Source organism: Platalea leucorodia, assembly GCF_965183815.1.
Source record: "Platalea leucorodia genome assembly, chromosome: 9".
In the NCBI taxonomy this organism is placed as follows: domain Eukaryota; kingdom Metazoa; phylum Chordata; class Aves; order Pelecaniformes; family Threskiornithidae; genus Platalea; species Platalea leucorodia.
Window position 1 is genome coordinate 19,257,689 of NC_138831.1, and position 72,089 is coordinate 19,329,777.

The window sequence follows — 72,089 nt, forward strand, 5'->3', positions numbered from 1 at the left end:
TGTATTACTGGATAGCCAAAATGTTACAGTGAATTAGATGACAAAAGTCAGCTATAGTATCAGGCGAATAAAATACTTCTTGCTGGGGGCTACGATAATAAGTATAATAAGTAACATGCACCAACATGATCCCATTTCCTAGAAACAAACATATTTTAAAGGTATTGTAGATAGTGGTGATACTGACATACTAAAATGTATTCCATTAGAAGCAGATGCACTCAAACTAGAAGAGAGATCGGCAACATTTGAAACTACAGCTTCAAACTTGAAGAGGTACAATGCCATCATGCTAATTAGCTGATATCATAATGATATTGGTGCACATTTCTACTGCAACTGAGTGATGGTGCTATAAAAGTATGTATTGTGAAGCCTATGTACATGTGTACACACATACACACCCCCCGCTGTGGAGTCTCCATCCTTGACTACATTCAAAACTTGACTGTACAATTTTGCCTTGAGCAAACTGTAAATTGTCATATTGACTGCGTAAGATACAAATACTATAACATACATGAAGGGGAACAGAAACAGTTGCATAAAGACAGGGCAAGACAACCCTAAACCGTTCTCTGTCAAAATGCAAGAATCAGACTAACGTATTCTAAAATATTAAAGTTGAGGGAGAATTAGTTAATGGCACAGAGTTTTTTCCTGTAGTGTGTTTTTTAAATGTATGCAATTCTTTCCCTGATAATTCTGGCCTTTTCTGTAACTAAAAAGTTTTTAAATGGGGTCAGTAGCCTTTATAGATGTTAACGTTACATTTCAGCAGTTAGATGAAGAAGGTCCTGATAAGGGTGAACAGGGAAAAAAGGAAACAAGCTCAAAAAGAATTCAGAACTTTACCAAGCTCAAAAAAAAAAAAAAAAAAAATCCAATTCAACTGCGTTCAAAAATATCCAACTCCTTTTAGAATGAATTCAGGTATTTTTTGACTCCCTAGTGTGTACTGTAGTCAAAACAATACCAGAAAAGTTTGTGTCTATAAAGTGCATATATATGCTATATGTATTTTCAGAGAGCTCAAATACAAACATGCACAATCTCTCTCTAAAGTAGCCAGTCATACACCAAGCACTAAGAACCAATTTCATGTATCTCGTGTCACACAAAACACTCTTTACATCCTTGTGACTTTAATCTAGACCTCTGATAGCCTACTACAAGTTTAACTGCAGCAGAAACAGAATAAATAAAAACAGTAATGGATGCAATTGTTTTATGAAATCAGATATACAGGAAGGCCTAATTTTTGGTCATTGCCACTCTTCTGAATTGGAGAAAAACTACAGCAGTTACCAGTGTAAAGGAGAATGAGGCCAAAATTATTATGAAATGGCTTTGGAAGAAGTATTCATTTATCTTCCATCAGATCCAACTCTTTACTGGCACAGGTAGCTACAGAGATAGCAAACAATTAACTCTCCTCTGCAAAACTGTGGGTCGAGAAAAACTTTGCTCTGTTATAGTTGTGCTGACAGACAGCTAAGAAATTTCATCAGGAATAACCTGCTGCATACATAAAAAACACAGTGAAGAAGTCAAAATGGTCCCCAACTATTCCACACAGCTAATATACAACACGTGCAGCAGAAGAGTGGAGTCTTGTATTAAGCCCCTGGATTAAGTTCTTCGCAAGTCTACATAATCTATCAGTGTCCCAGAACGAGCTGAGAAGGTAGCCTCTTTCTCTCCATCTGATCCTCTACAACAAGCCATTTAAAACAAAACATTTTTTCTCCCTCTTAATGACATCTAAATATTGTCACATGACAGAGCTCGTACCTACCCAGACAGAAGGTACACTGCTTGTGGCAAGACACTTAATTCACTCAGCCCATTAAAACCCTTGTTGAACCACAGAGACAATACAAATAATTCAATTTTAAAATGTCCTCTGCAGGGAAGGGTAGTTTGCCAGTAACAGTAAGGGGCTTCTCCCTTTTCCTCCTAACCAGCAGCACCCATTAGTTATTTCTTGTGGAGCTTTACTGGTCAGAAAACTGTCCCAGTGCTCCCACAACAGCCCTGGACCATTTGGCTTGTGGTCTTGATCCAATTCACATTAAAAAAATACAAATACTGAGTTAGATTTTCTTCCTTTCATAGTTGTAGAAGCAGGCAGAAAGGAGAAGTGTAACATCAGAAATTAAACACCTGAGTATTATGGGAAATAAATTAAATAGCTTGGAGGTAACCTCCTCTTGATGCCAGAGAAACTGAAGGTAGCAAACCACAGCGTCAATTTTTAAAAGCACTTGGGGGATAATTTAAAGAAATACAGACCAGAACTTCAGGCTTCCACTGCAGGAGAACTGCCAGAAGTGATAAGGAAAATTTAAGGACACATGCATAAACGGAACATATGGAGGAAGAGTTAACACCATGTTCCTAGAAGAAAATCACGACTCACGAGCTACTAGAGTTCTTGGAAAGAGTCACAGAGCATATGGACAAGAAATACATGCCTGATACAGTCTTGTTGGATTTCCATAAGGTTTCTGATCACATATATCAGTGAAAGTTCTTATAAAAGTAATCTGCTGGGGACAGAAATATACAAGTTGAATTGGTTAAATGTTCAGAAATGAACGATACAAAAATAAACCCATCATCTAGTCCAGGAAGCCTCCACTGTGGTCCCACTGCTCAAGCAGCAATCAAGTAGAGATCATAGATAGCACAGATTTCTGCTAAAGGCTGAACTGTTCAACATGTTCGTAAATCATCTGCAAAAGGGGTAAATACCAAGATGACAAAGTCTGCTTATGTTAATAAAGCATCTATAACAATAAAAACATAACTTGACTGCGGAGAATTGCAGAGGGTTCTCACAGTGCCGAGTTACCCTGATAGAAGAGCAGATAAAACTCCAGACTGATAAATGTGAAGTAATGCACACAGAGAATGATCCTAACTTTTTACGCACAGTGATTGACTTTGAAACTGCTATTACCACTCAGGAATGAGATTTTGAAGTTAAAATCAACAGTTCTGTAAACACATCAACTCAGTCTTCATTAGCAGTTAAAAAAAAAATCAAATCAAATGCTAGAAATTATTAACAAAGGAATAAGTATGCTCCCTTTTCTCTCCATCACAACAAAGCTGTCATATACTAGAAAAGGTACAGAAGACAGCAAAGACAATCAAGGAAATTAAATGGCTTCCATTCAGATGAATGACTAAATACATCAGTACTATGTCTGGAAGAGAGACAGCTAAGAGTATGATGAGATCTTAAAGATACTAGAAGTCATGGAATAGTTAGATAGGAAACAAGTGTTCAATAGCTCTCATAATACAAGAGCTATGGGATGTCAAATGAAATTGCAACATGTAATTACACTGTAGAACTCATTGCCTTAGGATATAAAAGTTTACAAAGGTTCAGAAATTAAATGCATCACTGGAAGAGTGAGGGAAGTGTTATTATGTGCTTATCCTGCTCTTAAGTATTTTCCTAGGCATCTGCTTGTGCACTGCCACAAACAGGATCCGGGTTTGGAAAACAGTATGAATTAGGTTGTACTGGGCCAAACAAGTATACTACAACCCACTTCACGACACGTGGGAACTGCATTCTGAAAGTGATTTAATTTAGATGAAGCGTTACAGTATATTCTGAGCAGTTTACAAACAATCAAAAAACAAGCCTAGATGACACTGATTTCAACACGATGTTGGAAACATTTTCATTCTTCATAACAGAACGTTGTTTTCATCTTTTGCACCACAAGAACTGTAAGAAGAAAACTACTCAACAGACCATGCCCAACTATAAATTATGCAGCCACAAGCTGCTAGAAAAGCCAGTGCATAAGTAGAAGCTGTAATGGTTTTGTCTACAGTTTTAGGAAAGCAGATTAAGAAATTAACTATGATGAAAACAGAACAATAAAGGGCACAACAACAATCAAACAATTTTGTTCCAGTCCGGAAACATTAGAGACCTGAAACAGGAGACGCTGTAGTACTAACTCCAGGTTTTATGACTTTCCATACCAGATTTTTCCTCTTACCAAGTACTAGGAACATTCCTTGGTTTATTGCTATTTGTTGTTTTTTAAAAAACATATAGAAAAATGCTGCTGTTGAATTCTTAGATTACTACTTTGTTTCCAGGATTAACACTGAAGCAACAAACATGTTCTCAGCCTTACTTTAATTCTGGAGCCAGAGATAGCACCATCTGCTTTGATAGCACAGCTATGTATAGGAGATATTGTTATAAACTCATAACAGCTTGTTCATGTTATTTATATTTCAATGAAATCAAATCAATTCAAGGTAACAATTTGCCCACAAAACAGAGCCAGGCAGTCCTAATGTGACTACTGGATAGCTAGGGAAACTAAGGCAACAGAACAAGTATTTGTTTACTGGCTCAAAACAAGAGTGGCAAAATGAGTAATATAACTTCATTCCTGTATTTAATAGCAAACCTTACTCTCTGCACAGCAGCCCCATAACTTCCCAACCAAGGGAAAAGTCTCGATGACCGTATCCTACAGCAATATGCATCATAGGCTTCTTTCTTCCGGACTTGATCCTTTAAGTTGGTCAAGTTCTGATTACCTACGCAGAAGACAAGGGCACAGAGCAATATAACCGACAGTTCAGACAACTTGTGATTTATTTCTCATTCCTCCACTGCCCTGCTGCATTGCCTTGAGCACTCGCTGCACCTCACCTAGCTGAGCATGGCTTCGTGTCCCATCCTCTGCCTCTAAACAGTGCCCTAAGTAGGCCGTAAGCTCTTCTGGGTCAAGGGTTGTGTTTTTACACTCTGCAGCACCACTACTTAGCACAGCTGGGTCTCCATTATGGTGAAAGCCCTTTGGCCTATGCCCAATACAAACAGGATGTGACAAGGATCCCTTCATGTATGCAGAGGGAGGAAAATAAGGTAATGGGCCAGGGATTAAAGGTAAACAAAAAATCCTCTTTATTTACACATGTGGAATATTCCTGACACAGAAACAGTACTCGACCTGCAAGAGAAAGACTGTCCAAAAAATACCACATAGAGGAAACTTGGATGGTTGTAACCACTGTAGTGTTACCAGGCAGGTCCCACTAGAAGCACAGACTGTTCTGCCAACACTAAACCACACGGCAGGGGGAGTGTGAAGGTCACTGAACACTCCTTGAATTCTCTCCCCTCCTGAAACACCCAGGCTAAATAACTCTGCATCTGAAAGAAAAACAATAATTCACTAGCCATTCAACATCCCTCTTCTGTGGGGGAACACACGATGCTCTCAAGGTAGATGAGAGTACAGAATAAAACAAGACAAGCAAGTACACCTGTTCCCCAAGCTCAGGGCATTTGCAGGACAGGTAGGAAGAAGAGGGAGCAGAGCTGGCATATTTACAGGTCAGTTAACCTTTCATTTTAATATAAAGAACACAATAGAGAGTTTGAAGTAGTAAGGAAAGGTCAGTATCCAGACCTATATTCACAAACCCAAGCAGAAATTAACACAAGACACCTTTAAGAACTTTTGCCTATGACCGTGGAATAAGGGACACTTATTAGTATTTTTGAAGAGGTCATGAGTAGCAAGTAAACCATATGAAGTAGAAGCCGTGCCCGTGGGTGCATTTTTTTAATTTTCTTTTCTTTTAAAGCACTTTCTACAACTAATTTGAGCAACAATCTCTAAAATGGCTTTCATCTAGAAAGGTCTTTTAAAGTAATGTTATAACTGAGCAAATAGAAGACTATTTACAAACATTTATGACTTATTTACAGACATTCATGCAAATTGAGTGTTCTCCCTAAAAATTTTGACAGAAACTTAAAACAATGGAACAGTTTTCTGTGATGAGCATATCTGACACTTCGGAGGTTAGACGTATTCCAGGCTAGAATAAAAGTAGCACATGAAGGGTCATGGAGTCAGCTAACTGGAAGAAACATTGCATCGAAGGCCTTATGCCACTAGTCCCACCAGTAAGTACACATTGTAGCTATGAAATATGGTCATATATTTTTAAAAAACTTCAAAGTGCTCCTTTTGAATTTTTTTCAAACAAATCTGTATGTTTGACAAGTCAGCTCATTAGGGGAAGTGGGTCTTTACATTAGGAATGCTAAAGATTTAAATACAAGAGGCCTTGGCAGGAAGAGCCCTTGCGGATGGTTTTAAACACTAACACCGAGAAAGAAAAAAAGAAAAGAGATAAGGCTCTAGTGTCTCCCAGTACATTTCCCTGTATAAATGCTGGAAAACAAGTACATGGAAAGAAACAAGGAAACGCTCACGAAGTCCACGCTAGTTTCATGTCAAGAATGAGGGAGAGATTCAGTGGAGATCTGGATTTTCCTGCGTTCTTTAAGTCAGCCCTATGAGACTCCGTTTTCGTTTCTTTTTCAGATTTAATAGGTTTCTGAGGGACGGCCTCAGGAAACCTTCTATAAAAAGTAAGGACTTTGATTACATTACTGTCAATATTTTAGGTTTAAAAGACAGACATGGGAGCTCACTCAACCTCACTACAAATGAATACCACAATTTAAACTGCACTGTCAACATTGCAATATCCCTTTTAAAAACCAAAACACCAACAGTATAACTTTTTGATCTCCAAGATACATTTATATATACACACTGTATTTAGAATATAACTTTTTTTAAAATTCAAATCCACTTTAATTCAAAGACAAAGTTTCATTACTTCAAGAAGAGCGAGATCAGATGATAAAACTAGCATATAATCGTTGTCCGTGTTTACATCACTAAGTGCTTCTTTACAGCTGTAGCTTTATGTTACAGTGACAGATGAAACAATTCCCATTAACACGCTCTAGAACCAAAACTACAGCATGACTCTGCCTGTTCTCAGCAGCAGAAAAGGGTGTCCAGAAATCAAACTAAAACCAAGAGCCTAAATTTTCAGCTTCAGTCTCCTCTGTGAAGAGATCAGATAGCGCCTTTGATTTGAGCACCCAACTAACTTTTGAGCTCTCAGACTGCAGACTAATCCTGTATCTCAAGTCAATTTACTTAAGGGCATTAAATGCTTTGAAAGAAAGGTATTTAAACCAGAGACAGAGTTCCCACAGTCATATCATTGCACAGTGCCTTGTGTCAGTATGTGAAGAAATACACATTATATGGGTGTAGTGTAAACAACTAATGAAATGAGACCCCTCCCATTTTGTCTGTACCAGCAAGACAGTCACAGCTAACTTTTAAAGTAAGTCCTCGTGTCCACACAAGTAGTCACCACAGGTTACTTGCTTCTAACATAGCACCCATTTCCACCAAGTATTACAGTCGCATGCCTGCACCCCGCCATAGACAAAATTATGTACAGAGCTGGTACAGAGCTCCTGGCACAGCTAAAACAAGCACAGCACAGAGCAGAAATAAAACAATGGGATTTTACAGAGCATTTCTCATACACTGCTCTACCTCAATATATTAAATCAGCTTCTTACTGTTTAAATGGACAGCAACACACCATCCCCCGTGGCACACAGGAACCAAAGGTCATCTGGTACATCAGGGAAAAGGCACATTTTCAACATTTACAGTAATTGGGACCTTTAAGCTGCAAGTACTACATTAGTCATCTCCATACTGGAAGACCTTTCCCATGCCACACAACATCCAAAATACATAAGGAAATGGCAATTAGAGCTAACACTAGGCCAACCTCACAGCATCGCAAGGATTGCAACCACTCTTTGCAATGTGCTCCAGTTCATGAATAAGAGTTTGGCTTTGTTTCCTGTAACTTTAAACATACTTCGTCTTCCCCACCTCAATAGTATCAGACTTTAGATTATTTTCAAAACACCTGCCATCTTTTTTAAGCAATGGAAAAGTGAGTAAACCTGTGAATTATATGTATTGGATGCCTCTGAAACAGTACTTAGACCTGAAGATAAAGACCTACTTCTACAAGCAACTCAGTTTTACACAAAGCATCCCTTTTCATCCTTTACCTCCCTTTCATCCCTTTTCCTTCCCCTCACCCCTCCCAATTCTCCTAAAATGAATACACATCGAATGGATAAAGCAGTTGAATTCATTAACATTTAAGTTAGTTCTTCCAGATAGTTATGCCTTATATAGAATAAGCAATGAAGTGAGAGTATTTGAAATATAAACTGCTGCAAGCCTGAGAGTCCTCTTTTTTATTTTGAGAGCAGTAAGTAATATGCAAATATGGCACTGCGAAGGACTCCATTTAAGTAAAACCTCATCACCTTCTGTCAAATCAAAGCTTTTTTTTCCTCATCATCTTCTCAGTATGAGCATTCTTCATGTGAACCTGAGATCTAGCTAAAATATCTTGCATTTCTTACAATAATGGGTAAAAAAAGTTATATAAATGCACTTTAAAGCTGAATAAAGTCTTGCAACACACAATTAGAGCTGCCAGTGTTCACAGCGCCCAAAATGTACAAAATTTATTGAATCATCAAAACAACTTTCCAATTTGCTACCGCTATTCCTTCATCTTCCCACACTGAGTTTCACATTATCATCTTTTAAGTGCTCACATTGGTTTGCGTTTTTTTGTAGGAGATGAGGGAATCAAGGGGTTATGTTTAAAATTTAATGCAGGGAGGTTGATACTAGAATCATCTGTAGCCTGAAAAAGGCACCAAAATCCAAACTCTACTCAGCTCTGGACTGCAATCTGACACAGACTTCTTAAGTGCATCTGGGGAAGTCGTTTAACCTCTCTGCCCCACTTATACCACCTACCAGACATTTTACTTCTGTCCTAATGCTGCAAGTTACTGACATTTAAAGGGAAAAATCTGCATTACTGGAAATGTTCAAAGCTAAGAGTACTCCTCCATCTTTCAATTCTCTGAAGAGCTACAAAGTCTGGACTGAAAAAGGGATATTCTGGAAGCAGTCAAACGAGACTGCCTCTACAGGCAAGATTTCTACAAACAAATGGGAATGCTGGGGGGAAAAAAAAAACTAGGCAATGGAAGACACCAGACGTTAGATGCAATACATATCCTAAAGACTGCTGTAATAATAGCAGCTTACCATGCCGTACCTTTGGAATGTCACCACAATGTTTCCAAGCAAAAACAGGCCACTCTGGGACCAGTTTTTACCCAGAATACACGTCTGTAGTTCATTTACCTGATGAATCTAAATTACTCAGCCTCTCCCCTGTGATTTCAGCCTCCTTCAACTAATCCTGATTAGTCTTCCCAGCACTTCTTATTTAATGGTTCAGATTGGCAGCACCTAACTCAAGGGGTTAGTAATAGTGTCAAGTCACCTAATACCTACCTGAGAGAAATAATTAGACAGAGTCCCTTGGCACAACGGCAGACACGAAGCAAAGCAAACACAGTGACAGAGGAAAAAACCAAAGTCTGCCACTTTCATACTAGTGTAATTGATGGGAGAAGCTCACTCACCAGAGTCTAACAGGTAATTCTAGCGTGGACAATGGAAATGAAAAATTGCAGAAAAAGGCAATACATACACAGCTATGCTTACATCACATGGTTTTATTTGCCAAAGAAATTTAGTTGTTCCATAGCAACTGACTAAAATAATTTCCTTGCACTACTGAAAATGTTAGCTTTTTCATTTGTAATTATGGCACGCCAATACTATTTTTAGTTTGATTTGATGAGGATCCCTGTATTTGTAGAAGGGACTGCTTTGACCAATAGCACACATATTTCTTTTTTCTGCAAGAGGTGAAAGGATTGTTTTAAAATAACCCTTTCACACATAAGTAGACAAAATAATTGAAATAACAACTGATTATATAAGACTGCTAATTAACCCATTTGTCACCAACCCATCTGTTACCAACCAATTTGGTCAATTCATTAAAATGAATTGCCTCATTACATTTAGCACAAATTATGAGAAGTATGAAGCTTTAATACTGTAAGGCAACAGAAAATCTTCCTCGTTTCCTAGAAAATCAATTAGCAGCACAGGCTGTTCAGTAGATCATTCACTCCATCTTTTGGCAGAAGAAAGGACTGCAACGCTATTGGGTTCCCCCTTCTCCCCTACTCTACCAACTGTTGGAAACCCATACCACTGGGTTACAAAAGGCCTTACAACATTGTTTGTCCCACAAGCTGAAAGCTTATCATTGAACAGCTGACATTTAGAAAATAAAATTAGATGTCCAGCAGTGATGCCTTGCATAAAACGATGCTGCTCAAGAGCACCAAGTCTCAGCTAAGAACTTGATGCAATAGCGAACTGGAAGTGATTGCAAGTTTCTAGGCTCCAGCCTGATAGGTCTCCAGAGGTCTCTGTCCTCACTGAAGTAGCCAAAAGTTTTTGATGACTTAATTCATTCGAATAACAAGATCCATATCAAAAATAAGAAAGTCAGAACATCTTTAACGGCACTTTCAAAAAATGTAAATGAAATAATACTTCGACAAACATTAAAATATTATTGCAGATGAAGGAAGCCACCTCATTCATTATTCACTGATAATATTTCCTGTGGGAAAAAAATTTTCTTTTGCTACCAAGTCTTTCGTTAGCAGCCATGCAAAACCAAAACAATAAACGAAAGTGCAGAATTATTAAAAATAAGTATGTAATGGTGCTTTTTCTTTTTAAGCTGTCAAAAAATAAATAGAAGGCTGACAGAACAAGTAAACAGTTAACACAGCATTTTGAACACATGCTTACGAACAGTTTAAATAACAAAGACAATACCCAGCTCTGTAAACATCCAAAAAGCTACACCATGGACCACTATGGAAGAAAATAAAATAATTCAAGGTAAGTATCACTTATCCTTGTTATGGGAAATACTTTCATATAACTGTTAACGGGACATTGTTATTATACTGTATTGCTTTAGGCCACATTAGCATTATGTGCAGTAATATAATCCATGATTACAGAAAGCAGATAAATGGGCTTACATGGAGCTGTTTCCCAGTATTCTCCATTTCAATAACACCCGTTTTCTTCAGTTACCGTAAGACAAAAATGTTAAGAAAGTCTTATTCACAAATCTATTTACAGAAATATAAAAATTGAATGCTCCATTAAGATGCTAAATTTTTATTCTCTCAATTAAAGTAGGCCTAATTCTGCAACACAGAAACCTAGGACAGAAATACCCATGACCAGAGCAGAAGTCACACCACTCATCTGAATTCTGATGCCAGCTTGATCCCTGACTGCACCTCACACTCTGACAGGCAGGAAGAATTTGGAGAGCCCAAAATCTGACTAGGGTTTACCTGCAATTTTAGATACAAAAAGTCCACAGAGAAATTCTTAATTCACTGAAAACTGTTTACACAAAAACAGCCTGGAGGAGAAGAAACACTTCTTACTTCACAGCTATAGATCAGATCACATAAATGGAAAAAAAATGCACAGCCTCACAGGTATTTCCAGTAAGTAGCAAAGCCTACTTTTACAAATGGAGGTCACAAATAATAGCTTAGTTAAATAATTTATCTAGGACCAAAATTTGAGTAAAATAAAAATTGTATCTTCATACTGAGAACTAAACAAGATAACTAGAAGCAAGTTAATAAACTCTTCATTACTCTAAGAAGTCAAACATTAATTAACAAAATGAATTTCACATTTTTATGCTGGAGGATACAGCCAGTAAATCTTGTACAACAGGAAAAAAAGAGAACCCAAAACCCAAGAGAGAAACATCCAGAGAGCAAGGGAATCTAATGGCTGGCAATCAGGTTCAGTGCTAAGCAAATGCAACTATTGAAAGGGCAGCATATACAGGCAGAGAGGAGGGGAGAGGTACAGAAGAGATGGAGGGAAAGGGAAGGTGGGGGTAAAAAAAAAATAATAGAAAACAATACACTGTGTGGAGGGGAACAAAAGTGTCTCAGGTTAAAGCCATTGAAAAAAACACAACTGTGCTGAAAAACAGCAGTTGTGATAAACGTCAGAGAGATGTTACTTGATTACAAACAGGCAAGGAAATATTCTCCAGCCCACAATTCATAAAGTAAAATGCCTCCAGTTAGGGAAAGATCAACACAATTTCAGAGCACACAGATGTCTAAGGAAAAGCCAGACACACCCCACACAAGCACGCACATGAAAGCGTTGTTTAGTTTTTCCTATTAGGAATCATTGCTCTTTATTAAAAAGGCTGAGCTAGCTCTTCAGTATCTGGTACCAGCTGTTGATGCCATGTACTTTGCAAAGCCTTTTTGCAAGTGACTTAGGTTAAAAGGAAACTCAGTGAAAGCTTCCCCATTCCACTGTGCTTAGAATAAGAAAGTTCATCTGTTGACTGTGAGAAATATTTCTGTCATGCCTCAACTTTGCATTTCATTTCAGATTAGGAGCTCCAGAGGGCAGGTTTAATCAGAAAGCCTGACTGGCAGCATCTGCCAAGACAATACATCCTTATGGAGACAATGAAACATCCCTGTCCTTTTTAATTTGGGTTTAAGCACCAGAAGAATTTTGGATAATACCTACAGCATATGAAAATCTTTAATCAGTAAACAGAAAGGGGAGCAGATTTTTCCAGCATAGAGTTCCAGCTATACAATCTATAGTATGCATCGTCACATGGCTAATTTTACTGCCTCTCAAACATGAAGGCTTTGCTGTCACTTCCACAGAGATACCTATTCCAGATAGATTTAAATGAGGAACAAATCAGAAAGTTATAATTTAGGAAAAATTCCTGCCAACTGTTGCAATTTTACCATATGCCACCTGTACACTGCTAGCCTACCTCACCCCTTCCTCCTTTTTCATGCCTTTCAGGTTCTTGTAGACTATCACAATCCCTTCCCATTCTTGCATGTATTTACTAAAGGTCTATACAATCATCTCTTGTTGTGTCACCAACTGCAGGGCAAATCCACAGTGCAATCTAAGCACATACAATTAAGACAGACGTTCCAGAGCTAGTATGCCAAAATGAGCTAAGTAGCAAGACAGTTGTAGCTGCATAGGTCTCAGCCCAGCCTACCTTTCCGAGAGCCCCAACCAGGTCAGGTGCTTGCAAATTTGAATGAACACAGCACTCCGACAGCTGAGCTGTTACCAGTACTGGGCTAGCTACACTGGATTTAGCTTGGCTCTATTTTAATTGAACTCATGTCTTGCTGTTTAGATGCACCCTGAAAAATTCCAGCCCTGAAAAGGGATCAGTTTTTTTAACCTTTCAAAGGTTTTTTTTCTTCCTAGCCTCCTTCCATGCTTTACCCACTTTTCTGATAATTGTAATTTTGTCAACCCTGTAGTGATGAAAGGCCCTGACCAGAGGCCAAGTTCTAGCTGTAATGTCACCCATTTACTGCAACAGGAGACAGTTCTTACAGCTAAATCATCTACCCACTTACTGCCTTCTCTTTCTCCTCCAGGAATGCTGATATCTTTAGGAGTTGATAACAGTTTCACTGTAAAATTAGGTGCTTCTGGTTTTAAATATATCTATCAGCATCAGGATCTGAGCAGTTCTTGTTAACAGAGTCCAAAGATTTCACATTTGTCTTGAACCTTCCACCATTAAGAAGCTGAATCAACTCATTCGAGGCTCAGAGTGAAAACTCAGCTTTCATGCCCATCCATAAGCACAACAGCTTTGCAGATTTGAGTCTGCTCCTGCTTTTAAGAATTCAGCAGTAAGATGAAGCAATGAAAAAAGATTGGATAGATGAAACACAAAAGGGAACAAGATAAAACAGCATTTTGCAACAGCAGCAAACTCACAGGGAAAAAGTCACATTATGTGGACTGAAGAGACTTCCTCTATTTCTACATTAATCTCCAGTACTCCATTTGCCAGCCCTCAGGCACCAACGTGTCTTCTAGCCTCTTATATCACTTTCTTCCATTACTCATGAACCCTGACAGTTCAGAAATTTTTTTCTGGATATGGATTTTCATCTTGTGTTTGAATGTTTTTCCCACCTGAATATCTAGCTACAGCTCTACAAGTTGAGTGTGTTTAACTATTTTCAACATCTGGTTTCAGATCCCTCTGCCATAAAGCAAGACAAAACAACTGCTATCACCTCCCTCACCCAAGGCAACAGTGTGGTTTTCTTGTTCATTTTTGCAGCTTACCATCCCTGCTTACCTTCTCATTCCCCTTTAGAAGATGGCTGCAAAAGGACTGCATTTCTATATTCCAGAAGAAACAGGAAATATATTTTCTGTACAGTGCAGGATCACCCACTCAGATGAGCACACACAACTGTCCAAACTGCAGCACAGGCAGCAAGGTTTCAAACAAAAGCATGAGTATAAAAAAGGATGAGCAAGAGCACACAATCCTGGAAGGAGCAGAGAGAAGTCAAGAGCACAAAACCTACTGAGCAAATGCTGGCAACATTTCTTTGATGGCTTCCTAACTGCTCTCTTCCTGTCTTATTCCCTTCTTGTCCATTTGGGGGAAAGAAGAGTTGCTTTTCTGACACTATAAATACAGCGTATCATCATGACAGCCTCCTGGTATGAGCTTCAGCACCTCCTCCATCTTTCATTTTGGGAAAGCAGTGATTGTCATTGGGGATCCTGGATGTGGTCTAGGATAGAAGAAACACATCTCTTCATCCAAGGAACAAATCATTTTATGTCAGTCAAAAATGTATTAGCTACCTAATAGGTAGGAGGGAGAAACACACTTTTAGGAAAGCCAGTATGCATTACATACAAGGTCCAAACCTATGCCTTTAAGAAGCCAGACCTGCACTTGGGGAAGTAACATGAAGGTGCAGGCGTGTGGCCAAACAAGGTGGTAAAGAATACAGACTTTCAGAAGAAACAAGACCAGGAAACAAAGCAAACTTCCCCAAGACAGAAGCAGCGATATGTTACAAAAGGGTATCAAACACACAAAAAGAAAAAAAAAATTTCCACTTAAGTTCAAAATCCTTCTTTTATAACTATCTTTTTATACCTGATGACTGTCAATTTGGCTCTTCAAAAGCAAATATCCTAAGGAAAACAGACTCTTGTCTACTTGATAAAATCTATGAAAATAATAAAAAGTTTGTAGCTGAATTTGAAGCTAAGTAATACCTCTTTGTTCCCTAATACACATATACAAAAAAGTAAAAGCATGAAGTCAGTTCATCCGCTCTTCAGTAGTTGTGATACAGCAACAGTCTTGCTTTATGACTTTAAAAAAAATATTAAAAGTTAGAAAAAAGCTTCCGGGGAAAAGAAAAATTATTAAATATTTTGGTATCCACACCCTACTTCTACGACATAAATCACCCAAGAGTCACACCTTCAGAAAGAAAAACAGCCTAAGAGAAACCAAATACTTACCGGGAGAGATACTTTTCATGTTGAATGCCCAAGCCATCAAACCAAAGTTTAGAAGAAATATTTTGGGTTGACAACTTGAACAGAATACTGAGCCGTATATTCCTTTCCTCCCTACATATATAAATACAAAGTACAGTGAAAGTGCACCTGTGCAAAACAAGGACAACCTATTCTAAGCCTACAGAAAGTGTCAGGTTGATAAACCACATAAGCATGGAATTAAATCAAAGTTAATGGCCACTACCTAGTATTTAACTTACTTTCGTTTCTCTTTTCTTTCCATTTTTCCACCTAGCCTGCTCGGCTAATAAAATTGCCATTATAAGTGAGAAGCAAAGGCACGATTCAATGCTACATCAATTATTATGACTTTATTGTGACATACTGGTATTCAGCTGATCCCAGAAGGCTATACTGATGCCTTGGATGCAATTAATTTTTGATTGATCTAACTCACTCCAGTACTGCATGTAAAATGCTCATAGACATTTGAATAATTCTATTATATGTAGGAGATTACTGCACAGAGATCATTTGAAATTAATTGCCAAGTTATTTTAGTGAATGTAATACACCATTCCGGTCCTATTGTGGCAACAGTTATGTAATTGCTTTACAAAGTAAACTAATAAAATAAATGAACTCTGACTAATATGTGGCATAACAGGGCTGAAAAAGTGAAATCACACTGTAGATTTCTTATCTGCCTCTACAGGTTGGGGTTGGTGGGTTAACTTTACCATTGCAGAATTGAATATGAGAAGAATGACCTCATAAAAAGGATTTTGTTTCACTGGCTGAAAGTGACCCTAAGGGGGGGGACTTTTAAAAGAACTGATAGAAGATGACTACTCAATACCTTAAGTGTTTGCAAAACCTGAGGACAAAGAAACCATCATTATCACAAGGGGTTGCCAGAGTTTGTTTTGTTTTGCGTGCGTGTGTGTGTGCGCGTGATGAGTTTTTCTCAGGGCTAAGTATCTTTTAGCACTACCTGCTACACACAGAAAGTGAATTTCACATTTTGAGCTGCTGGCTATCACCCAGTTAAGCCACAGGAGACATTAAGTTCACAGGACAGCTTTGACATTAACTGTTGAGACTTTCAAGTGAGCCAGATTGACGAGCTGGCTTTTAGGAAGAAGGGTAAGACTTTGAAGCTCCGCAAGTCAGGACCTGGGGAAAGCAACTGCAAAGTTAAAGCAAACCAGGCACAAGAGGGGTTTTTACTAGCACAGGAGAAAGGTGATCATTTCTGGAGGCTGACTGCAACTGCAGTCCCCGACTCTCCCCTGGAAGCACTACATCCATATTTCAAATCATTACTCCAAAGTAAAGAAACATGATACTGGGATACTTTCAGTAGGGTCAGTAGCCCAGAGAGCCACAGGTGTCAATACAGTCATTGTAAAATATTTCTCTTAACTCTGAACCTTGTCTCCAAGGGTGTCAGAACACTACCTGCCCTCAGCAAATGTTCACTAGAAATTACGATTTAAAATTGTTATTAAAAATACAGAAAAAGATATCATGAAATGGAAAAGAAATACTTAGTATTTATGTATCTTACATTTCTTATTGTAGAGAATTTCTTTTTACAGATGAAGTTCCCTGGTAATGATCTTATAATTTAATATCAAATCCTTTTTCAATGTTAAGAGAGATTGGATCTGCTGAAGTCCCACATGACTTAAACTCGCACAAACTAACTCATAAAGAATAACAGAAAAAACAGCGTCTACAAAATGCTGAGCGCTCTACTTTTATCCTTACCAAAGAAGAGACAGGTACAGCAAACTGTCTTAGCAACTGCTCCAAGACCTGACAACTTGCACTGGCGTTAGATTGCTTAGAGAATTTATTTCAGCTACTCTTTTAGTCACAAACTCCCAGCTATATTACAGTAGACTGCATTTTGGCAAGCATAACTAGACTTCTATTTAAAAAAGCAGGAATAAAAGAAGGAATAAGAGAAGCATTCTACGGAGAGGAAAGGGACAAACGAGGGAGTGAGCAACAAAAGGAAAGCAAGTCTCACTTCTGAGATTGTTTTAGCAAAAAAGAGGAAAAAGCAGAGCATTACTTGGATTCTTTGTCTAGGCAGGGATACACAGATCACCTCTGCTGAAATCAAACACAGCAGCATCACTGTGAATCCCAGCAGACACTACTAGGCATAAACAAATGAATAGCTTGTTCCCCATTAACTCTCCTCTGTGTTTGCAAGACTAGAACTTATTTGCTGTATCATGTACAGATTTTTAAAAGGAAGGTATTCTTTACATGTTTCTTCTCAAAGACATTTTTAAGGTGGATTAATTTTGGGTAGACAGTCTGAAGATTTTAATCACAATCCAGACCATGTAATCTACAGGGAACCACCACTCCTGCAGAGTTGTCAGAAGCTGTGGTTTGTGTGAAATTGATAGTGCCTAGAGCCGATTAATAAACTTGTTACATTTCATGTGTTACTTATTACTATTTATAATATTTTAAAATGAAAAAAATAGCAGCAAACTATCCACAGGAAACACCCTTAATATCTTTTCACAAGCCCTCCAGTGCACCAGGGCTACAGATAAATATTTTTTTCTTAAAATGTGTGTAAGTTACTAGTCATATTAAGTACTGAATTTGACTCTAACTCTGCAGCAGGCATGATAGTCTCCAAATTCCAGTGGCAAGTGAATTGTTGCCCTGTTTACCCAAAGAACCATAGCTCCAAAGAAGCCAGAGTGAAAATAAGAATGCACACAGCAGGCTCCTTCACGACTCCGGACTACCTGGAAATGACACTGAAGACCTGGATGGGCACAGAATAATTGTAGTTCTAGGAAAAATATTTGTTCAATTGCTTTATTGTTCCTGGGGCGCTAACATTTTTGTTAGAAAAACCTAGCAAGCGGTGGTGTTTTGAGTAGCTGGCACAGCTACAAAAAGTAGTGTCATCGGGAAGGATGAAAAAACAATCATCTGTTTGTATACCCATGCCGGCCTGTCAGTGATCTGTTCTACCACGTAGGCCAGGACAAAGCAGTTTTTCTGGCCAAGTTTATTTCTATGTAAAATGGGCCACCCCCCATCACAGGCATCAGTGCAGGAAGAATTTCCCATGCTGTCATTGTGGCATAGTTCATAGAATCCATAGAATATCTTAGGTTGGAAGGGACCCATAAAGATCATCAAGTCCAACTCCCTGCTCCTCACAGGACTACCTAAAAATAAATCATATGACTAAGAGTGTTGTCCAGGTGCTGCTTGAACTCTGACAGGCACATTAAGACTGACAGAAATAAGAAAATCTCTAGCAGCTCCAAGTATTCAGTAGCACTTGTTGTTTTGCAGGATCACAGCTTTATTCGAGGCTGAAGTTATCTTTGTCTGGCTTTAGAAGAAGATTATGAAAAGTTGATCAGGATCCAAACAGGTAAAGCAGGTGTCCAATGGTGTCAATGCTTTAAACATAAAAGTTACATACAAGCTTCTCCTAATTATTTGAATGCTTTGTCTGTAAAAAGCATCAGTGCAAAAGAAAAAATTTATATTGCGGTACAGCCAAAAAACTGAAAAACCTCCAAGACTCCCTTGTCTCTGCCACACAAAGGCAATCACCCCAAGGAAGAGGTAAGAAGTTATCACAGTTACTACTAGACCAAGGAAGCATGGTACAGGAATCAAAGTCAGTTCAGGTTAGCAACAGGGTGAGGGGGACTAACCAAAGCTAAGTACAGGGTGAGATCCTTAACATCTCGTATGAATTATATCAGCTAAAAATGAAATCTAAGAGCAAATGTAAACCATTCCAGGAGTTTAAGAAACCTTAGTCACACACCTCCAGAATACCGCCTGTAAAATCACTGGCCACACTGAAAACATGGTAAGGGGAAAAAAAAAAAAAAAAAAAAAAAAGTGAGTTGTGGAGATCATGAGGTAGAAATTCTATCACAAAGAAACAGCTCCACCTTATGTTTGAGCAGCATGAGTATTTTGCTCAAACCTACCTTCCAAGCACACATCCAGAGGAAATCCAGCTAACGCAATCCATAGAACAATGGTCAAAAAGGCATTACAGCATCTCTGCTCTGGAGTTATTTTTTCCACTCCAGTGTTTGCAGTATTACTGGTAGTAATAACTATGCTCTCCACAAAACAGATGTTATGTCATGACCTCTTTACTTTTCCAGGCTGAATTCAATGCCAGCAGTGAATTTTCTAGTGACAAAACAATGTTATGTTCAGCTGCAGTATTTTTCCACCTGATTCACAGCTGCAGGGGAAAAAATATCCAAACAACCAGTCAGAAACCTTCATAAATTGTTCAAAGTTACCAGGGAACTAGTTTTAGGTAGTGTATTTCAATTCACGTGACGAGAATCCATTTGTTAAAGTATATTTGCGTAACACCTCCTGGCTTTGATCCTTTCTTATTCAGACTGTACTTCAGCACCAGATGATTTCTAAAACTTAACGAACTGAAACTCATTCAATTTAAAATATTTTTAAAATAATTAGTCTTTGTTTTTTCTTTGCTGTGACCAGATGAACACCTTCCTACCTTGAACACAAACATTTAAGTCCAGAATTAGGTAGTGGAGTGCAATTGACCATGTCTAAACCTTGTTCTGAATTGCTATACATGGACTTCGCTCAAATAATACACTACTCAGGTGAAGGATAAACTGGAATGTGCATGTAAACATTTCACAGTTCAGAGCACAAAAAGGATCTCCTTGCAGTCCCATGGCCAATACAGCAAAAGGACTTGAAGGAAAACATAGATGGCATCAAGAGAGAGCAAAGAGTGGGAACAATGAGACATAATATACAGGGATTTTAATTTTTTTGTTGTTGTTTTTGCCAAGATGATGCTATTGGCAATGGTTGGCAGTCAGTGTACCAAAGAACCAGTGGGCACCACTCTGGGGACAGTCTGGAGGGGGAAAAAAGGGACATGCAATGAATTATTTCACTCATATAGAAATTAAGAAACCTGTAGCATTCTTTAGAAATCAGTCTTGATTTGCCAAAAACAATACCGTTCAGCAAATGCACTCTCTATATAGAGCCTTATACAATTTGTCAAGTGATCTTCTAAAAGGAAGCAAGAAAAAAGTTAAGTCAGTCCATACACATATCAAAAGAACAGCACATTTTTACATATAACCAGTGTGCCATGGCCCATCAGAAGCAGAGCACTATTTCTTTGGCCAAAGTTTCTCTCAGTCCCTTTGTCTAATCCTGACTTTGTAAAAGTTGTCACAAAGATCCTGTGCATCCTGCCACAGAGAAAAAACAACAAAGAAACAAAAAAATAAACCATATAGTTTTAAAAGTTATTTCAGAAGCAAATTTGCAAGCTACCCCTGGCCTTCCGTAAGAAATGGTCTCCAGAAGGTATTTAGCAGAACTGCTAGTTTAATAAATATTTATGAATACAACAGTGCAAACTGGATTTCACTGATGTTTAATGCCTGCTGTGTAGTAACAGAAACATTTCCTTTGGTCTGGGATGTTCTGACACACATACATATTTGTTTGATATATATGCTTCTTGGGGGCAAAACGTATTTGGCAGTCATTGCATATTGTCATAACCTATACAAACATCAGTAGTTGTGATGGCAACAAATGGCACAGAAATTGATCAAGGTTTTGATATTTGGAGACAATTATTCTTGTTAGTGGCCAGGTGATTTATTGATAACTGAAATATGGCATCAAAACATTTATTAATTGCAGTCCCAAAAATTAAGGGTAATTGCATGTAATGACTTGCTCAAGTTCTGCATGAGCAGCTATAACTTACATTTGTGCTTGTTTTCTTTTTAGGACTGTAAAGCTCATTGAACTTTTTTTTCCTTTGTAAAACTTGTTTGTAGCCAAGGGATGTCTTCAGCTAATATTCCATGTCAGTAATGTTCTTTAACTATAAGTTCATATGCCATCACTATTGCTTGTAATTTCTAATGACAGAGAAATACTATGTTATCACTGAAGAAAAATTAGAGTATTACTATCGGTATTATTTTTTAATTTGATGAAGTTATCCACTCAGCAAGCCTCCCACCTTTGTAAGGCATTAATTGTATCCAGACAGCAAACTTCTTACTCTAACTTTTTTTGCTAATATTCTAACCAGTAAGCTCAAGTAATATTGCGATCTGCTTATGTCCATTCTCTATTTGCCCAATACCCACTGGCTCCCCGTTTCCCCTTCCAACAAGCAGGTAAGCTTTGTATTTGTTACAAATAATTGTTATGGCAGTATTGTAATACAGCAGGCAAAGAACAACAATATCATGAATGATCATGTCTTCTTGGCATAGTCTCATCACAGAAGTCTTTGCTCTGAACTCTCATAGCTTGCACAGAAAAATTTTCTTTCATGCTTAAGATGTCTGATACTGTTACAAGACTATGGGTACCTCTACCATTCTTTCCTTTATTCTAAGGAGAGTTACCAGGTTTATGGTCAGTTTCATCAACAGCAATCATGTTTATCAACTGAAATTGTGGTTAACATTTGAAAATATTACACATATACACACACAAGGGGAGGGAGGGAGCTTTGGTTACCAGACACATACAAGCCTCCTCTAATACTTACCCATACAATCTTCCTTCAATGTCACCTCTATCCCAGTTTGACTACACTTTCATTAGTCATTTTTTCTTCATATACATGTTAAACCCCACAGTTCTCCATACTTTACTAAAGTAATGGCAGTATTTAGTGCTCCTCTGTTTCAAACCTTCTCCCTTCTGTTTTATTCACCCTTCCCGGAGTCCCTCTATAGTTACACACTTGCTTGAAGAGGCATTAATGAAGTCAACATCATCATCACTATGCTAAGCTACTTCTCTTCAAGCCAATAATGCTGCCGGTGTCATCCTGTAAAATAAACCATAACAACTTACAATGGATATTAAGTTACTATATTTTTGATTCACTCTTTCAAAGCTTTAACTGAAATTGATTTAATCAGCTCTTCCAAGATTGCTCTATTTTGTATTTTGGTCTATTCTTCATTCTATTATTTCTTCCTGATACACTGCACAACCAGCTTTTCCTACAATTACAGCCGGGCTGTGCCTTTTCACACACAATTACTCCTGTATAATCCTTGGGGACCGAGCCACATGTCCCCAGTAGATGATGTGTTAGCACTGAGCACGTGCCTTTCTTTCCCCATAGTGGTCACCACTTAGCAACAGCTTGTCAAGTCAATTCCAAATCTGAAACCAGTGATTTATCCAAGTTGTCTTCTATTACTTTTTTAATGGCTGAAGTTTCACCTCCTCAAGCAGAAGTGACACTCCTTTTCTTTCATTTCTGTTTCTTCATTTCCCCAAATTGCTGTAAATCATACACACACTCCCTTGTTTAAAGTAAGTGGATCTACAAGTAATCAATATTTGCCAATTGCCTTTCTTTGCTCATTCAGGACTGAGTCCATACTTAACACATCAAATTTTCTACTATTTTAATAGTGAACATTCATACTCATACACTTCTATTTGCAATCCATACATTATTGGTGCAAAAACCTTGTATTTTTCCACTTCTGTTCCCCAATTCATTAACCCTAGGATCCACTGTACTAAACGTGGGCTTGCTGTATGTCTACAGAGTTCCTTCAGGTAGCATGTATCTGGTTGGGGGAAGCGCAGTCTGCACCACAACTTGACCCTTCATTGCCACGTACTCCCAGCGTCCTATGATCCTTACTGGAGATGAACGTTCTCACTCACATGGTGTGACAGCTTCTTCTGGGAGTGTCAGAGTGTTTTATCTGTCAGCCACCACCCACAATTTCTCCCACGCTTTTGCATCAGGGCTGCCCGTACAGCCAGTATAGTGGAAGAGAACTGGTTTAAGACTTGATGCAAAGCAGCATGGGGTGAGGAAAGGAATGTGTTTTCCAGGTAACTTGGTGCGTCTGCATCAAAGTGACCTGGATTGTACCAACTATAACCACTCCACTCCCAAGGGCTGAGGTCTTCTGGGCTAAATTCTGCACTGACGAATCCAACACCACCTTACTCTTCCTGCAATACTCTTTTCAAAGACCACACAACTCCTCTAGCAAGCTGAATGATCCAATCCACAATATTGCTTCCAACTACCACCCTGAAGCTACTTAAGCTTTTTTCAACTGCTTGTCTAACTCCTCAGCTTGAGTTTTTATTAGTCTAGCCTTTTATGTGTCCTTTATCACATGCCGTCTGGACTCACTTCATCACAGATGCTGAACACAGGCTTTTTGCAGCACAGGCACACTACTCTGCACTACTTCTGTTCTTCCACTCTGATTCCATTTCTGTTCCTTCAATAATTCAACCTTTGATTTCAAATCCACCTTTTCTTAGCCTACAGAAACTAATTTTCCTTTTCCTAATAGACTAGTCTAATTGGCTGCAGCTCTCCACAAGGCCCATACTGCAGCAACCTTAACGTAGCCTGAGATGTAATGCTCCCCTGACAGATTGCAAATGCTTTTCCAGCCTTCCTCAACGCATCTTCAGCCATGAAAGCTTCCTGCTCTCATACCATCTTTCAGATGACCTACATCCCTAAATCTTCCTCTGGATGGGGAGAAAGTTCTTCCCTCTTCTCCCCACCTGGTGAGCAGTTAGCCCTAGTAGAATCCTAACTAAGTACCTTGAATGCCCTGTTACCAGACCAGTATACTGTGCATTTGTTTTCAGTTTTTGTTATTCTGCTTTTCTGCTCTCACAGTCTCTGGCTTTCACTCCAGAAGATCTAGTTCACCTGCACTCTCCATCAATCTGCAATCTTCCCTCCGAGTAATTTCATTCAGGCAACTTTTGTCAATTGCAAATAGACTAAATAAGCAGGAGATATTCAACTTTAAAAGGACAAATCATATATTGGTTTAGATGCACAAAGCCAGTGGAACTTAACAAGCTACCAAGCACAGTACATTCACAACACTCTGCATCTCTACTAGCAGGCGGTTCAGCAGGGAATCTTTGCAGCTCCCTGAAATGGACCTTTGGGGCTCCTGAGCTGCCACCTTCCAACTCTGTATTTACATTCAGGAATGTATACCTGTAGGTGGTTTTCCTCCTGAATCCTTCACCTGCTGTCACAAGAAAGCAATCCTAGCTTTCTTACCCTGCATGGCTTTACTACCGACTTTTTACACAGCTCTCACAACTTTTCCTTAGAAGTCTGAGCCAAGGTGCTCACAGATGTGCAGCATGAGACCTAGTCCCGGGGTCACGACATCTACCCCCTGCTGAGCAGGGGAAGTTCCACCCAGCCCTCATCCGACCTTTCTGTGCTAAGCAGGACTTGAATGAAGCCCTAGCCCTTCCCTGATCCTCGCCCTGTGCTTCAGCAGAGCTCCCAGATGAACACTTGTAAAGCTACTGTGTAACAAAGTCATCTGGTGGGGGGAAATCAGCACAATTCTGAAAGAACCACAGAAAAAGCCACAGTTTCCACAGGCTATATACAGTCAACCTCAAATGGAAGGACTGTTAAGAGAGAAAGATTATCATCACACACTATTGCCTGTATTTTCAGTGCATACTTAACCAGCAAAGCAGAATGACAAGCAGTCTGTAGCAAAGTATATGCTACTTCATGGGCATACTCTGCTTCTTCGAAGCATGTCCTACTAGTTGCCTAGAGGAGCACTTGTGCAGATACCTACTCAAGAGTTTTATTCGCACTGACAGAAATGCAGAGATGGAAGTAACTCACAGACTAAAGACCTCTCCTCAGAGGGACACTATGTTGCTCGCATATGTACCGTACTCTGCCACATCTTCCTTCCTCCTTTCCTCGTACCATAACATCTCCCCACCCCACTGAGAGACTGCTAAAAAGCATTACACAAATAAGAGAAGGCATACGAGTGCACTTTATGGTACCTGTTTTATACAATTATTCCCAAAAAAACTTTTCCATTAGGAAAACATTAGTACTGCCAAGTCAAGCATCCAAAACCGAAAAAAAGCCACAATTAAGTTTTTCGGTGCAACATTATTTTGCTCCCTCCTCACTCCTTGCTGTCAGGGCTTGCAAGCAGGCCATAATATAGCCTTCAGCTAGCTGACCAACACACTCCTCATTCTGTCCCAGTGCAGGACTATGGTGATGCACCACATTTTTACATTGAGACTGGCTAGGTTGACTTTTTTCAGCAAGTAAAGGAGATATCTACATACAGGAGTTGGTTATGAATGGTTTACCAACACGTGAATGATACTGCATCAGGAATCAAAAAAATAAAAACAAAAAAACCACCAAGGAAGATATTCACAAGTGATCACAAGGCTCTTTCTCATATGTAGTGCATGACTTGGCCTCGGTTGCTCTCCAAGACAGAAGCAGGTCTCTTCTGAACAGCATCAGTGCACTGTTTCATACTCCTCCCTCTCCCAAGGAGGAGCCACGAGGGAGAAAGTCTGAAATATTCCTGCATTCAAGAAAGTTATGGGCAAAACTCTGCAGTCTTCTCCCAAGCTCTGTTATGTTCTTCCCTTTTTGAAGCTCGCTCTCCGATGTGTATCACAAAGAACAAAACATGATTCGTGTTTACTCGCGGATTAGAACTACTCATACACCTTACCTGTGTTTAACGACTGCTACCTGTCTCAATTTTTTTTTTTCTTCTTGACACCGCTTTAATTATTTCAGTCTTCTTAAATGGGTCACAGATATAATCTATCTGTCCCCCTGGTTACGTTCCTTTTCACTTTCTCAGTTCAGTGAGATGGCATAAAACTTTGAAAATAAGTCACGCTGAACACAGACGTATCCATGAATCACGAAACCTAGCTAGCAAATGAACAGACAAGAGCTCTACGAGACACTCGCTCACCACAACCAAATAGGAAGTGTGACAAAACAAAAACCAGAGCTGTTTTACCTTTCCCCACAATTATGACAGGAAAAGCAACTATCCTACCTTAGCTGCACGTGAAAGCGCACACTCATCAGTATCCATGAACGAAGCTCGCTATAGCAGTGTGCAGTTACAGACACCCCAGCTGAAAGGGGTTCATTCCTCCTTCTAGATCACAGCAAGGTAGTGCATGAACCACAGTTCAGATCCATCAACTGAAAAGAACAAATGTCTTTTTGTGGAAGTAATCCAAAATGCAACAGAGATAAGCACTTCCTATCACTGTTTTGTTTAGATCCCCCAGCTGCTAACGCTTTTGAGCATGCCTCGCACTTCGCTTCCATGGCCCAGCTGTACATTAGATCTGGAGAGCTTCAAACTTCATTTTAAGCTTATAATGAAAATGAACTGCATTTACATAGCACTATCAGAATGCAAATTTTGTGCCGAACAAAATCATTACATCTCAGCAAATCTATTGATGCCATGGTATGGTTCAAAAAGCCTCAGATCCTCTCTCTTCAGTATTATCTTTAAAATAAGGGTAATTAAACCACAAAAAAGTATGACGTTCAAGCAGCAGGAAACACGAAATCCACAAAAATAATTTCAAAGTTTAGATTTAAGCACTATCCAGAAGCCAGCAAATTAGGACTAGCTGACCTCAAGGTACTCACACTCAGGCAATCCTTCATACAAACTAACAAGTCAACACCTCTTATGGGCGCTAAACTGTGATCAACATTCAAGCTTACAGCTCTTACCTTTCGTGCCTACTACAGCAGATTAACCATTAAGGTAAAGCTTTAACTCCTCATTTCTTTTCCAAAAAAGGAAAAGAAAAAAAAAAAAAAAAAAAAAGGCACACATGCTCCCCCCACCCTACTTCTTTACAAATAAAATATTTACAATACTAGAAAAGAACAAACAGTTTAACATTTGGTTAGTACCTAACACTACTATTGCCAGTTGCAGCATAATTCAGCTAACAAACTTGATTAAATATCAGGTTTACTCCTGGCCACTTAAACAGTTTCTACCACACCACCACGCTATTTAAAAGCAAAGAAACTTGGTCATTCCAATCCATGCAAACATATATTTTGACAAAAACAAAGAGGGAAAAAGTGACTATAATGATGTCACTTCTCACAAAAATACTACGGTAAACTATATCAATGTGTGTGTTAGGAAATGGTGTATAAGTTTCTAGGTTGATAAATTAATTTATACATAAAAGATCCTAGAAAATCCCACTGAATTTAAGCATCAACCGTACCAAAGATACAAATAACACTCCAATAAGCCTGCAATTGTAAGACAAAAACAAAATGTAAGGGAAATAAATTTTATTTGGTATTATCCTATTATATAAGCATTTTATCTTACAGTAGTTTCAATGTCATTCATTCAAGTATTGAAAAAAACCACATGACATGATGTATGAAATCATAACTTTTTCTCCAAAGAAATTTAAGTCTCCTTTGGCTTACACTAAAGGATTTCAGAAAAACACTGCAAAACAGCTTCATGAAATTTATAGACAAGCATCCCATTGTGCCTTTGACAAACTGACAGAACTCCAAACAAAATGGAAATTTGGTCAAGTTCAATCTCAAGTTTGTCCCTGAGTCTGACAGAGTATACCTCTTTATAAATAAAGGAGTTAACAGCTTTCACATTAAGGATCACACAGATAAATAAGAAACCAGGAGACAGCTTCATAGATCTATACTTCCTCTCCCTCCTTGCAGTTTCCTGCCACATAAAATATATTAAAAAAAAAAAAAACAAAAAACCAACAACACAAAACCCAGCCAACCGTCACTGAACTGCTTACAGATCAAGTTTAAGAGAGGAATGTATCCTTAATTTGCAAATGAGCAATGATTAAGCCACCTTAAACATCTTCCTGATTCATACGAAACTGCATTTTCACTTGTTGAGATGCAAGAGATATTTATAAGCCTTTCCAATACGAAATCAAAACTAATTAGTTTAAAAACGTAACTTCTCTTTAAATGCATACACAGCATTTATATTAAAAAAGATTTATGAGATTAGACAACCCACTATTTGAACAGGAAGGTCTCACATCATTTATGACAATACTAGCAGCAGAAGTGGTATCACTGGCATCATAAGACTAGACAAGACAGCATGACTTCAAGCTCATTTTGTACAAAATGTTCTTCAGCCTCGAAAGCACTTCAAGAGCAGGGCTATACAAAATTCCTCATTCCAGGAATTAGTTAAGATTCACTGTACAGATCGAGAGATTCCCACAGTAAGGTCCCAAAGTCATACAGAAAAAGACAGATGCTAAAAAGAGTCTGTAAGCTCAACTATCTTGTTTTTTTTTCAATTATGAGCAAGTAAAGGAAAAGCAACTGTATGCATTGACAGTTGACAACAAAGAAGTTTCAACCCTCTGCAATATAGGGAGCTGTACTTCCTAACAAACTCCATACCTGATAGAAACAAGAAAAAAAAAAAGCTGCAAGACACTTCAGAAGAGAAAAATGTAAAAGGCAAAGAACTACCAAATTCACTTAACAGGACAGAATAACGTAAAGTTTGTTTTATTTTGACAGGTTTCATAACAACTTCAGAAGAATCAGCAAGTCTATTTCTACTACCTTCCAGCCAGGCAATGGAGACACCACCATTAGCTGAGGAAGTGCACCTTTCTCTTCCACTGTTACATTTCAGCTTCTCTGTGATAATTTTTCAATCACCAAATTCTCATATAAAGTATCTCTGGTGATATTCTCCAAGCGAGAATTACTAGAGTTTAGAAAAAGTTTCTAACAGTACCAAACTGAAGACACTGATAGCAGGAAGCATTTCACTCTGCGAGCTATGGTTACCAGGATGAACTCCACAATGCCATTACAGTGATTTTTAAGCAGTCTGAGGATCTGAGGAATTGCTACATAATTGAACTAAAAGCTTTCAACTGTACATGTCTGAGCACACATTTTTTATCGCTTGACATTTTTTGGTCCATCCAAACACTGCAAAGGGAACACTGATGATTATACACCTGCCACTTGTAGATTCTGAAACTGCCAAATTAGACTAGCAATAAACACACCATTAGTGAACCTAAAACAGCAGCCTAACATCTAATTTTACAACTTCTGAGTCTCCAAATTTTCAACAATTAAAAAAAAAAAATCAATACAAAGGTTAAGATTGAACAAGTAAAGGAACAAGACATGAGGAAAACCGGTTGTAACAAAATGAAGCATTTTCTATCCAATAATGAAAGTTTCAATGTGCATAAATCCTTGAAAGAAACCTTATTAAATATATTTAACCTTCAATTTCACAGACAAAACCAAAAAACATTGGAGTGAAAGTAAGAAATTTTATGATTAACCTTCTGGAACTTCAGTATCAGTGTGATTGTACTTAAAACCTTCTGTAAAACACTGCTTAAAACCCCTTTTTTCTTTTAGCTAAGGCTTCAGAGTATTTTTGACAAGTTAATCAATACCCTCATAAATGAATGATATGCTGAATGAAATAACCTTAAATAGCATGGACACATGCTGTGTATTCCATTAATTTACTTGTAAATGTCAGAACTATCTGTTCACTGCTTTACACTTCAAAACACTGACAACTCAATCTCTCTGCACTGCATTATATTCTACTTCAGTAACAGTTATACTGCTATTGGTCCGTGCTCTAGTGTTTTCTTAAGCTTTTTTTTTTTGTTTTGTGTTTGTTTTTTGTCAGACTATTTATTTTCTAACCAGTTAAGCAGCCCACCGTGCCAAATAAGGGCATTCTTAATTACATCTTAAGATGTAAGCCATATGATGCCTCCATACATGTACTCCCCATTGGTAATAACGGGAGCTCTCTACATTAAGTTTGTCAACCAGGTTATGTCAGAAAGGTGTATCTTAGATCTTCATCCATTACCAAAGAGGCTGTTTGAAGAAAAGCTTAGAAAAGAATGATGCATCCAGACAAGATTACTCAGCCCTCTTTCACTGTACTGACCAGTTCAGAAGACAAAATAATATTCAGTTGGCAGCCTTTTACATTGCCACTCCCATATCAATGCTTCCAATAAACACATGTGGAAATCTTTTTCCATACAAATCTTATGCAAAAAATACAGCCCTTTACTGCAAGCATGTACAAGAACTGTTTTGCACACGAGCATTTCATGTTCCTTTCTTCATATACCGGGAGAGGAACTGGCTTCTGACAAAGTGGATCAGCTTGGTCTCTGTGCAGAACATAGTAATGATGGTTGCTGCGAAGCACAGAGCCCCCATGCTGATGTGCATCAGCCTTGCCATCCAACCCTTATCACAGCAGAAGAATACCTACAACACAGGAAACAAGCAATTGCAGGAGAACTAGTCAGCACAAAGTAGATATACTGTCTCAATAAAAAAATAAGGTCCAACACCTCTCTTGACCATGCTAACACCACCATCAAACTGAGTGCAGTTTTGCCACGTGCACTGATCCTACAATAAATCATCTTTAGTAGTCACACTTGCTTTCTTAAGAAAATTCTGTCAGCAAAAAATGAGCATTCAGTAGATACCTGGTAAATGTGGAAGTTATTATTATCTGGAATGCAGAAATATGTTAATTGAGATATTAGGAAAACTGTGGCGGTGCTATCACACAAGTCTGCTACTTTGCAACAACCTATTAGGCTATTTTCTAACAAAACTCCACTGGAAATCTCCCACTCCAAAATACAAAGCTCTCCTTTCTAAGGCGTAACAGATTTTCGATCTGTCAAATTTTTGTACATTGAAATGCTACCATCTCCGTAACAATCAGTCTGCACAATTACCACCCCATAATCTGAATAAATGTGATAAATGTGCTCTTGTCTTATTTTTGTTTCTGTTCTTGTTTTGGTTGTTTTTCTCTATCACTGTTTATTACAGAATTTTTAACAATAGTTTCTTTGTGCTACTGCAAAATTTCAATTATTATTAAGAACTAAGGACGTGGATTTATCCAGACAGCAGAAACGTGTTAAATTTTATTTTACTTGTCAGATACACCTTCTACAGGCAGCAGAGATAACTTTGTATCAAAGATAAAATCTCCTAATATTGTATCTTGCCTTGCCTGTAATGTCAGTCTTCCAGCCTATCCTCATCAGCCTTTGTTGCTAATGGTATTTCTCTGCTCGTGAACACAAAAGTCATTTGACGCCAACTTTCACACTGAAAGCAAAGTCTGAGAAAGATACTTACCTCCGAGAAACCAGTGATTACTCCACTCACGATATAAACGAGTACCAAAAATGGTGAGGGAAGCAAGCCTGTCAAAGGTCTGTAAGTGCTTTCTTTGAAGTAATCATAGATATAGTGGATGCTGTGAGCTATTCGAATACCCATGTTAAAGCAGTTAGCAAGGATAAAGCCTATACTGCCATGCCAGTGGGTCAAGAAGTAAGAGATGCACAGAAATGTGAAGGACAAGGCCAGCATAACAAAATTGTACCTAGGAAAAAAAAGAAACAATTCAACAATGTATACAGTTACAGTATTTATTTACCAATGTCCTGATTTCAGCTGGGATAGAGTTAATTTTCTTCCTAGCAGCTGCTATAATGCTGTGTTTTGGATTTAGGATGAGAATAATGTTGATAACACACTGATGTTTTAGTTGTTGCGAAGCAGTGCTTACACCAGTCAAGGACTTTTCAGCTTCCCCTGCTCTGCCAGGTGCACAAGAAGCTGGGAGGGGGCACCGCCAGGACAGCTGACCCAGGCTGGCCAAAGGGATATTCCATACTGCATGGCATCATGCTCAGTATATAAGCTGGGGGAAGAAGAAGGAAGGGGGGGACGTTCGGAGTGATGGCGTTTGTCTTCCCAAGTAACCATTACGTGTGATGGAGCCCTGCTTTCCTCGGAATGGCTGCACACCTGCCTCCTGATGGGAAGTAGCGAATTGATTCCTTGTTTTGTTTTGCTTGCATGCGTGGCTTTTGCTTTACCTATTAAAGTGTCTTTATCTCAACCCATGAGTTTTCTCAATTTTACTCTTCCAATTCTCTCCCCCATCCCATTGTGGGGGAGTGAGCGAGTGGCTGTGTGGGGCATGGTTGCCGGCTGGGGTTAAACCACGACAACTAACTTTATCTTTGAAGAAATGCCACTATTTATTTTCTAAAATGAGGAACAGAAATTCTCTTACCATCTCCTAATGGAAGAAGATAAATTTGAGAACCGAGATGTTAATAAAAAAATTCATTGAAAGAATGGAAAATACATCAAACAAAATAAACCAAGAACTATATTCTGTGAAGGAAATTCTATTTTACTAATCAGCTGCATACCCATTTCAGAAAGTCAAATTTAGTAGCAATGATTAGTGATATAAAAACTTGTGGATTTTTTGCTATTTTACTGTAGGTATGTATTAAAGAAAAATAATGCTCAAAAACAAGATGACGCTTTATTTCGTTTCTGCTCCAAACACGGGCTTTGAAAACAAGTTCACACTTCAAAGGGGTCATGAAAGCAGCCCTCCCTAAGTCTAAAAAGGTATTATTTTGACTGTGGAAAGTAGACCTCGTTGAAATTAATTTGGAAAGGCCTTGGAAAGGACAGCTGCTAAGTAAGCAAAAAAAGCTTGATGGTAGCACTGGGAAGGCAACCAGGCTTCAAAGTCAATAACCCAGGATGAACACAGAATCAAGAAATAATCCAGGCTGGAAGGGATGTCAGGAGGTCATCTAGTCCAACCTCCTACTTAAAGCAGATAAACCACTGAATTCAGACCCACAATTTAGATCATTCAGAACTGTACCTGATATACAGTAACTATACATGAAAAATTTTAACAGTTGCAAAATTTTTATGAGTTTTAAATGATAGTCTGTCTTAAAAACTATAACTTCAACTGTATATGTACAGAAAACAAGACTTTACATTTAAATTACTTTCCCAGTTAGTGTAGTAACAAAAGCTAATTTAACTATCTTTACTTCTTAATTTCTGACCTTTTTACCCAAACATTTAAACATTTGCTAAAGCTTCTACATCTAAATCTACATGCAGACAGCTAAATAAGGAATGGGTTTTCAGTGGGGCAGGATATTTTTATACTGATTTCAAATGCACCAACCTCTTTATAAGGTCATTACAAATAATTTTTTAAGAAGATCAATATTTATCAACAAATACAAGCATACAAAAACTAAAAGTAGTGCATGTTTGCTTGCCCATCTGCTGCACCTGGCTCTGGAGACACGGAACATGGTTCTTAAAGTGACTGCAGAAAGAAATTCGCTCTTTGGAAAAAAAGCATTTCTAAGCACATATCCATGCAGAACAATTGTTCTGTTTACATACTGAACTCCAAGCAAACCATATGCAGATTAATTACAGGAATATTCTGGGGACGCTATTTCCTACCTGTCCACCTCTTCTTTGCACATCAAAGCAAACGTAAAACATTCTGTTACGCCATTGATAGCAAGAAATAGGACATATAACGAGTAACATCGGAGAAGATCTGGACCTAAAAAACACATTAGAATGAAAAGTAGATAATTATTTCTTTTATAAAACCACAATCTTTTTACACTCTCTGATACTAAGAGATAAAAGTTGTAATGTCATCACTAATAACGGAAACTTAAATTCATTTGAACAAGTTTCCTGTTCTAGGTATCTTGACAAGACCACAAATAAACAAGGCAAAATAAAAACAAAAATAAAACCCAGAACACCCAAGAACAGCAGTTATTATAGTAACAAAAAAGATATCCATCAAAAAAGTATTTTATTAAAAGGGATTTCCCAATTAAAAATTAATATTTATCATAACCCAAATCTTTATTCTACAGAAATTTGTGGAAATTAATCCAATAGTTATTATGAGGTACTAAAAGCAATAAAATGTGTATTTTGAACACAACAGTAAGAAAAACAGAAAGGCTGGTCAATACATTCAAAACTATGCTAGATGAAAAATAATATTCAGATTTTTATGGGTCAGAGACAATTTATACATGACTTCAAAATTCTCCACTCAGACCTTAATCTTTTTCTTGTCCTTTAGAAATTATAACACTGGGAAAAAAATCCCATGCTTTTTAACATGTTAGTGTACATCCATGAATATTCCTTCTTGATGGCAGCAACATAGTCTATATTACTGAGTCTCCTCCTGTTTCAACGCTAAAGAACAACTGCCCAGGGAGCAGTAAATACACTGCAGGTGCCGGGCAGAGCTGAAGACTTTCTTTTCAAGCTTGCTTAAAAACATTAGACTAGAGGGCACTCAGAAAGAAAAAAAAATATCCAAATTAATATGTCCATGAATATCTGGTCAAATAAAGTCAGTACGCATGCTCAACATTTAATTTTCACACATCATCATTAGGTAAAATAAATAAAATTACTTGTGAGTCACTTGACTTGCATCCATATTCCTAAACATAGTCCTTTTCAGTCAAGTAAGCATGTCTAAAAGATTAGGCCCAGACACTCATTCTTGAAGAGGAACAGGGACAGAAATCATTGTCTTCATAAAAAGAGTTGGCTGCCAGGCTCCAGAATGACAATCTTTCACAACATTTGCTTTCAAAATTAGAAACAAATCTGATAGAACCAACAGCAAGACAACTCAAAACAACATGCAAAAGTTATTAACATTTTTTCTTGGTTATGCAGAGACAGAGTTTTCATTAAAATCACTATACGAATCAAGCACCAGCTTCCAAATAACATGCAAGAGTCTAAAGCAAATAACATGCAAGGGTCTAAGGCAAAACTATCTAAATGCTTAACAATCAAAACCAGAAAAGTGTCCATGGGGTTAGAATATATCAAATGATCTTAACACTGAATAAGGTAATTGCAATTCATTTTAATACCCAATAAGCAATATTCCAAGGTTATGGTGTGAAGCTGCAGAACTCTGACAGGTGCAACTGTCTTCAACACAATATACTGTCACATGCTTTCATCCTCCTTGTAACTTTCTCTTAATTATAATAGATGTGAAATGGGAAATGCAAGCTAGAACTCTCCCACGATGGCATACAGGCAAAATTTCCAGACAGAAATGCAACAAAACAGCTCCTCTGAGGAACTGCTAGATCTTCACCCAAGACAGATCAGCAAGGAACTGAGACATTACACAGGGCCCAGCTACAGAAGACAGATTGGTTTTTCTAGCAGGAGCTACAGTAGGTCAACTGACAAACCACTGAAAGAACCCAAGAAAACTCCAGGCTACAATTTGCATGTTTATGTTTCAAGGAGGAGGAATTAAATGAGCCTCTACTCTCTCTCCTGAAAATCCAAGGTGACCTACAAATTCCTTGACTGCTTCTGTGGACAGATTTGTAAAACTTACCCCTCAATATGTACAACTATAGCAAGATTGTTACCATTATGTGGTTTAGCACTATTAAAAAAAAGTATTGTTTCTATGCTAAAACTATGTATTCTTTGGTTCCAGTTTGTTGTATGGGTTTTTGGGGGGGGGGTTGTTGTTGTTGTTTTAAACAGCTGGAGATAGCAATTTTACATCATGGAGTAGTCAAACAATCCTTTAAAATATTCTTTTCCAACAATGTGAAATTGCAGGAAGGTAGAGCCCCAAACCTGACCATACTTATTTGGAGCTCCTCAGTATATTTTAGTTTAAGGTGACTACACACTAAAGATGCTATTACAAAGGCATGAGTTCTGGATTCAGACTAAGCCACTGATTTCAACAGGATTTTTACAGAGAAAAAAAAAATTCTGATGATTTACCCAAGAATTCCTAATAGCTGCAGCTTCTCTTTTTAAAGAATGGCTTCTTTGCCAGTTTTATAAATCTTTACCTGTTCCAGCACTGAGCATTGAGCCTCCATAAATATCCAGAGCCAGCTGAGAATAGGCATAGCCAAAAACCGTGATGGTAAGGCCAATCAGAAGCACAAGTTTCAACAGCAATTCCAATACATTTGCAGCCATAGCAATATCATCCTGAAAAACATTGTAGTTAACCACATGAATCAGAATCTATAGTTATTTTCATGCAGAAAAGCTACTTCACAGAAAAAAAATTATTTTGCATAGTGCAAACAGGTGTGAAACTTATCCTTTTTTATTGAATTATCCATACACACAGTCTTAACTTCCAACAATTTTTATATATTTATTATTCCATTCTATGTTTTACACATTACAAATTCTACACAAATATTAGCCATGAACGTGTCTGTTCAAGGAAATGGGCAAACAGCACATGCACCTGTTTAACAGTTAGTAAACGGGAAAGAAGAGCACAGCATCTGCCCAAGGCCACAGTCTGAGTCAGCAGGAGGGTCAGATTTTTATTGCTGCATGGGGACTACAGGACGTGCCACACCAGAACAAGAAACTTGTCAGTTTTACTACCTCATTACAAGCAGCATTCTTGTAATTCTTGTAACGTAATGTAATTTCAGTACATACAGTGAGAACTCATAACCATTTTGCCAGTTACATACATCAGGTACACTATGTATAAAATATACATACACGTACATCTTTCTTAGCTCAACAATGACCTGAAGTACGGGACTTGTTTAACTGTGCGCTACAGTGCAAGTAGCAGGATTACTGCAAAAAGTTGTCACAGTATCAGACAAAAGCCCAGGCTGACCTTCATGACTGATGAAGAATTTCTCACCTAGAGCATGCATGAATATTAGGAAGCTCTCATTTGTTTAACCATTGATACTTCACATACAATTCAAGAAAAATACAATTCTTCTCTTCACAAAACTGCACACATTACTGTTTAATACTTAACAGCTACTAATATTTTCAAGTCAGTCAAATATTTTCAGACAGCATTTACTTGATAGGAATAGCATGCTTTCATGATTTAAATAATTGCCTAAGTATATCTGGAAATACACGGCACACTAGGATTTACATCACACTGTTTGGAGCAGATAATGTTAACTTCAGTTATAATACAAGGCAGTATTATGCCACTGAATATCTTAATTTCTATTTCATTAGCATTTTACCTAGTTTCTTTTCTTTTTGTTCCAGCCTCACTCGACATTTTTGTTCTCCACTTCAACTTTTTAGTTTTAACAGCCTTTATACTCTAATTTAAACACACACACTTCTGTCAGTCACACTTCTGTGGTGGAACTTACCTGTAACATAAATCAAGTATTTGACATGTAATTAATCCAAAATAAACATACCTGCTTCTGATCCTTTACATTCTTCCCTCTTTCCAACACTTTAGCAAAAAAGACATAAAAACTCTCCTCAATAGGCAAAAAGATAAACCTGGCCACCAGCGAACCAAGATTATTCACGATATCATATACACCTTAAAAAACAAAACATAGCGGCAACCGGTAATTTTTTTAACACATTTTAATTTCAAGTCTTTAACAATGACATGAATTCTAATTTAACGCTTCCCCCAAACAAAGAGAAAACTAGTAGAGCTTAGTGCAACATTAAAGCCATGTTCCCTAAAAATTCTGACAGTCACAGCAACCACAGCTTGAAATTACAAGGCTTGCTCATAGATGGCAAAGCTAGGACAAAAGCATCAACTAGAGATGTGAATCTAGTAACAGCACCAAACCACATTTAAAATTCTTACTGTAGAGGAATTTAAAAGATCCTGATGAATTTCACTGAATGAGAACAGGAACGTAAGGATTTACTGACACAGGAGAAGATATCTATTTATAGTGTGAGGTTCCTCTTTCTTTTTACTTTCACTGAAATGGAAGAGCAATCCTGCATGACATTTTACCAGCACTTCCATCCTCGCCAAGATACTGGTCCAAAGCTGCTGAGACATCTCTGTGTGCATATACATGTACACAGTACAGTCATTGAGAGCATACAAAGTCAGGCATATGGATAAGTGCATTACATATTCACAGTGAAATAATAGAATAAGGTTCTGGCTGATTTCATAAGACTTGGAACCAATTTTTCTCAACATTTTGAGAATAAAGGCATTTTTGTACTCATTGCTCTTTTAAAGACCCTTCAAGCAAGAGGCAGCTCAATTGTTCTGCAGGGCAGGAGGATCAGAAGCAGCCGCAATTACTGGTAGCAAGCACATATACTCAGTATTTACGGGGGAACATACTTCTGCCAGCAATTAAAAGTAACTCAAACTAGCCAAGAAACTTCTAACAGTGGTCCAACAATTACAGCCTATTTTCCTTCCCCAAGCTATAAAGACCCGAAGTGCTGCCAACTCAGTCATCTGAACAGCTACTGCCATACATTACTCTGTAACCATGCTGAATTCTTTTACAGAACATGATTCAGTTTTGAGATGCAATGCTATGAACAATGATGTTCTTGCCATAACAGCTAAAACAGATTCAAAAGGAAGACAGAAAACAGCAGGAAAACAGAATTACAAAAACTGAAGACAGACAACTGTAACACATCAGATACTAATGAAGTTCTCTCTAAAAAAATACCCAGATAGATACACGGTATCGCATATCCAATTGGAAAATTTTGATCCAAAGAAAAATTAAAATTAAAATCCAGGATCTTAAATTATTTTCTATATCTATATCAATCATTCTCCGAAATGTATCTCAAAGTCACAAAGGCTCTGAAATCTTCTCAGATTTTCTCAATACATTAAGTAATTTTCAGAACCATCTAAAGAGCAGTGATTAAGAAAACTGTGCCACCATTCCACAACACCATCACACTTACCCTGATCTCCAAAATTTAACACGTTCAAAAAAGTCATCACATATCGTTCACCTGTAAGTTCAAAATAAAGAACTTAAGAACAAGTCCTTAAATCTTTCCCAATACTTGTTCAGGCACTTCCAACATTAAGTATTCAAGAGACAAAGTCAAACAGGACAGCACCTAGTTCAGAATACCCTCAGAAACTTCATTCAGGTTGGTAACATCTGCTGGAAACGATCTCTGAAAAGTCACATGCCCGCCCACCCCACCCCCCAGCTTTCTCAAGCTTTAAGTCAATTTTGTAAACAGTATTCACTAGCCCTTCTCCATCACTATATGTCAAGCTTCACCTTCTGTCAAAATCTGTTTCAAGAAGGATTGTTTGAAGAAACTCCATGTCAACCGTGCTTCCCTCCAGTTAACAAAGGTCTGCAAAAAAAGAAGTACTGAAATGTAATAAACATGACTGAAACTACGGAGTAGAAATAGAAAATACAAAGCCAGTACAATACTCTAGGCTAGCTCTAACTGTACTGATGAGAAAAACCCACAATGTCATAGCTACTAAACACTAATCTAAAATATTGCTAAATTCAATCACCGATATCACTCTGATCTGACGATGACTTTTTCCATTACTGAAAATTACTGTTGTTGCAGATAAAGTACCCAAACAAGCTTTCTACAGAAAATACTATTCAAAGTTAGCATGAGGTTTTTTTTCCAGTCTCTGTTTAGCATGCCAATATAACTTTCACCTTCACTGTAGATGTAACTTGTTTACTGCTCTTCAAACTGTCCCCACAAGTCTTGCCACCAAGTACCACCTTTATCTTTTCTATCTACAAATCTTTTTCAAAATGTCTTCTCCCTCACTGTGTCTTTTCATTTCTTTCTTGCCTCATTTTCTTTTAAGAGGACAGAGATATTTGAATATCTGTAGGATGCTGTGTACCACCATATTTATATTGTGGAAAAGTCCAAGTACCAAAATCCATGGTAAAATGGTTCTGGTTTCTTTCCTGCCTCAGATCCAGTGATACCTGGTCATTCCCCTGCACATGTTCTATCTCCAGTTAATGGTTTGTGCAAAGATACTAAAAGGTAAGTCAGCAACAAGTCCATAACAACAAAGGGGTCAAGTTTCATAACGCTTTTTTGACAAGGATATTATTGCTACAAACCACAAACAGAATTTGTATGTAATTTTTTTTTAATCAGTCATATCTTCTACAGTGTAGAGATATCCTCAAAATCACTCAATTAACTCCACTATCTCAAACTAATTTTCAAAGCTCTCTCAAGAAAAACTTAAAATGAAGAAATGAACTGTGCAACCTACCTCATCTTCCACCAAGTTAGGCAATAGAGCTGTCATTCTAGCAACTGGAAAAGACTTCTTTGTTGCTTCAGGAGACCCCAAAAACATCACAAAATAAATTACATAGCACATTACCAGAACGCTGACATATAAAAGCTGGAAAGACAGGGAAGGAGAGAAGAAAAACAACCAGTGATATAAAATAAACTTACAAATGCAGGATTACATGCTAGAGTTCCAAATTCAGTGAGAACAAAGTGTAGTAAGTAGTCCTTACCCCTGTCAAATTTTAGACGAGGTAAAGACTTTAACCTCTCAAGAACGCTGTTGATTTTTTTTTTTAATCTTTAGGTTATCATAGCTCTTTTCCAACTTTTATGTTCTATTCAGCATTATTAGAATGATTACTTAAAGTCCAATTATAAAGCAATTATTCACTAAGTCAAAAAACAAGCTGATGGAGTAGCTACCGTCTACATCTCTTTCTTTGATCAGTTATAAGCTATCTACCACAGCCACTACAAAAACTGAACAAAAAACCAACCACGTGTCCACATCTGAGGTGGCACACATTTTCATTTTTAGGTAAACGGATACTGCACAGGCGACAACCCTATTTTTCAGGTGCCAATATATTCATTCTTCACTGCAGTAAAGAAAAAGTTTTAATCCGAGTACGTGTTACACATGATTAGCACCTTCTGATAAGGTGATATAGGTTGGTGGTACAGACTGATAAAATTACATATGATTATAATCTTCTACACAGTAACATCTGAAGTCTAACATTAATACTGAAGCCAAGTAGCGAACAGAGTCTTCAAGCATTAGAATGTATAACTGATTAAAAAGAAGAGTTAACATAAAGCTTATACAGAATAACAAACTTATTTGCAAAATATGCCTTCAAAAGAACAAAGTCCTTTCTTGTACATCCATTAAACTGCTCAGGGTCAAAGTGCCAAGTCGATAACGAGTGTCAGGAGAACACTAAATACAAGTGCTAAATCTTAAACCTCCCAGAAGCATTTTCTCCCACCTCCTCCAAGTTATTTAGCAGGGTAAATGTCAAGGCAGCAGCAAATAAAAATTCAGATGAATCAAGAATTTATAGAAAAAGAGAACACAGGAAACTTACCTGAGCCAAGGAAAAAATATAGAGGCCCCACTGAGGATAAAGGACTACTAAAATAACCGTCAAAATGCATTTTGACACTATTGAAAGGCTTTCAGCAATTACCTATAAGAAAGAGAAAATAGAGAACGTTTATTTTCTGCCAACTTAACCACATATACAAACTTAAAATACATTAGTTTCACACACATAATTTATGTAGAAATATAAGACTGATTTCAAAGTCGGTGTGACTTTATCACAGTTTCTTTCTGCTGAGTTGGCCATCTTAGATTGTAATTTCTCTGTAAATTTTCTATTCTTGCATTTCACAATTCAATTTCACTGCACTTTCCCACTCCTTTGTACGGGACTTAAGGGAGAAAATTTTACTTGGACAGTCATGTTCTCAATTGTTGCATTTCACAATTTCATCCCAACAATCAATCAAAATGCAAAACTGGAAGCTATATGCCTCTCCCTCTAATTAAAACTCACAATTAAGTATTTAATGACCACTAAGGTGATAATTTCTAAATAAACCAACTTTCTTGCTTTAACAGGTACAAATTCATATCTATATTACAATTACATCATACAGTACTAAACAGAACACACAGGTTGGTTTGGTTTTTTTGGTTTGGTTTGGTTTTTTTGGGTTTGTTTTTTTTTTTTTTTATACACTTGAATATACAAAAATTAGTTCAGGAATCCATTCTTTTCAATAGAGAAAGAAAAAATTCCCCCCCACACGCATACACCCCATGTCCTTTACTAACCTTAAGTCTCACAAACAAATGAGCTTGTGCTAAAACCCAGAACGGTTCTCCCAGAAGTTCAATAATTGCAGAAAGACCAAATGCCACTACACCAGCCTGATAATGAGGAACCACAGAAGGATCAGGTACTTCAAGCAAGTGTAGCCAAACTAAGCCCAAGAAAATAGACCAAAAAACACCAAGAGGGACCCTAAAAAGTTAATATAAAAACAATCAATAGAAATGTTACTTAAGCAGGAAAAAACCCTGGAAAACTAGGTTAAAATTTCACATCTTGCCATAATAATTAAAAAAAAAAAAAAAAAAAGCCCTGAGGAATTAATTTCTATTGTTACAATACCAAGAGTATTTTTTTTAAATGAACATTTGTAAGGCATTCTTTTGCAAGACATGGGAAACGTTTTTCTGACTTGTCTATTTTCTACTTAAGAACCTAACATAAGGTCAACTATCTGCATTTCTTGTTCCCTAGGACTGAACGATTCTGATCCCATATCAGCCTCCAGAACACTGCAAACCCCTCACTGCTGGAATTTTTATATTCTGTGGTTACCAGGGGTTTGGCAGACAAGCTTTGTTGGATCTTGCTGTAACAGATAAAGATGCCATGACTCCAACTGCTAGTCTCACTCTTCCAGAAATCCCTGGTTCTCCAGAGAGCGACAGCAGAGTGAGCAGAAGAAAATGCATGCCTGCACCTCAGGTATGCCAGTTCACATTGCTCCACTCTAGCTCAGAGCCATTTTGATTAGTGACTGCAGCTAAAAAGCCAAGCTAGGCACAGGAGTGCAGACGTGTATTACCTTCTGTTGACCCTGCTTCAGGAACACGAAGCTTCTGGCAGAGTGCAGGAAGTTTTATATCATTGCAGCAGGATCTATCTGACCCTCCCATTATCAGATCCCTAAGGTATTTGACATCAAGCTCCTAAGACGTATTTCAGATCCTTCAAGAAAGTTAATCTTCTTTTTAAGTTATGCTTCTCTATGAGGAAAAATTTTAAAAGAAAAAGGTGCACACAGTCATGATTAACTATCATTTAATGCCCACTTGAAAGGCTGTCAAATAGCCAAAACCTGATTATAATACAGTGAAGAGAACAGATCTAACACATTTGAAATATTAGTATTAAACCTATCGCTGAAAGGGACAATCCCTCTTCTTTACACCTGGATGCAGATGACCGTGCACAACCTCCCATTCCTGGGCCAAACCTACATAGCTGTGCAGTTCCAGGGTAAGTCAGTCAAGTGACCCGATGGAAGACTACTATTTTTTCACACAGGGGTAGTTTTCCACCATATCAGACAGGTAAACTTACTTCTCAACCCACCTAACTGTGGCTGCACAGCTGCAAGAGCTGACAGAGGGGAAGTAGCAGAGAGGTGTGTCCAGGAATCAGAAGGGAGAAACAAGTCATAAAATCCACTTAGCTGCAATGTGCGACTACACTCTCTGGCTGCAGCTTCACATAGACTTTAAGCTATCCGCTTTCTGCTATAAACAGCACTACAGCTAAAAGAAGTAGTCCTACTTATTCCCTGTTGTTTAATTCGAGCCCTTTCCTTCACATCCCTCCTATCCAACACAAACATTTATGTTGTCATGCCGTTAAACCGCATCAGGGCTCAAGACATCTAAAAAAATTAGTTGGGGGGGGGGGGGGGATTATCTAAAGCAGCTTCACAAATGCATATCAAGTAATAAAAGAGCAGAACTGAGCAGGCAGAGGAGAAAAAAAAAAAGTAAAAGACTTCATATTTGTACAACAGGATTTTCCTTTAACAGCTACAACATAAATGAAACTCCAGACTAAATGACAGAAAAAATGGTTCCTGATAACACCTTTGGTGATGCGCTTTCCCATGTGCTCCAAAAAGAGATCAAGTTCATAAATGCTAAAGCAACAGACTTGACCAGCTTCCTGCATCAGTCCTGAAACATGAGTGAGCCTACTAAATGCTCAGTGCTAAAATAATTACCGTGGTAAATAAATACTTGCTCTCACTTTGTGAGCTCTTAGACAAGAATTAGAAATAAGTTCTAACGAAATAAATTTTTAAAGGTATCTTACGTCAGCCACAATAGATTAATTGTTTTGGTCCAGTTTCGCTTTGTACTTCCACTCAAGCAAGCTCTGCGAAATGCCTCCCTGGCTAGGAAGACAACTGTTGAATACAGTAGAGTTAGCCTAAAGCAGGTGGGTGGGGGAGAAAAAAAAACGGGGGGGGGGGGGGGGGGGGGAGAAAATTATTTCATTACATACTATTTCTGAAATCCTTCACGCAGTAGCACCACTGACAGTTTTCACACAGGACTACCTGACAGAGAAGTCTAACAGGTATGTGAAGAAAACATGGTGATACGAGATAAATTATCACCATCTCCTAACAAAGTAGGGAATTACATGTCATTTCTCAAACGGCAAAAATACTTTAAGCATGCTATAAACCAAAAACGCAGTTGCAAAATTTATTGTATAGCAACAGCATGTAATATGCAATTGCGTCTAGCTTTTCCTCAGCAAACTGATGGTTTAACATGAAAACAGGCCAGCAGCACCTCTGCTTCAAGCCAAAAAAGAAACACCGAGACATTCAACGATCAAACGCTATAAAACACCAGTAAATTAAACAGCGTCATACAAAGCGCTGCTAGCGACACACCCTGCAGACCATGAACCCCGAGATCCTGCACCACAGACAAGCCCTTCCAAAAGGCCCCCCCAGCCGGCAGCGCTGCTCCGAGGGGAGGCGGGCTGCGCCAGGCCAGCAGCGCGGGCGGGACGCGGGCCTCCAGCCCGGGCGCGCCTGCGCCTCCGCCTCGCCTCACCTCACGTTGACCACGCCGATCAGCTCTCGGGAGAGGTAGCGCAGAGTGAACGCGTTCAGCCCGAAGGTGACCACCCGGAACAGCACCTGTGAAGGAAGCCGCACGGGAAACACCTGCGGGCCGAGCGGGGCTGAGGCGGCTCCCGCCAGGCACCGCGGCGGCGGAGGAGGAGGGGGGAGGCGGCCCGGGGCGGCCCCGCACCTGCAGCAAGGCGCTGGAGGAGGCCAGGCGGGTGGTCTGGCTGAGCACGTCCTGCGAGGCCATGCGCTCCCCGCCCCGCCCCGCCGGCAGGAAATGGCGCCGCCGCCGTCGCGCCGCGATCCCGTCAGCGCGGCCGGCACCGCCCCGGCCTCCGGGCGGAACGCGGGCGCGGCAGCCGCCGGCGTCTCGGGGATTCGGCTCACCCCGCTGTTCTTAACGGGACGGGACGGACGCGTCCCCTGCAGTTATGCTTTGGACATAAATGGTTAACTTCCAAAATAACTGGGCACTGCAGGCTGCTCGGATGCTAACACTAACGTTCAGCGCCAGGTCCCTCTGCTTCACAAGCAGGTATTCCACTAAAACAACCCCCCAGAACTGCACACTGGCTTATGAGAAGAGATACCATAAACAGCATTTTCTGAGAAGAGCTATTTTCCAGACATCTCTGAAAAATCGCCATCCCAGTTTCACCAGTGCCTTTCTAAACTGAGGGCAAACCCACCAGTCTTCCCGGACTTAAGGAGAAAGACAGGCAAGATGTGCTGAAATACCCTTGCTTCAGGAAGAAGAAAGCATCTTACTTCATTCTGTGTTTAAAAAAAAACAAACAAAAAAACCCCAAACAAAAAAAACAGAAAAAACACACACACCAAAAAAAAAAAAAACAACCTTCAAATAGCAAAGATGCAATTTAATTGTAACAGACTTGAATTTAATAATACACTGACTTGAAGTCTTCCAAAGAGGTAAGACTTGAGACTCAGTGTAATTCAGCACAGTAGTTCCAGATTATTTCAGATTATTATTTAAGCAGCAATATATAAAAAGATTGTATCTTTCTATGTTACAGAACATTCCCTTCAAAAACATGGCACTTCTGCCTCAGAAGCCACACTTTTCTTAGCCATGCTACAGTTGAACTAAAACTTTTCATGTCAAAGAGCAGCTGTTAGGAAGTGTCGCAGGGCAGGGGAGGTGGGGCAAGTATCAGAGCCCTACTTGATTTCAGCTTCTTCATGACAGAATATGAACAGCAACAGTTAAATCAGGATCTTAAGAGAAGCCAGATAACCAACCAAAAGTCTTCAAGCTCATGCAAAGAAGCCACCTCTCTCTCCATCAATTTTGTCTTCTGCATGAAACCCCCTCCTCCGCCGAAGCATTACACCCACCACTTCATTCTTTGTATGTTCAGAGTAAAGTTTTTCAGATTTTTCCTTTGGCCATTTTACCTGATAGCATGCTTTAAGGAATCTGGAAGTGATGTATAGATGTGGATGTACGTGGCAGAGGAGTATATCCTATGAATTCTTTTAAGTTTGATACTAATATTGGGAACACTTAACTTGTAGAAACCTCACAAAGAGAGATTATTATCCCATTGTAAAGACGGGGAGATGGGGACAGAGAGAAGAAACTAATCTGTGTTGGGTAATTGCAGAGACAGGAAGAGATGTCAGAAATTTCGGGTTACAGGAGGGTGTTAGAGCTAGAGGGGAGGAAACATTGCTACCTCCCCTCTCCTTTAGGCAGTTTTCCAGTTCTCAAGTGGAAAAGGCAATTAAAATTGTTGTCCTAACTCAATCTCTGGGCTTTTCTTCGTGGCAGTAATGGTGACAGCGGAAATCAAGAGTAGGTTATGGCTTGTGTTGATGTCAATGGGAGTGGTTGAACTGTGCAGATTAAAACCCATCACGAATTACCAGATACGCTGCATAGGGAAACAAAAAGTTGAGGAGCGTAAAGCATGCAGCGTCTACCTACACTGCAGTAAGGATTCATGTTATTCTCTCTGTATATATACAAACATCTTCATGACAAAAGTCGGGAACGTCAAGGAATAAACCAAGAGAGATTAGCATGCTAATTGGAGGCAATAGTCCGACCTTTTCAGGCATCTGCCATGGGCAACAGTAAGTGACAACGAGTGATGTTTTGTTGGACAGTTTGGCTTGTCACCTCAAAGCTGAAACAGAAACAGCTGCAAAGCACGGGGAGGTGGAAGAAGAAGAGAAACAACTCTAACTTCAACTGTTTTTGGTAGGAACCAGCTTTGCCACTTAACACCCTTTTGGCATTAATACATCTAAGCCACTAGATGGCAAACGGCCTTTGAGGCAGCCAGCAGCAAGACACCCTGGTCAAGCCCCAAAGCACATGCTTGAGGTTAGACTGAAAGTCGGTATTTTTACTCCAGTAGCATCTTTCAGATTCTACTGCATGTTATGTCTGAACAATAGTTAGAATAGGCCAACTCATAATAGTAATGTGGCACGACACAGGTCAAAGCCAGAGTAAGAGCAGAATTTCAAACTTACAAATTGACCTATCGGCTAACTTGATTTTATTCAAAACTGCAAGTGAGCAGGCTTAACAACTGAGTTGGCAGAAAATGCTTATTTTTAGTAACATAATTTGAGAATAGGTATAACTTAAAGGAGGACCAAGTTACTGAACTGGCATGCAGTGTCGAGAAAGCTTCACAAGAATACGCAGTCAAAACAATTGCTCTCCCACAGCACGCAATGCCCACTTAGAGCGTTCCTGCGTCCTCTCACCGCAACACATACCCCTTTTGGTTGTCTTGAGCCAACTGTTTGTGGCAGCATAGGGCTCAGTAGCTTTGTTCCACTTGAGATAACTGTATTTCATTTCCGCATTAATAAGGTATTTCAAGATGAAAGGTGGACTTTGACTTCAGATTACAACCTTTATATAAGTTGAAAATTTAAAACCTGTTAAGAGCAGTTAGACACCTTCCATAACACCACTTCCTCAGCAGGGAAATAATCTTCAGCTAAAATATTATAGCTAGTTTCCTTCAGGATAAAAATTCCCAAATTAATGACAAAGTGAGACTGGGAAGCAGGAATCGGTTAAATCAGCAGTGAGGCCTTGAAACAAGCGTGAACAGTTGCAACTTCTCATCTGTTCTAAAACAAAGATCTCATTGCAGAACCAAAACCACTTTCAGTATAAAGGATCAACAGCAAATTTGCATTTTATTAACCCAAATAAATACTGCACTTTATAGTTAGTAATACATTTTAACATCTTGATTTTATTGCACGCTTCCTTTCCCTTAAAGGTCCCTTGAGGAATCAAGTTAGAAAACCAACTGTGCTATGAAATCATCGGCAAAGTTCTCTGTTGCTGCCTGATACCTCCTAGAATAGTGCATGATATAACACAAAATGACAGACTCGGCTGTGAGCTAAAGGCTGTAGCTTTCTGCAGCTGCTGAAAAAGCTTTTAGCTTTGCAGTCAGGACCAATTTTAAAAACAAGCAAAAGAAATACTCAAAAACCCTGCTGCTGGCTGAGCAACCTTCCCCCTCAATGGCATCCTCTCCAGTTGATTCAGTGCACAGAGACCAAGCAGGAACCCTGACGCCCATAGGGAGCAGCCAAATGCTGCTGCTGCTCGTGTGCCCAGCCCTGCCCTGTACCTCCACAGCTGGAAGGAGAGGCTCTGAGGGGAGCAAACCATCTCAACAGCATGTACTGCATTAAAAGATGGATACGCACGCCTCTTCCTGTCCCTCTGGCCTGCAGCATGATTCTGTCTCATAGCTGGATATGGGGATTCTAGTAAAGGAGACGAGCGGGTACAGAACTGGAGCTGTACAGTACTGGCTCTGCAGAGCTCAATTATCACAATACCCCACACTCTGTAGGGAGCGTGATGCTTAACAGAACTGCTCTGCTTCTGCTACAAGTCCACACTTCGCCATTTCGTGAACGAGGACAAAATACTTTATTCCTGGGGTGGCAAAAGATTGTTTTCTCGATACTGCTCAGAAGCCTTGTGCCAGCACAGGACAAATTCTGTTAAGTCTGGTTTTATTTTTCCTTGTTTCTTTTTTAAAAATAATGCACAGAAGAGATCTGCCTCTTTGTTCCTGATCATACAAAGCTTGTTCCTTTACCGAAATAACTAGGAGGTTGGGGTCAAAAGCAAGGAGTCACATGGAGACTTACCAGACTAGGCACTAAATCTCATTAAGCTTTCTTCCCTCCTGCAAGCAGCCCTCTCCGATCAGGGATGTATCTGGGCCCGAGGATGTAAAATTTCCAATTCAGTGCAGAACGGTAGGAAGCAAAAGAAGAGATTCACAGGCCACTCACCAGCAGAGGACCCGCTAGGAGTTACTGCTGTGCCAGTTTCTCTTCCCTCCAACCAAAGTGTCCCCAGAGGGCTTTTTAGATTAGTTTCCCCAGGCCTTGTGGACTGAGGTAATCTCTGTGCATGTTAAATGGTTAAACAAAAATCTGCAATTTTTTTTTTCCTGGCTGCATTATTAGTTCAGCAAGGATTTAATTTACACCCTTTCTTCGGGATGGAAGAATAAAGGGGCTTTCTGAAGAGTGCAGAGGAGTGCTTTTTTCCCTTTCTCAGCTTTCCAGAGTAGCCTTTGACTTTTTGCCTCACATGCTTTCACAGTGCATTGGCCTTTAATGCACCACTTATATGCAATTTGATCAACTGGTTTTACTGCCTTTCAATTTCAGTTTTAAATTCAACTTTTATTTATTGAAAGATTTTATGTATTAAGTATATGGAAGACTGACATTCCTTATATGTGAAATGTAATGTCAACCAATGTTCAACTCAAAGGAAAAGCAAAAAAATGCAGTAAATGTACAAATCAAATAGTAACATATTAAGGATGGGATAGTGCTAAGTTTTCAAAAACAGTATCAAATGATTACACTGCATACTTTACAGTAAATAAGCAGATTTTAAGAAATAGCATATATTGATTAGAAGAGCAAAAATGAATGTTCTGCACAATGCTGTCTGCTTCCAATAAGCTTTACACTTTACTTGTTCTCTTTGCAATTTAAAAATCTAACATTCAACAGACATTCTAAAATCTACAAAAACCCTCCAAGTTCTTTAATCTGGAGGAAGTAATAAATTACAGTAGTTTTATCACTGGAACTGGCAAGCTCCTTGCTTAAAATTCTTGCAAAATTTGTACATTCCTTAAACATGTACATAATCAATTCTGCACAATCTTTACTGTCCTGTGTGTTTTAAATACTAAGCATTTCCTTTGTATGTATTTATATATGTTCAACTGAAGATGATTTCTGCCTTACCTTCCTCAAGGCTAGAAATTCCAGCCATTTTCACTATGATCTGACTAACAGTCTTTGTCTTACCTGTCCCGTAACTGGCTTAGGAAGCTTTGTATCAGCCCCTCACTTTGAACACTGAATAGACAATTTATCTAATTGCCGTGTGCTTTGGAAGCTTATCAATACATAAAATGAGAAAACTATAATGGAACATCTCTCGAACTTCTTGGAAAGTTTATAACGTCAGCAATAATCATAAATGAGAAGTTCTCTTGTGGGTTGTTTACTTTGTAAAATATTAACTGCATTCATTTATTGTTCATGTCAGATATATGCAACTTCAACTATCACTATGATAAGTACTGTTTCTGGGGGGTAGTACATCTCAAATTCTAATTACAAACTTGAATTATAAATGTGGTGATGAGTAGACGCTGAGGCAAAGCATATACATTTTTTCCTCCTTCCTATGCATTCTGTAAGATTAACTTCACAGTTATACTTGCTGCTGCAGGTTTGGTGTTGACTGATGCATTGCTAGTGAACATACAGAAGTGTTTTCTGGAGCACAGTAACCATAGTAAAGTTATGGAAACAGATTTTGCAGCTGTGAGCACTTGCACTTGAAAAATCTCTACTAGCTAGTGCTTGGCATCTTTGCACTACAAAATCATTCCATAAGCTCCAGGCTACCTCCCGTGAGGAAAAATGTACTTGAAAGGTACAGAGGTGCAGAAAGCCTGCAAAAGAGACTTCTACTTGCTGTACAAACACATATGTTCACAAACACTATTTGCTTTAGTAGTCATATAGAAATAAGGCTCTGTTCATTAAAACAGTTCACAGCTGCTGAGTACTCATGCAGAATGATCCTCCTATATTTTAGAATTCAACAAGAAGTGTTATTAAACTTGCTTTGACCTCAGCATGAATTCTTTGTACATGAAATGGCCTTAAGGCTTTTAAAATCGACAGTGACAATAATTCAATAAACATGGTAAAATATACACAGTGGAAGGACTCAACAGGCAAGTGCTTCTGAAATACACTTTAGGGGAGTTTGGATTCTGAAAATGCATTGAATACAAGATATTCCTGTAAAATATTCCAGTTTCTCCTTCCTTTTTGTCTTTGAATCATGTGGAGACTTACTTTTGAAGTAGATGGAGACATGCAGGAGTTATACTTAACAACCAGGAGGATATCTGACACAAAACAGAATAAGTGGTTTTGCTACTTGAAGTAATTCAGCATCTACGAGGAGAAGAATCACTTAATGGAATGCCTTATAAAGGCTGAGAATACAGAATTTGTGAGTCACCACACACTGCCTTCAAATTACATTTGTATGATATTATATAATATTGTGCATGATCACCTGTAGAACAGAATTAATTATGAGTCAGGTATCTCTTCACATCATTCATTTTCATCTCCCTTGAGAGCTGACTTCCATTCTTCACTGAAATAACCCCTCTGAGCAAAACAGTGATCAGTTTGACAAATTGATAGAATAAAATATCTCCATCCCCCTTATGGGACCTCCTCCAGCATTCATGACACTTAAGGCTAAGTGAAATACATTTTTTAGATTCCTCTTATTCCTTAGTGGCAAGCAAGGAATCTCTTAAATAAAACAGTCCCAGCATATGTTTTTCTATTCAGTTTCAGACACTCTCACATTATCCTTCAACAGTTAAACTTTCAGTACAAAAACCTGAAATCCAATTAGAAAATCTGATTAGAAAAAAAACTCACTAGCAATACGGGAAGCAGAACTTAACACTGTGCCCAGCAGACCTCTCTCAACTACAAAAAAGGGAAAAGGAGAGCTCCCAAAAGGCCTATTTACCTTTTAGTGGGAGGTCACCTAAAACCAACTTTTCGATATAGGCGAAAAATACTGCAAGTAAGAATCATCTCTGCCACTAACCCAGATGTACATGTAGTCAAGTTACTGAGCTTCATTGTCTCCATTTGAATTGAAAACATGACTTCAATGTACATCTTTCTCTTCAGGCAAAAGTACAATTATTCTTTCCTAGCTCCAGGAGGCCCAAGGTCATAAGACAACTCCCCTTGACAAGTCCTACTGTTCTCAGTTCACTAGGAACAAGACTCTACTCTTCAAGTTTAGCTTCACTGCCATCCTAGCTGGCTCAGTCTGTAGGCTTATATGGAACAAACAAACATCGGATGGCTTAGGTCTAAGAACACCAGCTGTCCCCAAACATCACAGTTCCAGTGATAGACAAATAGAAAAGACAAGTGAGATTAGTCATCACATGTGATACCTTTCTGCAAGTCTTAAAACACAAGATCTTGTGTCATGCTAACAATGTTAGGGGATTTCCCCAACCTTGTCCCTTAAGGAGATTGTAAAGTAAAACTCCCCTCTTGCTTTCCTACTAAATAAGCTGTTCTGGTTTATTTCCTCTTAAAGACACACTTTTTTTCAGCTTTGCCAGCTCTGAGTTTGTGTGCTAAGCAGTCAAGTAGAAAAAAAATACTTCCCTTTGTTCAGGCAAGTTGTAACTGTATTACAATTGAACCATGATGTGTCAACAGTTTGTCTGTAACATATCCACTCTCACTACTAAGATTTGGTTGGGGGGGGTGATTGATTGGGTTTTTTTTTTTTAAGCAATGGGTATATTGGGCTAATAAAGCCCGTAAAGATAACAGCAGCAATCAACGCTTGCTTCAACTGGGCTATGCATTTTTGCTTCCTCTCTCCCTCTGCAGGTTCATGGTTTAGTTGCAGAGGGTAAAAATTTGCCTATTACAACAGAAGATGCTGTCACCCTGTAATGCATTCCTGACCGTGCCTACATCCTGGTGAGAAGATTGGTTGCAGTACTGTTGAGACACTTGGGCATAAACTATTAGGCAGCTTACTCATAAATACAGGAGGTATAGCTTTAACATGACTAGGAAGACACTCCAGACACATTTCCTTTCCCTGATAATTGTATCAGGGCCGCATGGGCACCTTGATGCTGGTATCTTTATATTCTCTATACTTCCTCTGTTCCTAAGAATTTATGCTATGAAAAGAGATGTATATCCTACCAGATATTCCATTTTACCAGAAAGTCTGCATCCCTACCAAGAGTCATGGTTTGACTTCTTGCCTAGTGGAAGAGAGGTTGAAAACACACACAGTCAACTCTACAGCCCATAAGAAGGCAAAAGTAGCCCAATCAAAAACCAAAAGTAGGCCTTCCCAGGCTTATCTAAGTTCAAAATTCTTGAGAAAATTTATTGTCCTTACCAAAGTGGAGAAACTCTGAATGAGCAGCGGACAGAACTGCTCGTAGCAGATCAACAGAGCTGGATATCCCTCTCACAAATACTGGTGTCTCCACACAGCAATGTATGTGCTTGGTAAGGAAAGCCATACCCTGGGCTCTTGTATTCTGCCATTGCATCTGCAACTATTACTTGCATCAGAAGAGAAATACCACTAAAAGAAGGAAATTTCATCTTCCTGACTTCATAAACATTAGGTTAGAAAGCTAAAGGCACAGCATACAACACACTATTAATCTGGAGCCATAATCTGTTACTATTACCTTTAGTCACTCTTCTGCAGCTTGCACGTCGCAGTTCACACCACAGTTCTTTCATTAGAAGATTTCAAAAGCACTGCGTACTTCTCCATGCATTTGTAGATCTCCATGTCCATCCTACCTAGACATAAATTTAAAATCTTAGAAACCAACAGTATCAGAGGCGCATTGTAAGAGTTGTCACAGGAGTCGTTTAAGGTTTTCATGTATGGTAGAATACTCCCACTCACATCCTGAAGAATGTGGGGAGGTTCAAGCAAAAGGGTCTGACCACATGTCTGAGAGTAAACCAGCAACACATATCTTCTACCCACACCATACTCCTAAAACTTAATGTCATGAAGCAAGTTCCTTTCCATCTGCATGCAAAACTCAATATTTTATCAGTCCTGCTGAGAGCCCAATAGAAAAAGCAACAAATTGTTAGTGGCAAACTAACTCTTGAAATCCTTTACATCAAAGACACACAGAAAACCTTGCAACATTCCTATATAAGCATTTAGGAATACACGTCCCTTCTGACTATTCCACTGACACTGTATCCTCAGACTTTTACTTTAATCACTTCATCCTGTCTCAGATATTAAATTGTACTGGGCTTCATTCTGTAATGTTGTTGATAATGTTTTTGAATGCTATATGCAGGTTTACTGCAGCCTGGGAAAGCGCTAGTCAGGAAATCACGTAAGAAGTCAGCCTTATTTTCTTACTGCAATTCTGGCAGTTTTCCAGATCTTTATGTCACTAATTGCACGTGATTATTGACAAAGAAAAGAGAGCTCTAAATACTGATACTAAACAATGTGATACTAAATACTGATACTAAACAATGTGATACTAAACAATGTAATTAATTCCATTATACAGATACAGAATACATAATACGCAACAGCATAGGCTCAAAATCTGAGGTGCTTTGGTAATCCATAATGATAGAAAGTAAACAATCCTTTTCATTATGTAATCCTGGATTTTTCACCAGTCTATTCAAAATTGCTCGTCATTGCACACTGGTTTTTCAAACGTGGTTTTAGTTATTCAAAAGAACATTTACATTACCAGGATGAAACCTGTTGAGTCTAACTTAAAAAAAAAAAAAAAAAGGGGCAATTTTAAAATAACTTTATATTATTGTATCTCACCACCACCCCCCAAGAAGAAGTCTGCTTTTTTAAGACCATCATCAGTTGTGACTGCTAGTTGCAGACGTGTATAATTGCTTCTCTTTATGAATAAAGCCGTCTGCTTTAAAGTGCCATTTACTAGTTTGCTTCCCTAATGCGACATTATATATTCTTTCCCGTACCAAAAGAAGTGGAGAGGTTTGGGGGTGTTACAGGCCGCTAAAACTGAAATCTATACTGGTGGAATTGCTTCTGAATAGTTATGTAATAAGTAATTGTAAATTTGACAATGGAAAACACTGCCAAAGCCATGAAAGCTGTTCAAAACCTCAAATTTTGTTCTAAGCATATTACTAAAATCATAGGCTGTTTCCTGCTTTTTGTGTAGATAACAAACACATGAAGATTCACCGGGGGGGGGGGGATAATTTAAAAAAAATAAAAATAAAAATAAATCAAACTCATTCACTTTACTTGCTTTTTCACAATCCAGACTTACATTCAGTCACTTTTCACCTCTGAGTCAAAATCTCACATCATTAAAGAGAGAGAATGCTAAATCATTCATTTAAAGGTAATTGCATTTGATCACCTTAATAATGTAGAATCTCATAAGGAGGTTACAGCTGGGTAGTACAGTGGAAGAGACAAAAGCTCAAAATTCAGCTAAGAAAAGAGTAAGCTTGCTCTTTGCCAATACCATCAGCACCGCTTTTGTTCTATAAATCCTAACAAACTAACAAGCACAGCTGTGTAAAAAAACAAGCTCTATGCTCATAGTGGGGCACAGGCTACTCATGCATGGCTACTCTTCCACTGGTAAGGGAAAGTGCTCTTTGCTATTATGTTTTTTGTTTCAAAACTGAAAAGGAGATACTTCCCAATATACAGTAAAACAACAAAAGAATAAAGTTACTTCAAAAGTGACTATGTGAAATGGACAATAGAAGAATGCTCAATACTTCATTATATTGCAAAAGGAGAAAGAAAGGCCTTGAAAACAAGTGAGGCTTATTGCATCAATCATATTTGAAAGAATGATTATTCTATATTTAGAAAAGAAGTCAGACACTGGATTTCACAACCATATGTGGAAAACATTAAAAGGAAAACTAGATGGGATTGCCAAGGCAGTGTGGGGCCAAGAATTGCTATTTTTTTTAAACCCACCCCGGAACATGGCGGGGGCCAGGGGGGTGTGGGGGTGTGCAGTTCCACACAACTCTCCTCTGCAACTATTGCTAAAGTAAATTTGACTAGCAATATGCAAAAACTGGCAGCACTGAACTGCTACAGAGACTGAATTATGCTGACAGCACCAGAACTAGTCGGGCAATTTTGGGACAGTTTCCAATGTTACTGCCCATCCTCTGCTGGTTTGTGAATAACTAGGAAATTTCAATCTAATTATTCCAATGTAATTTGTGAGATGAATAGACAGTAGACGGAACAGCAAGACTTCCCAATCTTCCCTTGGAAGTGCATGAGAGGATTTTTACAGTCAATAAGCAGTGCACGTTAGCCTTAATTTTACTGTGAACAGTAGAAAATTTTTGACTATATTGTCAACATGGATAAAAATGAATGGCCTGAATATGCATTGTTACCACTTTCTTCTGAATATGAGTACCAAGAATAGCAAAAAGGGTCTTGCTCATAGCCCTCAAAATATTACTGCATTATTATTTCCTTCCTTTTTGAGAAAAGACTATACCTAGTGAAAATTTGTACAACTTAAAAAGCCAAATGTTTTTTTGAGCCCATCCAGTTCTGGCAAAAGGCATACGGTCGTGTTGGCACTTACTCTATCCAATCCTTTGCACATTCAGAGCGTCAGATCAATATTGATTAATTGTCAGAATGCTCGTACAAGACAAGCAAATAGAAATATGACAGCCAGATGCTACAAACAGCACTGTATTCAATCAGATCATCTTATCATTATCTTATCATTGCTTTTCCCTAGTATTTTCAGCCTGGATAGTGTAACTTAAGTTGCATATTCTCAATAAGCATACAATACAGTACACATCTACCTAACTAACTACAAGTTGCAAAGTAAATGAATCATGGGGGATGGAGGAAATGGAGCAGACCATTCCTTTGTAAGATTAAAAAACATCTTGGGATTTTTATTTGAAAACTATGCCATGCAATTCCTAAACTTCCCTTTCATCCCAGCGTTTCCCAGATACTTTGTCCTTCACAAGACTTTACTTGCCTCTGGGGAAAACACAGTATTTCCACTGTTCAAGCATTACAACTTGGCAGGGCAGGGGAGGAAATAAAGCATATTTGACTAAGTGAAACTTCAAGTTGCATTTAGAGACTGAAATAATGCAAAGAGCCTAAGAGTGAACGTCCTCCTCTTAAAAAAATGGCGTAGAGGTTTTAAGAGCCACAGCTTGTCAGCTGTCTTCCTTTTGGCACTGAAGGAGCATGCTGGCTCCTTAAAAGGATGTTTGTGTGATCCTTCCATTCTCTAAGGCAAAATATGAGAGGGGTCAAATGACTCATTATGGATCAAGACCTCACAGGACCCACTAACGCTGCATCCCCAAGCAAAAAATGAGCACATGTAGAACTCCTCACAATAGTCCCATGGGAAGATACGTACTGAAGGAACCAAGAGGAAATTGGGAAACAGACTGAAACCTGGAACCCTGGGAAACAGACTGAAAAGGCTTAGATGCTGAAAGGACAAAATAAGTGGGTTTAGTTTACTGTTTTGCCTTCTCAGCAAAACAGCAATCACAAGTTGTCCAGAACTAAAAGCAGTTCTGGTAGTAAGTCATACTCCCACTACCTGGAATGAGGGTGCTGTTGCTTATGCGATCTGTATTCATACACCGTTGAAGAAATGGGGAACAAATCTGCACATGTCAGAACACCAACGGAGATTTGACAACTAATATCTTTATTTTCTTCTCAAAATCAGCCAGGACAGTCACATTTCAAAGGTGACAGCTGACTTGACTGACTGATTTTTAGACTAACTACTCAAGCAGTAATTCTAGCTCTTTTCTGCCACATTATAAAAGTGCAAGCATTAGAGATCTTGTGTACACCTGCACAGAGAAAAGTACCTCCCATTTACTTAAGACATCCCAATACAGGATGTACTCCAAATCAGTCCCTATATCGCGTATTATTTAATCACTTCTGAAGGCACTGGCTTCAAGAGATTACATACTATGCTCCTATACCTACATAAACATGGCACTGGGTTCTGTTATCTGGGTACTGGGTTCTGTTTAGACTCTGTTGCTTGCCAGCTGTTATTGTGTGAGTCAGATAATGTAAATAATTAACAGGCAGCACATTCTTCCAGCTGCTACTGCTATAAAAGAATTTCTCAGACGTTATCCCAGAATTAGATTTAATACTGATTATTAAGCAATTGATAATGATGTGTGGTAAAAGACAACCGTAACAGAATGAACAGTGCACAGGAAGTGCTGATTTTTATCTTACTTGCTTTCTGCCGCTATTTTCATCAAATTCTTCAGGAGTGATGACAGTAGATTAAGAAGCATTTTTTGCATGCAGGCAGTTTTCTAGCCCTCCTTCCTGCAATTCTATCACATCTCTGTTAATAGCGGTATGTTTTCATTAGTGATGGGGCATCAGTAGCTACTGCCACAAGCTGAGTCACATCCAGGTGGCTGCTCGCAGTTTCAGGTGTGCACTGCTGTTCAGAGACAGGTGTTTACAGCTAACCACGCGGGCTGGCTGTTCTACACAAAAACTGTCCACATCTGGCTGGGCAGACCAAAGAGACAGTAACGATCATCAGTACACTCAGATCCATTCCTTGTACACAGAGCATTTTTATGAGCCACCACATATTTCAGAGGTGGAATCCACCAAGTTTTGATTTTTACACTTAGTTGTCAGAACCAGTGGACCCTTCCCTGAGGTTTTCTCAGCCCTGAGAGCTGCAGAAGCATCCACTGTCACTGCTCATGATGGAATAGAAGTTATTTTAGCCCTTGCCAGAGCCAATGACTTCATGTAGGCTTCTGAGCAGATATTGATACCAGTGATGCTGCTAATACAGACACAAACTTACCCATGTCCGGAAAAACAAGCCTTCCACAAATGTTTAACCAGCCATCAGGCACTCTGCAAGGATCTGCATCTCATCATCACTTGCAGCTTGCCCACGATCTGGAATTAGTGCATCCAAGTTAATGAAGACTCACTATTTAGAAAAGAGATCAGTTCACAATTAAAACTACACATCTAAAATGGGAGTTTAAAATTAGCATGTCTGTAGGTTTTTTTAAGCTGGAATACCCGGAAGTTGTAGTATATATGGATATATATACAGCCCCCATATACCATCTCAAATTTTGTCCAGTCACCCAAGCAATCACATTCACCCTAGTATATTTGTGGACTTGCAACTTTAAAAGCATTAAACAGATTCTAGTCTAGTGAGATACTATGTTGACTTTGTTGAGAGCACAGTTAGGCTACGGCTACTGGAAATCTTAACCAAAAACTCTCCAAGTTTGTTTTAATGTCACTACTGACACATTGACAAAGCCCAAAATATCCATTACTCTGTAAGAGTTAAGTGTTGTGGATACTGCAGATCTTAAAAGCTGAAGGCACTCAGTACTTGGTTCCAATTCCTGGAAAAGCTTCAGGAAGCTCTTTCATTAATAGTGTTAAATCAGTAGGTATCATAACTTTTCAGTTACATGTTATTAAGCCGATTTTTCAGTACCTGCAGAGGCTTCAAGTGTCTGGAAAATATTTTTGGTTAAACTGAAGTACTGATTCTGACTATGATAAGGTTACTAGATTATATTTTGTTTGTATGGGAACATGTGCATTGTGTTCTGAGTATCGGTGCTATCACGGCAAAACCAATCTGGAGACTGCATTGACCTCTACTGAAGTTCAACGCTACATGGTAGTATATAAAAGTACTGTTCTGGGGCAATTGCTTAAAGATGAGGCAACTCATGTCTCAACATATTAGATGGTAGCCAAGTCAGTAGCCTGAAAATGTTTGTAGGTACCCATTAAACTCACTTTCATCTTGGATGACCTCTCATTCCTAACTGGAAGAATCCCAGATGAAAGTGTAGGCCTAGGATCTGAAAGATTGTTCTTTTCTTCAAAAACTGCATTTTTATTGTAATTCCGCTACCGTGGAGCTGCTGAAAATTATAAAATTTATAATTCTTTTCTAAACAGAAGCTGATGGATGGCAACAATAAAAGTCCTTCAGCATGACTGACATTCTACTGACAGAGGTAAAAAAAAAAAAAAAAAAAAAAACCACAAAAAAAACCAAACCAAAAAAAACCAACCAAGTGAAAGAGTTTGTTAGAACATGATAGATTATGAACTTCCAAGGTTTATCCAGGCTACAGACTATGCAGTAGTGCCTTGCCTTTGTAGGCTTTCTCTGTACAACCCTACAATGTAAAAAATAAAACAAAACAAAACAAACACCACAAAACACAACTAAAACAAAACTGGGGAAAAAAAGATTCATACGCACTCCTCAGCGAAAAGCAGCTATTGCTCACAAACACTGCAAGGAACAAAAATCTCCTTCCATGAAGGAAACAGGCCTACCTTGAGATTGGAAGAGACAGAGGATATGCGCACATGATTAAACCAGAATCTCAGTCTGCAGCCATCAGAACTCAGTGTGTTTTCAGAGATGTTCTCATTAAGCCAACTGCCTAATTAAGAGTGTTTCAAGGGTCTCTACCATAACAATTAAGTGCCTTTACCATTGCCTTGTAACGTGGTTCATTTTAAACTGTGATTGGATAGAAGCTTGACTGTGCTGATAATCCAGTTATGTTTTGGGAATTACTGTGTACCAGTTGATTAGATCAAGAGACGAAGACAGAATTACAGACCACTTGCCATAGCTACGTCATTGTCGGCTTTTGTGTACATGTCACAGGGTTTACTGTAACAGACTATGCAGACAAATTCTGAAGAGACAGATGATATAAGCAAGAGCATTCCTTTGCTGTTTAGGTTAATCTGTGAATAAGCAAGGCAGGAATTTAAGGGAAAGGTATTATATTCTCTTTGATTAATAAAGAGAAACAAGCTGGCTTAATAAAAACACACACAAATCCCACTTTCAAAATTTCAAGTCCTGCTTCCGTCATCACTGGAACAACCAAAATAAGCCACATCATCAGGAATATTTATTTTTCTACTGAAACTACACAAAATAAGCTGTGTTTATTTGTGTGTGTGGTATACTTTCACCGGCCATCGCTATACTGTCAATGCTTAAGAGTACATCAAAACAAAAAGCAGCAAAAGGATGTGATTTTGCATGGGATTACCCATGCACATTACCACACTACCAGACATTGCATTTGCAGTTTTTACAATTAAATAAACCATAGGTAAATGTCTAGACTACTTCTCTAACCCGATATTTCTATCTCACAATAAAAATTGCAACTGCTCTGTAAAATTTACAGTGGGAAAATTATATGCATTAATTATTGTCTTTAAAAAAGACATACTTTTTGGTGGCAGGACAGATATTTGCAGCTAATTTGCTTCACATTGGTGCACATTTTTCAGAGGTCTCTGCCAAGTATTTTAAGAGTGATTCAGAAGTAATTCCAAAACAAGTCTCAGAAATTCTTTACCATGTATGGACATAGAAACTCCCTCCCCCCTTTTTTTTTTCTGGAGTACACTCTGCAACTTACCAAATGAAGACTTCTGATGCAATTTGAAAATGGACTGTGTTCTAGGTTTGCAAATGATCAATTATTTCAGTTTGAGTTTAGTAGTTTACCATTCAAGAAGAAATATTACTTACTGGTTAGAGAGAGGGCTGTGAGTCAAGACACCAGGCTCGATTCCCAGTAGCGTTCATGACCTGTGAATTCAAGCACTCATCTACATTTTAAGTGCCTTATTTTCCATTATATACAAAATATTTCATGAAGATAATACAGCACAGGACAAAATGTATGGTATACATACACAAAAGTAAACCAGTTAATAGTAAAAACTTTTGAGACTCACTGTGAAATATTAAGAACTGAGTTGCGCTTCTATTCTGTAAAATATCATAAATATGCATGGGGTTGTTTTGGGAAATGAAACAATTGCTGCTGAAATGAAAGCTCAGGGCACACAGCGCTAAAATCTTCAATGATGGATGAAGATAACATGCAATTTGTTTTTAGGCAAATTATAAAATGCCTGATTATTAAATTATGAATTAGTGAAATTCTCACATATTTCATACATTGCTATTAAATAGTTTACTCTAAGATGACACATGCTCTATTTGTAACCAGCCTGCAGTCCTGATATTTCTACAAGCTATATAAAAATAGGCTAAATTAAGTTAGTTATATGAAAATTGTATTTTAATAAAGAGTCTATTACAGTATTCAAAAAAACACAGACTTGTGGTTGTTACTGTCAGGAGTCTGATTTTAAAAAAAATAAACCGTGGAATACTCTGCCTGGTTTTGTGAAAGGAACACTCCTACCTTTCACCACCTGGGTAATGGTATTTTGTCTTGAGACGTGCATGGGTAAATGCCTCGAGCAACATTTTCACAAGCGACAGTTACGGATTTTAGTTGCAGTAACCCCCACACAATACAAAACAAGCAGAAAATAACATATTTCTTTAAGTCACTGACCGCCCCAGATCCAGACAGAGGTAGTAAATTAACAGATGGCCTTAAGGACCACAAGAATCAATAAAAGACATAAACCACAGATACTATTAAATGCTAGACTTTGGAACTGGGCATTGATTTTTATTGTCAAACTGTATTACTGCTGCAGGCGCAAGATTCACTACAGACTTCTGTTCTGTATTGATTTTGTTGAACAGCAATCAAGAGTTCAGTATTTAATAGCATGCAGCTCAAACTGAAGTTCCCGCTTACTGCACAGAGGTTTTAATCAATTAAGTCTTCCCATTACATATTCTCATTCACTCTGTGTAACTGCCTTGCATAAAAACATAAAAGAATAATAATGTAATTTTGTTATCATTAATACTCCATGAAATTCCTTTTACTCATTAATTTAGTAACATTTATAGATCTTCAGTGTGCAAGGCTTTAGAAGCAGTCTAAAAATTGTCACAGATTTTCTGCATGACTTCTCATCTTTGCGACTTGGAATTACACAACTGTAATGAAAAACAAATTGAAGTATCGGAGAGAATAATTCCCTCAGTTACACAGCACGCTGACAGTCAACTTGACCTTATTACATGGGGTCCAATTAAGATTCCTTTGCCATCTAGAGTTTCAAATGACCACTATTGATCACAGCTACAGCATCAAACATAATAAACCCTTTCTCCAATACAAATGAAGTATACTTCATCTTTGGCAAAGATGGCAAAATCATGAAAAATAAATCCAACATAAAGCTGAAAAATTACTAACAATTACAGACTTCACTTTACATAAACTCTTCAAACTGTGCATGAATACTCTTGCATGTGTAATTACACGTACAGAAATTCAATCTGTTTTTACCTTTGCAACCTCTTCACAAGGATGGCTTCTGATAGAGACAATTTGTTACTACCATAAGAGCTGAGTAATGAAAACCTTAATCAGTGCTCATACACTTGCTGAATCCACTGCAAAAATAAAGAGGTTAAGTATAATTATGTGGAGGGTTAGATTTTGAGGAGACATTTAAGTAATTAAGAATTCCAATTGATAATATGAAATGGAGAGAACTATTAAAATCCATTTGTGTGAAAAGCAAGCTGGAGAATGATTAAAATATAAACAAGATATGAGATTATTCCTCACAAATAATAGGAAGCAAAATATCATTACATACTTGAAATGTTAAAAGGAAGGAAAGCAAAAAGACTAATTAAGGCTTGCGGGCAACAGATGATGGTTGTAAGCATATGAAGTGGCAGCATAGTCTGAAAGAATTTAGATACATAGCTGGAAGACAGACAGTACTACAACAGGAGAGTAGCTCCCTTGATACAAAGTGAAAAGTATAAAAATTAGCTAACTAGATGAGGTGTAAATAGCCTTTCACACCTTCTTGTTAAAAGTAAGGGCAACTGGGATCACTTTACAAAAACAGCTGCTGATAAAAAACAGCTAGTGGACACGCTGGGTAGTTCTCAGATTAGCCAGTCTGAACGTTAGCACATAGATGTAATAGTAAAGAGTTTTGATTGTATAAAAGTAAAAGTTATTTCTGGAAAAAAATGAAGGATAACCAGAAAAGAAGAAAATGGGAACAAATGACCACAAAAAAAAAAAAAAAAAAAAAGAGAAAGAATGGTCCTGTCCCTTAAGTCTGCAACCTCTGAAGAATTAGAAACATGAACAATAAATAGCAAGGAGCTTCCTGAAAAAACTAAACGATAAACACTTCTTGATGCTGAGAAAACTAGGAAACAAAGTGAAGCAGATGTAATACATTTTCTATTTAAAAATTAAAACCTGTTTTCCAACACTGTTGAAACTGTATAGCTCTTTCTCCTCTGAGAAGAATGTTCTGTACAATGTATGCCACGAAGTATTCTTTGAAATTATTAGGTGGTGGAGATATGAAGCAAAACAGAGTAAGTTTCTGATAAGAAGTGATAATTGGCCATGGTACTGAGGCAAACTCCTACCCAGTCTTGTGTGTTAACTGCCAGAACTTATTACCTCTGTAAACAAAGTCTAAAGGTTTAACAAAAGACACATTCAGTTGTTTTACTGTGTTGAAATTACTGCCAATGGAGTTAAAGCAGGAAAAACCATTACCAAGAAGTGATATCTGCAAAGTGCAGAAGAAAATGCATTTCTGGAAAACAAAACAAGAAAACAAAGTTAAAACAAAGATGAGAAGGAAATGCAAGAAGTAGAAAAGGAGCTGTGTGTTGCTTTTCCCACCCTTCTCATTGAGCTCTGTGCTGATGCCACATTAATTGGTGCCATTGATTCTACTTATCACCTACAGTACAAAGTAGGCTTTTGTAAAGTCAATTTCCTAGTAATACAGATTGTAGGTTCACATGAAATGGCAAATGGTAACAACTGAGAGCCGAGGCAGGGGGTCATTCATTTACAGTAGCTTTCCTCAGCTTCAGTTGGCTGGGAAGCAGGGTAGATGACTGCTGCAGACTATTGCTGTGTCCGCAGCTAATACCCAGATAACCTAAATCAGTGCAGATCTTTCTGTGTGGGTACCTGCCAATAACTTCAAGAAGCTTCAATTATTTCATCATGAGCAACTCCTGAGCAACTCTGGCCAATAAACTTAATCAATAACACAGATGTTTAGGTGTACTCCAGTGGTTCCTTATCCAAGACAGTTTGTCAAAATCCTTTATGAAGTGACATTCCAGCGACAACTTTGGGCTACTGGAGCTACAGATATCAGGAACCTTCATGCCACCAAGGACTCCTTGGCTAACAAACATTGAGAGTAGCCACTGTCTGGATGATTTGGGTTATTAGTCCATTTAGTGATAGATAATAATAAACATCTCTGCGCAACTACATTGCTTTCTTATTCAAGACAAGTCACAAAGGACAGCTATAAAACACGGAGAGAAGCTCAACTACGAAAAATGTGCGCACCTATGAATTTAAATAAGAAAAGTTCTGAAACGGTGTGAATACCTCCCCTGCTGCTCTAAGGTTTCTGTGCTTAAATACTGGATAAATGCATCTAAACACATGGCTAAATTGATCAAATGATATAATTACTGAACAAATTCTATCCTCACTCCACACAAAGTGCATACTCTTTCCCCACAGCCCTCACTCAGAAAGTGCTTCAAATTAAACTGCCACAAAGATGAAAATAATCATTCTGCTCTCACCTTACGAGGTCTGAATGGCAACAAACATGCTTCATTTATAGTGTGGCATTATCTTCTGGAAGCAGACTGAGATACCCTCAAGGGTAACGATTTTAAGTTAACATTCAACTGCATGTTCCTCTGCCACAGCCTGAGCTGTCTAACAGTGAAGGGACATAGAGACTACAAATTTCTGTGTTTCACTAAGAGGAGCTTTTTCATGCAAACCATCGAGGTCAGGTAGCAGAACAGGTCAGGTGTGGCAGTCCAGAACTCAGCATGGGCCAATAGGTTTTAATAGGTAAGAAATATTACTAATACGAGCAGATAGCATGCCACACATTAACGTTCATTAAAAAAGTACTGAGGAAGCCCAGCACTATCAGTTTTGTAATTCCCAGCAGCATGAGCTGGATTTTGCTAATGCCTCACAAACTGATTTGCGCGTGGTCCTCCCCATGTTTCCTATTTTAGATCGCTAAAACAAACGTGAGACACTATGCATCTCAAGCACATGGATCCAAGTGACTATTTTAAGGGGAAAAATAACACCATGGGTCCATCAGTTTATTCAACAACAATGAATGTTTCTATATGTAATGAAGCATGAATATTATACTAGCCCATACAAGGCTGCTGCATCCCCCTTGTGTCAGTAAGCAGCACATAAAGGGAATCTAATCCAGTACGCTAAGGTGATGATCGAAACCAACCTGAAAGTACCAGGGCAAACCCAAGCTGCATGTGATCCTTCAAACTTCATAGAAGAGTGATTTGGTCTTAAAAGAATTTAATTAAATGAACAGGTCTTGGCAGATGAACAAGTATGATACATTCACAAAGGATGGAAAAGAGTTGTACAACCGATAGGGCTAAGAGGAAAGCAACACCGCCTTTTTAAAAGATTTAACTGCTCATACCATTGGCAAAAAAAAAGCCATCAACATTTGGCTGCTCTTTCAGATGCATTCCACTTCCTTTCATCTTGAGTGAGCTCTCCTCAGGCTCCCATGGAAAAGCAGCTTTTTATTGGACAGGAATAAAAACAAATAAACTGTGAAGCTAATATAAAATTCAGCTCCTTTTAAACTCTCAAAATAAGACCTATTTCCTTCCTCCACCCACCAAACCTCGCCAGACAAGAGCTAAGTAATATTGGGTAACACCAAGCTAGGAGAATCAGCTTTTCAGGGGAGGACGTCTTTGCTCTTACTTTCCAGAACCATGTTTGAGGCTACCTTTACAAAAATGAGGGGATGACAAAAAAAAAAGTCAGCTTCTTGCAGACAAATTGAAGGATACTCAAAGGTCAGTCTGCAGACTCTGCACCCAAGTCATAAGCAAACTGGGACTTCACTATCCTTTATGCTTTATGGCACAGCATGGAAATTATCTGTGCTGTACATGTTAAATTAGTGTCTCTGTTATTGCATACAGTTGTGCTTTATAAATGAAAATTTAGACTTGGAACACAAAAGATTTGTGTGGTTCTACTACAAACAGCACTTTATTTTACAACAAACTCCCTAAAACAGCATCCATACTCTCCATAAAAAACAAAAATTTAAATAAAATTTGTAGGATCACCCAAAATCTCACATCTTTTCTGGAATTGCTCCTGTTGCTTTTTTTCTTATCAAGATTGTTCCCTATTGTACTAGAACTTGTTTACAGTTCTAAATATTTTTTCGTACTGTACTCTTTCTGTGAACAAAGGAAATACTACACAGCACCATTTGCTACCTTTCACTGTTCTCTGCAGAGCCTTCTCTGTTCATTCAGGCATCCACTTCCACAAGAGGACAAGTTATTCTTTATCCCTTAGTTTCTCCAAAGCAACAACATTAACAACAAAAATATTATCCACACCACCAGAGATGTAGCAGTGCAGCTCTGAGGAAAAATCCATGTCAATAAGCAAGGATTAGACATACTTTACCTTTGGGCTAGGAAAAGAGTGCCAAAGCATCCCTGACACAAAGAAAATAAGCCAAATTTTCAGATGCTTCTATGCCTCCATTTGACTATGGAATGTAGAGGAGGGTGCTCCATCATCACTGATATTTATTTCCAATCGTGGGAGTGAAATTATAACTGACACCCACTGGGAAATGAAGCACAAAGTGTTTAATTGCCCACCTGTGCTCATACCTACATAATGCTAAAAATGCTGAAGGACGTGACAGCCTTGTCTACATTCCTTTTATAATCCTCAAATCCTGCAGTAAGCAAGGACAAGCTTGCTGAGAAATTAATTTAGCCAAGTCAAATGTCTTTCCAAGCATGGATGTGGCCATATGGTTTTCCATGTGATACATCTAAAGCTTAAATTTTCATCTGATGTACTTCAGGACGCAAAGGAATAAATGCATGCATTTTCTCACTGATGTGCCTAAAGGATTCTATCATTATTAGCAATATTATTGTCCCCAGCAAATAACTTATCTTATATACACCTTTGTAAATGAATTTGTAAACTAACAAACAAAAATCTGATTCAGAGCTCAGGCTCCCCATGAAGCATATCCTGTAAAGAAAACTCACAGAGCATCACTAGTCTGACTGGTCTGTGTATGGCACAGCAAGGTTCTGGACTTGATCACTTATTGCTGAGGATCTTTTCCGGCACCTTAGGGCTCCACAGTCTGTGCAGAACATTAACAAATCACAATGCTCTTTGTTTAAACCAGAGTAACATCTTAGACCTAGTTTACCCTTGCTTTACATGCATGTAAGTGACAATAAGGTGTCTATCATCTGAAAATCAGATCCTAGACTGAGTTGTGGAAATAGAGGTAGGAAGGAAGAACTGCTGAAAAACATTAGGAAGGAATGATGAAACTAGAGGTTCTCTTGGATTTCAAGAAGCAAGGAGGATACTGGGAAGGAAAGAAAACAAGTCAGGTAGAAAAGCAATGTTGAGAGCACTCAACAGGGAGGAGTAGGTTTTGGATGTGCACTGTATTTGATATCGAAGGAGTATTTAAAGCTGAGTTTGCTCTGTAAAGAACATGAAAACCACATAAGAGATGTGGATCTATCTAATTTAAACAGACATCATTAAGATAGATGCTGAAATACATTGCAAAATATGTAAAGTCAGTACTAATGTAGAACACACAGGTTCAACTAATCTCTACCTATCTCATTACTAAGACTTGTAGCAGGTGGTTTTCTGAAGGCTGAAGCAAGAGTACTTCACATTGTCTAATCTCAGCTGCAGCCCTCAAGCATTCTTCTTCTATAATCACGGTTTGCTGTGGGAGGATGTGGGGGCTGTAATTGTCCCACTGAGGGCTTCTGATGGATGATTATCTGGGCCTGCAATTCTGTAAAGTTTACTTTGACTTATCATTACATTAAAAATAAAACAAAGCACTCAGAACACTGCCAAAAAAAATGTGAAAATGTCTGTTCCTAAAAAGATGCACTGCAAAAGGAAAGGATCATTTTTACTTTCCTCATGTAATTTTAAATAAAATTAAAGATGCCAAGTAAATACAGTGAACTTTACAGAAGTCTTGGATGCAGGGAGTCACCTGCTATGAAAATTAAGCTGAAAAGTCAGCAGATTCTCTTTGACAGAAGGAGTCCAGGAAGTTTCTTTCCTACATCACCTTTCTTAGGTGAACTTTGCTAAAGTGATTGAAAAAGAACTGTCCCAAGATATTCACACTAGCCCTTTGCCAAAGGTTATAAATAGAGTAGTAAAACCAGACATATGCTTATGCCTCAGCTGCTGTTGTGCAAAGCCTAGTACACAAACAGAAATGGGTTTGTTTTCACCCAGAGCTTTCAATAGGTTGGCCAAGATATGGCGAGGAGCAGAATTCGGTTACAAAATTTTAAACTAGTACATCTACTAGAACTTTTCTCTCTGAGCCCTTGGTCTAACCTGAGCACTTAGGTAATGAGCAGCAAGTCCACAACAACATGATTTTGCTCTTAGTGTCATAGAGCCATCTAATCTGTTGTTCTTCAATTGCATTTAACCACCTTAAAAGAAAAAAAAAAAAATCACAGGATCAGAAACTATTTTGTTTACACTGCTAACTCCATAGAAATCAATAAAGTTACTCCTTATTTTCAAGCAAAATCAGTCCCAAGCTATTTAAAATTCACATGACACGCACAATTGAGCACTTTGTTTTGTGAGATAAACAGATTGATAGATGACCTGGAAACGGTGTTCAGGAATAGAAATCTTACTTGCAGAGCTGTCCTATTGTCTCTTTCTTCACTAACATTGCGAAGCACACTGCCTACTTGGTGTTTACGCATAACTTTCTACATCAAATGCTGAACTCACAAATCCACCTACTTACCATATGTAATTTGTAGCATAAAATGCCAAGCCGTTTAAGGTGCCATTGTTTTTTCGTAAGTGACATTTTTATGGCATCCCCACAATAGCACAAAGATCACTTCACCAGAACTCAGTGGTTATCATTTGCCTAAAGAGAAAATAGCAATGGTTTGCAATCAGAGAAATGCATTGCACTCACTGGGAACATGACGTACGACACTGTGATGCCTATCGAGTTGCACAGGAAAATATGCTAGTTTATTACAGTATTTAAAATACACACAAGAGTGACTGTATTTTAAGGTTTCAAATGCTTATACACTATACACAAAGGTGATATGAATATTCATAAAATCTAGGCCTCCATTTTAAAGCTACTATTCTGGCTATTTCTCTTAACAGAAACTACTGTTATAAAATTGAAACCAACTAGCTCTGGATGCAAATTCATACCAGTCAGTACAGTTACCCATACGTACCTTGAAGTTATTGTTTTGTTTTATTTTGTTCCCACTGTTTTGATGAGCATCAGGTAACTATTTGATGATGTTACATGTGTCATACATATGTGCTCCAAATTAAATCTGTACAAAAAAGCAAATAAATTCTTTAGATTAAACTTTGGAAGAGGAAATGAAGTTGCATTCTTGGCCTCCTTCAATATAAGACTTGTCCTTTTTGGAAATGTTCATAAAGCAGTCAGTTAGCTCAAGATAATGCCATATGTTCAAAGTGAAAAAACACTTCTTCCCCAAAGAGGCATGTAAGGACTACTGGTGCTGGAGAAGGAAGAAATATTTGATTCACTGCCAGTGTCTGAACTCTCAGAACACTGCTGATCAGGGCTCTGAGAACTGAGCTCAACACCAGAGCAGATATTTATTTTTGTTAACTTGTTCATAGCTTCCCAACTTTTCAACTGACATCGCCATTATGAAATTCTAGCCTTCCCATCTTTCAGCCTGGCTACACCTTTTCCCCCACCAGACGTGGAATATGAGTGATATTCGTAGTTTTACCACACATTTGTAACACTCATTTTGTAGCATTAGCTTGAGTATCTGTGTCCATGAGTGAGCACACACATTTAAATGAATGAGGTAAGTTTCTTATCTATAATTCATTAACTCTTTAAAACATTTCAGTGCATAGTTTTCATGGATTTAGGGATCCTGGGTGGGAGCCTTTAAACATCTTTTATCTTTCAACCCAATATTATGATCCATAAAGCTCCTTTTTCATCCAAAACTTCTATTACCTTCAATTGACATCCTGACATGCTAGTTCCAGCCACTGTAAATACTTGAGTGGCATGGAATTGACTGCTGTACCCAGTTTAAGGTGGGAAGAGTTTAGACCACAGCAGTTCAGGAGAATAATGAATGGTTTTCTTAAAAATAAATAAATAATCACAGAGTGGCAAATTCTTTTTTTTTTTCCCCGCAGTTGCAATCCTACCCCACCCACTCCTGCTGCTGGCTGGTAAAAGACTGTAGCAAGGCTCCTCAAATTTTTCATCAGTTCTTCTTTGTGGTATCTTAAAACTCTGAGGACAGGTCTACTTTTAAAGACTGTATAGTGCTCTAAGTCAGTTAAGAGTGTGACTTCTTTTACCCTAATGATAGAATATTATAGAAGCTCTCATATTGTAAAAAGCACCTAACACTGGTAGCTTATTTGGCTTGCCAACGTGGACTATCAATATGGCACTTGAGAGCTTAGTTCGTGATCAAAGAACAGAATGCAATGAATTAACTCTAGGCATACAGCAGGCTGTTATTCTAAAACTTCTCAAATGGCAGACTGAAATTGCTCCATTCCCAGAACATACAGTTGAAATCAACAGGTAATAGTTTCATTTCAAATATAGTACATTTTCATAACCAAAGTAACACACTCATTTGTAAGGGTACCAGTAACAGTACCATTTGTGGAGCACTCTCTATTGAAGTATTTTCCTAGTATCATACATAGATCCATCAAGCCTGTGAGTTTAACATTAATCCTGCTTAAACACATATCATATATTTTCAGCCTTGATTGGCAGGCTATACACAGGCCACTGAACTAAAAGGCATAAGACTGCACGT

The 72,089-nt window shown here is 38.4% G+C and overlaps 1 protein-coding gene across 4 annotated transcripts; it reads right to left on the reverse strand.

Moving 5' to 3' along the window:
* Nucleotides 1–21,897: 21,897 nt before the first annotated feature.
* Nucleotides 21,898–45,168, reverse strand: RFT1 (RFT1 glycolipid translocator homolog). 4 transcript variants are annotated; one of them, XM_082322547.1, is made up of 15 exons: nucleotides 45,095–45,168; nucleotides 44,894–44,979; nucleotides 44,136–44,252; nucleotides 42,062–42,251; nucleotides 41,307–41,408; nucleotides 40,190–40,324; nucleotides 39,198–39,276; nucleotides 38,866–38,916; nucleotides 37,362–37,492; nucleotides 35,997–36,141; nucleotides 33,571–33,676; nucleotides 31,399–31,648; nucleotides 30,359–30,501; nucleotides 26,216–26,367; nucleotides 21,898–22,164 (listed from the first exon to the last, which is right to left on the reverse strand). In XM_082322547.1, exons 1-14 carry the CDS (start codon nucleotides 45,155–45,157, stop codon nucleotides 26,364–26,366), a joined length of 1,602 nt encoding a protein of 533 aa, XP_082178673.1. In that variant the 5' UTR covers nucleotides 45,158–45,168; the 3' UTR covers nucleotides 21,898–22,164; nucleotides 26,216–26,363. The 4 variants fall into 4 exon arrangements, with proteins under 4 accessions (XP_082178673.1, XP_082178674.1, XP_082178672.1 ...); XM_082322548.1 differs by lacking the exons at nucleotides 21,898–22,164; nucleotides 26,216–26,367 and having other exon boundaries at nucleotides 27,510–30,501; nucleotides 37,362–37,399; XM_082322546.1 differs by lacking the exons at nucleotides 21,898–22,164; nucleotides 26,216–26,367 and having other exon boundaries at nucleotides 27,510–30,501.
* Between the last annotated feature and the right edge of the window lie 26,921 nt (nucleotides 45,169–72,089).

Coding starts and splice junctions, on each gene's coding strand:
- RFT1 (XM_082322546.1), bottom strand. CDS start 45,157: ATGGCCTCGCAGGACGTGCTCAGCCAGACCACCCGCCTGGCCTCCTCC. Junction 44,980..45,094: donor CCTCCAGCGCCTTGCTGCAG/GTGCGGGGCCGC, acceptor CTTCCTTCACAG/GTGCTGTTCCGGGTGGTCAC. Junction 38,917..39,197: donor GAAACAGATTTTGACAGAAG/GTGAAGCTTGAC, acceptor TTGAACTTACAG/GTGAACGATATGTGATGACT.